General features: G+C 46.4%; 1 protein-coding gene across 2 annotated transcripts; it reads left to right on the top strand.

Moving 5' to 3' along the window:
• The first annotated feature begins 24,628 nt into the window (after positions 1 to 24,628).
• Cdh3 (cadherin 3) lies at positions 24,629 to 70,565 on the top strand. Of its 2 annotated transcripts, none has more exons than XM_040736608.1 (16): positions 24,629 to 24,846; positions 25,075 to 25,195; positions 47,198 to 47,277; positions 48,566 to 48,691; positions 48,860 to 49,015; positions 49,117 to 49,261; positions 51,121 to 51,296; positions 51,908 to 52,036; positions 53,470 to 53,655; positions 56,351 to 56,592; positions 56,820 to 56,965; positions 57,684 to 57,908; positions 60,327 to 60,533; positions 65,699 to 65,829; positions 66,155 to 66,301; positions 69,737 to 70,565. In XM_040736608.1, exons 1-16 carry the CDS (start codon positions 24,799 to 24,801, stop codon positions 69,944 to 69,946), a joined length of 2,475 nt encoding a protein of 824 aa, XP_040592542.1. In that variant the 5' UTR covers positions 24,629 to 24,798; the 3' UTR covers positions 69,947 to 70,565. The 2 variants fall into 2 exon arrangements, with proteins under 2 accessions (XP_040592542.1, XP_040592541.1); XM_040736607.1 differs by having other exon boundaries at positions 24,631 to 24,846; positions 47,195 to 47,277.
• The last annotated feature ends 892 nt before the right edge of the window (positions 70,566 to 71,457 follow it).

The following is a 71,457-nucleotide window of genomic DNA, read 5'->3' as shown; positions in this document are numbered from 1 at the left end:
GTACCGTCCATTACATCACACGTAGACCTCTGAGCAGTGTCTTCTAGCACATGAGAAGGAATTATTCTATGAAATGACAAAAGTGTGTACATGTATTAACTGTCTATACCTCTATATATGGATAAAAGTGATTATATAGTGAGAGAGAGAGAGAGAGAGAGAGAGAGAGAGAGAGAGAGAGAGAGAGAGAGAGAGAGAGAGAGAGAGAGAGAGAGAGAGACCAGGCTGGTCTTGAGCTCATAAAGATCCACCTGCTTTTGCCTCTCAAGTGCTGGTATTAAAGGTGTGTAGCAGTGTAGCACTATGCCCAACAACACTGGAGTTTTGACATGGATTCAAGACAAGAAATAATATTGCCCCTCCAAGAAATGAACTGAGTCAGGAGGCTAGGAAAGGAACTCAGTTTTGTTTTGTTTTGCTTTTTAAGAAAAAGTATAATTGCTTTACACAGGAATTCAATGGCATTTCAACAGAAGAAAATCCACTCATGAACTACTTACTCTACATTATCTGGCTAAAAGAGAAAAGTAGGATTGTCACAATGCCTGAAGGGAAAAGCCATGGATGCTAAAACTCAGGGTTCTAGTTTGAACCAAGTCAAAGGGAAATTCTTGTTGCTGTTTTTAAATCACATTTGTATATTATATACTCCAGTATGACGTGTTATATTATATAATATTACATAACAAGCAACATAGTTAATGCTAAAAACAAGAGAACTGCTTCCCGGGTGGGAACAGCGTGAGGGTGCTGTGATAGAGCCCCTCATGCTGATAGAGATGGGCAGCTGTTTCTGAAGAAGCTGCTAGTTCATCCAAAGGGGAAAGAAGGAACACTGCCAGAACAACTGGATACCGCATACAAATACTAACACTAGATTCTTATAGCATATTTTAAAAATTTCTAAGTGGGCCAAACATGTAAACGTAAGAGCTAAGACTATAAAGTTCAGAGAATTCCTGACCTGGAATTTGGCAGGTTTCTTAGGCAGGACACTGAGAGCATGACTAACCAAAGAAGCAAATAGATCAATTAGACTTGACCAAAATAAAACTTTCATTAAACTTTAAAAGACACTGCCAAACCAGATGTGGTGGTGCCAATCTGAAATCTTAGCACTCTGGAGGCAAAGACGGACAGAACTCGGTGAGTTTGAGGTCAAACCAGCCTATACAGTAAAACCCTGCCTCAAAAATCAAAAGTGGAACAGAAGTTAAAAACAAACAGCAAACATGGGGGCTGGAGGTTAAGGGCATAGTTCAACAATAGTGTACTTGTCAAGCAAGTGTGAGGTTCTAACTTCAGTCTCCAGGACCAGGAAAGGAAGGAAGCCAAAACTAGCGATGGCTCAGCTCTAGACAGACAACAGGGCTGATGTTGGAGTTTCTTTCTGTTGCTGCAATAAAACACTCTGATCAAACATATCTTAGAGGAGGAGAAAGAGCTTATTTCAGGTTAAAGCTCACAATCCAGCACTGAGGGGAGTCAGGGCAGGAACCAGAAGCAGAAAGCATGGAGGAGTGCTGTTTGCCCTCTTGCTTACAGACACATGCTTAGCCTAAGACCACCAGCCCAGGGAATGGGGCTGCCCACAGGGAATGGGACCTGCTACTCCAGATCTGGGTAACCACTCCTGGAGAATCCCTTCTCCAGGCTGTGTCAAGCTGAAGGTTAAAGCTACCCGGAACATCTGATGATTCAATCCTAGGGCCCACAGGGTGGAAGGAGAGAATTTCACAAGGTCTCCTCAGACCTTCAAATGTGTGCCTTGGCGTAACCACACACAGTCAATCCATAAATGCAAAACAAAAAAGTTCCAGCAACTCTGCCTGTTCATACATACTTTAGATACCTCTTATCTTCCATGAATCTTAAAAATGGCAGCAAAGCCTTTCCACCCCACACCTCATCCAGGTGAAAACTCTTTCCCACGTTTTGAATCTGGGCTGGTTATGTGACTTGCTTTAACCAATGGGGTTCCACAGACATGGCAGCTGTCTGGTTCTGAGAGTAAGCCCAGACTTCACGACATCTGCTTGTCCTCTCTTACAACATTCCTACTACCCTGCAAAGAAGCCCAGCCCAAGAGGAAGCCCCAGACCGGCTAGGACGCATGTGAGCCATCAGAGACTTCCACGACATCAGCCACCTCACTACAGCTACCAAGTAAGCCAGGTGTGAATAAAGAACTTCCTCACCAATTCACAGAATGGTGAGACATAGACTCACTGCTCCATTGAGTTTTCCCATTTCCCCCTATAGTAATGGAGAATGGGAGCTAACCCACAGCATTCATAGATCTCTGGCTGCTGCCTGCAGATGCAATGTGACCGGCTGCTATGACTCCAGCTGTGGGACAAAACAACCTCCCCCCTCCTCAAGTTGCTTCTGGTAGGTGTTTTTGTCACAACAAGGGGGGAAAAGTAACTAATGCACTTACCATTATGCATGGAAGTTCATCTGGAGAGAGGCCCAGACCTTCCAGACAGGTGAGTAAGGTCTCCCAGGCCATGGAGAATTCAGAGCTCAAAACTGAGGATGTAGCTCAGAGGTAGACTACCCATCCCCAAAGCCCTGAGTTCAATCTCTAGCACCACGAACAACACCAAAATAATTCAAGATGCTAATATTCAGGCCAGCTAGGCTGGCCTCTGGTAAAGAGAAGGGCTCTTAGCTGTTGGCATGATGTGACCATAATAAATGTAGTCCCTCTGTGTGATGAGGGACTCTAATCTTCACAGGCCACACAAAAGTGTCATGTGCATCAACTTGGAAAAGTCTCAAAAATATATAATTGTAGGTTAAAAATTGAATTGTAGTCAGGCATGGTGGCACACGCCTTTAATCCCAGCACTCAGTAGGCAGAGGCAAGCAGATCTCTGTGAGTTCGAGACCAGCCTGGTCTATAGAGCAAGTTCCAGGACAGCCTCCAAAGCCACAGAGAAACTCTGTCTCAAAAACAAAATAAAACAAAAAAATGAGTTGTAGTCAGGTATGGTGACATGCCTTTAATCCTAGGTCCCTGGAGGGAGAGGCAGACTCATCCCTATGAGTTCCAGGCCATATAGAGGATATCCAGGGCTATATATAGAGACCCTGCCTCAAAAAGAAAAAAAATGGGGATACAGAGACTGAACTGTCCATCTTCTGTAACCAGGCAAGGCTTCCAGTGGAGGGACTGCAACACCAACCCAGCCACAAAACCTGCAACCTACAAATTTCCCTGCCTGAAAGATGTGCAGGGGATAATGATGGTCCAGAACTTCTGGGAGTGACCAACCAATGACTGGTCCAGCTTGAGGCCCATGGCATAGAGGGAAACCACACCTGACACTACCTAGATGGTAGGGAACTGGAGGTTATCCCAGAGACCTAAGATAGAAGCAAACACAACTGGCCAAAAAAAAAAAAAAAAAAGGCTGATTCAAGGATTCCTACTGATATTTTGCTATACTCATAGACCAGAGCCTTGCCCAATTGTCATCAGGGAGGCTTCTGTCAGCAGCTGATGGGAGCAGATGCAGAGACCCACGGCTAAAAACTAGGGGAGCTCAGGGAACCCTGTGAAGAGCAGGAGGAAGGGTTACAGGAGCCAGAGGAGTCGAGAACACCACAAAACGATGGCCCACATAATCGACTAGGCAGGGCTCATGGAGACTCATAGGGACGGAAGCGTCAACCACACATGGGAGTGACCTAGGCACTCTGCATATATGTTACAGTTGTAAAGCTCAGTGTTCTTGTGAGACTCCCGACAGTGCCAGCAGGGCTGTCTGACTCTTTTGTCTACTCACGGACCCTTTTCCTCCTACTGAGTTGCCTCATCCAGCCTTGATAAGAGGATAGGAGGTACCTAGTGTTACTGTAACTTGTTATACCATGTTTGGTTGAAACACCTGGGAGGCCTGCTCTTTTAGTGGAGAGAAATGGAGGAGGAGTGGATCTTGGGGAGAGGGGAGGTGTATGTGGGAATATGGGGGGGGTTGGAGGGGTGAAGGGAGGGGAAACTGTAGTCAGAATGTAATACATTGGAGAAGAAGAAATAGATAATTAATTAATTAAATAGTCAAAAAAGTGAGTCACAGTATGTCATAAATGTGCCTTAACTGGGAATAGTGGTGCCCCCTGGAACCCCAGTGCTTGAGAGGCAGAGGCAGGAGGCTCAGAAGTCCAAGGTTTTTCCTGGCTGTGAAGTGTTAGCAGCTGGCAGGCCTAAAAAAAAAAAAAAAGAAACAAAACAAAAGTGCTTCCAAGGAGCAGGAGGGGCCTTGTGATGGTGAATGTTGAGTGTCAGCTTGACAGGATCAAGAAGGAAGCAAGCCTGTGGGTACACCTGTGAGAGAATACTGAGACAGTTAGTTCACTGAGACAGGGAGACCACCCCTTCCTTGGGAGGGAATGCCCTGGGCTAAGGAAGGAGGCGTCCTGGGCGTGGGGGCAGTGTGACCAGCTGCCTTGGGCCCTGCCTTCCAGGCATGAATGGACTGTGCTTTCAAGTTGTGAACCAAAAACAAACACACACACACACACACACACACACACACACACACACACCAAGGACCACTTTCTCCCCGGTGTGCTTGTATCAGAGTATTTTGTCACACTAGCAGTAAAAGTAATTAAGATAGACACATTAGCTATTTAGAATATTGCCTGTGTACTCTCTCAGGTTCCTGCCTGGCCTCAAACTCAACTGTGTAGCAGAGGATGTCCTTGAACTTCTGATCCTCCTGCCTCAACCTCCCAAATACTGGGATTGCAAACATTTTCTATGAATTTTGGCTAGAGAGAACTTGCCTCTTTGGGGAAGGGGGCATGGTATAGCCCGATTACTGAGTTACTATACCTTATTTTATTCTGCAAAAAAAACTCTAGTTATGTAATTTATTTATCCATTCATTTTCATTTCTCGTAGTTTGTGTTGACAGAGTCTGACTTTTTGTAAACCAAAGCAGCCTATAACACTCTTCAAATTTACAATTTTGTCTCTACCTGCTTGTTGCTGGAAACATAGTCATAAGGCACCATGCCTTGATGCTTTTTTAAAGTATACATTAAAAAAAAAAAAGACTGCCCTGCACCTTACCTGGGCAAAACAGTAGAACCAGCCCTGGTGGTGTGAGTGCGGGGGAGCTGGCCCCTAGGGCGTGAGAGCAGAACTGGCTCCACTCCTTGCTGCCTTCTGCATTGGGTAAGCTAGCCAAGGCAGTGCTGGAGAGCTTCCCCGGGTGGTGAAGATGAGGGAAAGCTGGCAAGCTGACCAACCCAGCTACCACCCATGCCCAGAACCAGGGCTGTGATGTTAGCCCACCCCAACATCCACGTCGTCTATAAACCACTGGAGCATGTGAAGAAGCCAGACCTGAAGATCCAAAGCTGCAGGATCTTCATGAAGTAAGGCAACAACAAGATATCCAGGAGTCCCAGTATCAATAGTGTAACAGAAGCCTGGAACCAATGACTTACTGCAAGTAAAGATAATATGGACTAAAGGGTAAACTGGGTGACACACTGTTACACTACAGCTTCCATGCCAAGACTTCATTTGTTTGTTTCTCTTTTAAATTTTGTTTTATTTGCGGGGGGGGGGCGTTGCAAGGGCAGAGGGAGGATAGGAAGGGACAGGAAGATGAATGAAATTGGAATGCATAGTAGGAAATCCACAAAGAATCAATAAAAAGTTAAAAGAACAAAAAAACAGGGTCTGGGGAAATGGCTCAGTTGCTTTCGTGCTTGGCTGTGTAAGCAGGAGAACCTACATTCTGACCCCTATCACCCACATAAAAATGGGTTTCAGGGCACATGCACTTGTAACCCCTGAACTGGGGAAGGGGAACAGTGAAACGGGTGGATCTCCGGAGCTTGCTGGAGAACTGAGTCTGTGAGTTCCAGGTTCAGTGAGAGGCTGTCTTAAAAAATAAAGTGGAAAGTGAATGAGGAAGATGTCAATGTCCAACCTACAGACACACAGACACATGCACACACGCACACAACCAGTTTCCTTTTCTGCAGCATCAGCCTGGAGGCCTGCTGCACCAGCCCTCACATCCCTGTCTCTGCAGGCTGGAGAAGCCAGGTGATCATGTTGCACCTGGCTGTGAGATCTCAGCCCTTCTATCCAGGGCCCGCCTATGCCCTCAGGTGGCTACATTCTTGCCAAGGCCTTAGATCTCAGGCTTTAATCCTAAAAATGTTTCTGAGCATCAACTCATTAGTTTCACTCTGTGAGGAGATTGGCCTTCCCCCAGCTCTGAGGAGACCTGGGCCCTGAGGCCAGCTGCAGAAGTTGGCTGAGGTAAGTGTTTGTACAGGTGGGCAGCCTCGCAGGTGCTTGCCAGGGGCGATTTCCTCCCCTAGCAGATGTGGAATGGAGGGCTTTATCAGGTCTTTAAATTTTTAAAGACCTTTGCTGGTGATGTTTTTTGTCTTGCTGTCACCCTTTTATCAAGGGAGTGCTTTCGTGTCCTAACTATTGTGTATAAGGGTGTGAAAGACAACCCCTACTAAATGCAGAGGGGGGCAGTGGGAGTCCAGGGACTGTTAGCAACTCTGCAAAGTCTTCTGTCAGTCCCTTTCCTGCCCTGGAGATTGTCCTTTCTGGCTTGGATCAATTGGTTCTTTACTGGAAAATCTTAAAACCTGATCTCTGATAAAGAGTATTTTTAAAACTCACAAATGACAAAATTTTTAAATATTTTAATTTTTTACTTTGATTAATTGGTGTATGTGTGTGGGTGCACTGGGTCAGAGAACTTGGGGGAGCTGGTTCTTACCTTCTACCTTTGGATCCTAGGAACCAAATTTGGGTCATCAGGCAGTGAGTGCCTTCACCTGTGGAACTGAGCCATCTTGCTGGCCCAACAGTTCGGTTTTGTAGAAAAGCCAATAGGAAAAATATATAAATTTGCTAAAAAGAAAATATGGGAGGAAGATACAATTACTCATAGTTGTGCCACTCATTGGCTTCTCTTCCAGAGGATCCAGGATCAATTCCCAGCACCCATATGGCAGCTCACAATTGTCTGTAAGTCTAGTTCCAAGGGATCCAATGTGCTGACAGAGCCATACATGCAGGCAAAATACCAGTGCACATCAAATATAAATAAATAAGATAAAAGAAAGAAAGAAATGTGATTTCCAAGCCAGGAGGTAGTGGTGCATGCCTTTAATCCCAGCACTTGGAAGGTAGAGGCAGGTGGATCTCAGTGAGTTGAGGCCTGCCTGGGCTACACAGTGAGTTCCAGGACAGTCAGGACTGTTACACAAAGAAGTCCTATCTCAAAAAAAAAAAAAAAAAAAAAAAAGAAAGAAAGAAAAAAGAAAAGAGAGAAGGAAATGTGATTTCCAGCTGTGCAGTCATGGCACACGCCTTTAATCCCAGAACAGGCACACACACAGTGCACATACATATATGCAGGCAAAACATTCATACATATAAAATAAAAAAATTAAAAGTAACTAGAAAATGAAACTGAAGAAGAAAAAGCAGTAACAACTAGGCTTGGTGAGCACACCTTTGATCCAAGCTCTTCGGAGGCAGAGGCAGCAGATCTCTGAGTTCCAGGCCAGCCTGAGCTAGAGAGAGAAACTCCGTCTGGGAAAAAAAAACCCTGTAGGACTGAGCCTGTTGTCCTCCTGACTGTTTACACTGGCATTTCTCTCTGTGTACTTGTTTTATTAGCTTGAAGCTCTGTGTTCACTGTGAACCCCATGAAGAGAGTCTGACTGGATGCTCAGAACCTTATTCCTTGCATGGATGCTGGCAAATGACAAGTTGTGCAGCAGTTACCCACTGAACTAATGAATGGATACAATGGCCCCTGTTTCTTTGCTCTCAGGACAGTGTCTTGGACAAAGTTCCAAGTGGTTTCAAACTCTCTGTTAGCCTATTCCATTCTCCATCCTTCTGTTTCAGTATCATATCCTGCTAGAAACCACTGTCTTTTTCTTCCCCTGCTTTTCTTGTCTTGTTTTGTTTTCCAGATAGGGTTTCTCTGGGTACCCCAGGCTGTCCTAGAACTCACTCTGTAGACCAGGCTGGTCTTGTACTCAGAGATCCACCTGCCTCTGCTTCCCAAGTGCTGGAATTAAAGGTGTGGGCCACCACTGCCCAACCGAGTCCCACTTTTTATACAGATTTATTTATTTTTTATTTTTTATGTGTATGAGTTCTTTGCCTACACAGGTGTACATGTATCAAGTGTATGTCCGGCACCTTTGGAGACCAGAAGAGGCCATCAGATGCCCTAGAACTGAAGTTACAGAAGGTTGTGAGCCACCATGTGGGTGCTGGGAACTGAACCCGGGTCCTCTGGAGGAGCAGCCAGTGCTCTTAACCACTGAGCCATCTCTGCAGCTCCACACTTGAAACTCTTGATTCTCCTACTCTACCTCCCAAGTGCTAGGATGGTTGGCATGTGACTCCATGCCCTACACGCTTAGAGTTTTTGAGACAGGATCACATGTAGCCCAAGATGGCTTAAAACTACATAGGTAGCTGAGGCTAGCCTTGAACTCCTGATCTTCCTGTCTTAGCCTCTAGAATACTGGCTTATTATTGCTGCTGTTGTCATTTTGACACAAGATTTCACCAAATTGCCAGGCTGGACTCAAACTTTGTGTGTAGCCTGGGCAGGTCTTAAGTTTTTAATCCTCCTGCTTCACCCTCCCAATGATTTACCTCTATAGGATCATGCTATCTGGCTCTGAAATTTTTTTGGTTTTATTTTTATTATATGTGTATAAGTGTTTCACTTGGATTGTGTGTCTGTGCACTACACATGTGCCTTCGGAGACCAGAAGGAGAAGTGAGATGCCCTGGAACTGGAGCTGCAGATATCTAGTTGGGAGCCTTCACGAGGGTGCTGAGAACAAACTCAGAGACTCACAATAAGAAATCAGCTGCTGAAACCCTGAAACCCAGCTAGATTATTCTTAGGGTTCTTTGTTCTGTTTTGTTTGAGATAGTCTTCCTCTGTTGCGTGGCTGGCCTTGAACGTGAGCCTGCCTCTGCTCCCTAGTGTTGGTTTTCTAGGTGTACACCACAATACCTGGTCTTAGATATTATTTTTAATTAAATTGTTTATCTATTTATTTATATTTTTGGAGACAGAGCTTAGCTGTGTAGCCCAGGATGGCCTCAAACTCACCATTCTCCTGCTTTTGCCTCCCCAGTGCTGGGTACAAAGAACACCATCCAACAGAACAATTAGGTCCAAATATTACATTACAAATTATTTTTGAAAAGCTGAGGAGATAGTCTGGTGAGTAAGAGCAGTTGCTGCCCAAGAATGAGAGCCTAAGTTCAGCTCCCAGCACATACATCAAAAGCTAGGTGTGGCTGTACACACACCTGTAACCCTAGCACTGTTGGGGATGAGACAGGAGGATTTCTGGGGCCTGCTGGTCATCAGCAGCCAGCCTAGATCCAAGTTAAGTGAGAGGCCACGTGTCAATAGAATACAGCAGGTCACCTGTCATCCTCCTCTGACCATGCACACACCTATAAATGTGTATACACAGATACGCCACACTCACATACATATATAAACACATACGAAAAATTTTTCAAGGGCTAAAGGGAAAATATCAGTCAGTAAAATGTAAGCCTTACAAGTATGAGGACCTACGTTTGATCTTTAGAACCCATGTTTAAAAAAATAGGTGTGAAATCGGTGTGATGGTACGTACTTGTAGTCCTTAACACTAGGGGGCATCCATATACTCAGGACATGAACACACACAGAGGAGGGGGAGGGAGGGAGGAAGGGAAGGAGAGAAGGAGGAAGGGAGGGAAGGAGGAAGGGAGAGGGGAAAAGAAAATTAAAATACACAAAAGAATGAAAGAATTGTACCAGAAGCGCCTGCATATTACCACCTGGATTCTCCAAGTGGCATTTTTGTATATTTGCTTTATCACACATCTGTCCAATTACCCATACTCTAGCCAGCCACTGACACAGTTCTCTTTGTATTCAACAGCACACTGTGTACATCTTTTCATAAAAGCAAACGCTCTTCCACAATAGTGTGTTAGATGGCCTCTCTCCACGCTGTCACTGAATGTGGCACTTCTGCAACACCTGCAAGAACCTGCCTTACTGTAATTCTTTAAGGAGAATCATCAGGTTGGGATGTTTGATGGGGGCCATGAGTACTCAACATCCGTATTAGAAAGCTGAGTTCTAAACCAACAAGAAGACAAAGAAATCAGTAGGTGGGAACCAAATTGCACCCACATTGCTGATAAAGCTGCTATTGGAAAAAGGAGGCTCTGCCTGCAGACAAGTGGGCTTATTAACTTCCCAGTGTGAGAAAGACCTGGCCAGTTAGCTGTTCTTGTAGCAAGGGCCCAGCTTGCACCTGGTGAAGCAGAGTAGAACATGTTCTTTCATTCTTCTGTGTGTTTGAAGATTCTCATAATGTTTGGGCTTTTCTGTGGTTTGAATACATCTCCCAAATTGATGTTTTAAAAGCTTGATTCCCATTGTAGTGGTGTTAGGAGGTGAGAGCTAATGAAAAGTGGTTAGGTCACCAGGGAGGGTGGAGCCTTCAGGAATTATGGTCCTTATGACAGGAGTGAGTTGGTTACTGGGAGTGTGGGCTGCTTATAAGAGCAAACCTGTGGCTGATGGGATAGCTCAGTAGTTAAGAGCCTGTAGTGTTTGTTCTTAAAGAGGGTGGGTGGGGGTGGAGAGATGGCTCAGCAGTTAAGAGCACTGCTGTTTCTCCAAAGGACACTGGCTTGATTCCAAGCTCCCAAATGGCTGTGGTGACATTTCGTTTATGATCTAACAAAATAAAGCTTGCCTGAAGATCAGAGTACAAAGCTAGCCACACTAGCCAGCCATGCAGGTCAGACAGTGGTGGCACACATCTTTTTTGTTTTGTTTTTTGTTTTTCGAGACAAGGTTTCTCTGTATTGTTTTGGAGGCTGTCCTGGAACTTGTTTTGTAGACCAGGCTGGTCTCGAACTCTCAGAGATCCGCCTGCCTCTGCCTCCTGAGTGCTGGGATTAAAGGCGTGAGCAACCAACGCCCAGCGGTGGCACACATCTTTAATCTCAACAGCCACACTATTAGCCATAGAGGCTAGGCAATGGTGGTGCACGCCTTTAATGCCAGCACTAGAGAGGATATAAGACAGGAGGAGACAAGAGTCAGTCACCCTGTAGTCACTCTGAGGACAGGATTGCCCCCTTCAGTCTGAGGTAGAGGTAAGAACTCTCTAGTGGTTGGCTGCTTTGCTTCTCTGATCTTCAGCTTGAACCCCAACATCTGTCACTGTGTTTTTATTATTGGTGCTACACATGGCTGTTAACAGCCATCTCTAGTTCCAAGGGGATCTGAACCATCTTCTGGCCTCCATGGGCACTACATGCACATGGTACACACACACACACACACACACACACACACACACACAGAGTCAAAACACACACACGTGCACACACATAAAAATAAATCAACCTCAAAAGTTTTCCAGGCAGTGGTGGCACACACCTTTAATCTCAGCACTCGGAGGGAGGGGGGAAGAAGAAGAGGAGGAATGGATCTTGGTTCCTAGCACCAAAGTCCAGTGGCTCACAACCACTAGTAACTCCAGCTCCAAGTTATTCAATGTTGTCTTCAGTTTCCAAAAACATTGCATTCATGAGCGTGCGTGCATGAGCACACACACACAATTAAAGATTAAATGCAAGTGTGGCGGTACACACCTGTAATCTCCCCACTCAGACTGAGGCAGAGAGACTGGGAGTTCAGAGCTAACTTGGGCTACACAGTAAGATGGTGTCTCAAAAGAAAAAAAAAGGCAAGTCCACCCTTGTACTCCCTTCTGCATGTGGTCATCTATGCCCTTGGTCATCCCCGAACTGTGAACTAAATGAACTTGCCTTCCTCTTAAGTTCCACCCCCCTTCTTTTTACGAGACAGCGTCTCAGGGCCTCACATAGTCCAGGCTGGCTTGAGACTCACTGTGTAACTGTGAGTCTTCCTCCACTTCCCAAGACTGGGTTCCAGGATTGTACCACCATGCCTGGTTTATAAGATGCTAAAGATCAAACCCAGGGCTCTGCATGTACTATTCACTCTACCAACTGAGCTTTGGAATGTGCTTGGGCTAGAGATCAGTCTCAATTTTTTCTTTATAAACTACCAAGTCTGTGGTATTGTGTTATAGCATTAGAAAAGGACTGAAATATTTTTAAATTGTTTTAAATAAAGGAGGCCCTAGGAAAACCAATTTTTGATAGATGCTCCAACAAGGTGACATCAAGATGGAGATGATAGGTGATTCAATTAGCCCTGGCTTCAGTCTCTAGCATCCTTGGTTAACTTTTCCTGACAGAAACACAAATACATGACTATTTACCTCTAGATGAGCACCAACAGCTGACCAAAGTATGCTGTGTGTGTGTCTATGTGGGTGGTATATGCTCCTGAGTGAGTGTAGTTGCAAAGGAAGGCCAGAAGAGGGCGATGGATTTCCCCTACAGCTAGGGTCACAGGTGGTTGGAATCTGCCCAGTGTGAGTGACCAGAACCTAAGTCAGGTCCCTCTTAATGGCTGAGCCATCTCTCCAGCCCTAGTCTTAGCCTTTCTTTCAGTCACAGTCCCGTCAAATATTTAACTGAGAAGAACTTAAGCAGAGTAATGGAGAGACAGAAATGAAACTCAGAGATTAAATGGGATGAAATCACAGGCTTTTCCTTTGGCCTGCCCTCTGGCCCCCAACAGTGTCTCCTGTTGGCTGAGCACTGAAGGAAGTCATTTCTGAAGGGAACTGGGAGATAGTCTGCAGGAGTAACCTTGCTTTGCAGAGGGGACTGAAGAATGGTTCTGAGAGCAGCTGTTACTTTATTGTTATTATAATTTTCTTCAAGGTTTTGGGGAGGGTAGAATTCTGAGTTTGTAAAGCTCAGCCTACCAGTGAGAACTGAGGCTTCCTGAGTGCTTTATTGATTCTTTGCCCTTGGTGTATACAGATGCGGTGCTTGGCTTCTAGTCTCAGAAAGGTAATTGCTCAGGTCTTGGCAGGCGTTCAGTAAGACCTGAAGTCAACACTGCCTCACCCACGATTCAGGGAAAGGGAAGCAAGCAGAAGGGATTTCTCAATGACTGCAGAGAGGTTGTCTCACCAGGGCTCCAGGCATAGATGGGAAGTACCGGCCAGGGATGTCATACAGCAAAGAGGAGGTTCCCAGGATGTTCAGGGATAGACTCAAAGAAGCGAGATTGTGAAATAGTTGAGGACAAGGTCTGGGTGGGGCATGCCCAGAAATGGCTTCACCCAGTTTTAAGACTACTTCCTGGAAGTCTGGGAAACATCTTCTGATCTTTGAGACGTCCCCATAAGTGGGCTCTGGGGGAGTTAAGCTCTAGGAATTTTGCTACCAAAAATGGGAAGAAAGTCTTTATCTAAATACTTCTCAGAAGACCCAGAGTTTAACCTTGAACCAAGGTCAAATATGTTTATTTTCAGAGTTGAGGAAAAGGACTGTGCAGTGGGAATGGAGCTCATTTGGCCTGCTGTATGCTCAGGCTTCAGCAAAGCAGAATAAGTCTCCAGTATTTAGAGATCCTTCCTCACGTACAAAACATGTTCTCCAAGTTCATTCTAGAAAATGCTTCCCAATGGCAGGTTGGCAATGAAGTTAGGCAAAAAATCTTGGAGTACAGAGCTGGGGTAGACTGTGGCTGGCTGTTTAGCTGTGGGCAGGGGACAGAACCTCTTACTCTTAAGACATAAGACCAGGACAGCCAGGGCTATACAGAGAAACCCTGTCTCAAAAAGAAAAGAAAAAAAGAAAGAAATGCAAGTCATATGAACTGCTTCATAGAATCGTATGGATTAGAATAAGCTCACACTTGAAAGTACATGGCTGCAAGTCTGGTAGGAAGTGAGTAATATGGAATTGTGGTCATTCGTTTTCTTACGATGTGCATGATTTGTGTGGCACTTTGCAAAAACTCTTTCCCTTATGTGAGCGCACTGGAGCACTGTTGTGTGAGGTCAGCCAGGGAAACATTGATTTTGCTTCTCCTGTGCATTTAGCACCCTGCCAAATGCTAACAGTTATAGTTATGTTGGTTTCACTCATTCAATAAATACTTGAGTGTTTGAGTATTTGATGCCAGGCTGTTTTATGCACTAGGGATCTAACAGTGAACAAAGAAGAAAAATAATCCCTGCCTGGGTCTGGAGCAATGGCTCAATAGGTAAAGTATCTGATGCCCAAACAGGATCTAAGATTGGAACCCAAACACCTACTTAAAAATCATGTGTCTGCAAGGATGGCCCCAAATAAAACTCTAAACAATAGTGGAGAGGGTGCCTGAACTGGCCTTCCCCTATAATCAGATTGAGGACTACCATAATTGTCATCATAGAACCTTCATCCATAACTGATGGAAGCAGATGCAGAGATTCACAGCTAAGCACTGGGCTGAGCTCCCGGAGTCCACTTGAAGAGAGGGAGGAGGGATAATATGAGCATAGGGGTCAAGACCAGGATGGGGAAATCAGATAACCTGAGCTGGTAGGAACTCACTGATTTGGAACTGACAGCTGGGTAACCTGCAAAGGATGGAGCTAGGTCCCCTGAATGCAGGTGACAGTGGGTGGCTTGGATAGTTTGTGAGGCCACTGGCAGTGGGACCAGGGTCTATCCCTAGTGCATGAACTGGCTTTTTGGTGCCTAGACACAGTGGGGGAGGGCCTTAGTCCTGCCTCAACATGGTGATGAGACAGACTTCACTGACTCCCCATGGGAGGCCTTATCTTCTCTGAGGAGAAAATGGAGTGTGGGGTGAGGGGAATGTGGGGGAAGTTGGGAAGAGGGGAGAGAGGAGGGACTAGGATTAATATGTAAAAAAAAAAAAAAAGTCATGTGTCTGTAACCGTAACACTAAAGGCAGAGAGGAAGTCCCCAGAGCATGCTGAGTAGACAGCCTAGCTAAATCAGTGAGTTCTGGGCCCAGTAAGAGACCTTGTCTCAAAAACCAGTGAAGTGGAGAGCCAAGTGAGGAAGACGCCTGACAAGGACCTCTGCAGTCACAGGCAAAGGTAAGGGTGAAACAGGTTCCAGATCTCAGCACAACTGACCCCACAACGGAAGTGCCACTCAGGCTGTGAATCTCAGCATGCAGACAGCACCATCTGCCAAACCTGAAAACAAAATCTAACCCATCAAAGTCCGTAGTTCTGGGAAAGTCTCTAACTGTACTAACCTTGCTTTTTGGCTTCTGTAGTTTAACTCCCTGTTAACTGTTCTTATTAACTGAAGTGTGTCAACCCAGGATATGATTTTTTGTGCTTAAAAGCTCACCCTGAGAAAGGCTCGGCATTACACTGGGCTCCCAAACACCCAGTGTAGTCGCCCGCTGGCTAATCAAGCCTTTCTATTGGCTTACAGTCCTGCCAAGCAGTCTTCTCTGGTGGATACCCCACAAGGGTGTACCAGCACAAGCACATGCACATACAAATATGCTCTCACACATAGACCTCCACACACACAAATAAAAAGCAATAATTAAAAGATGCTCATTAGGGCCAGGACAGATTCCGTTAGGAGCACTGGCTGCTCTTCCAGAGCACCCATATCACAGCTCACAACCATCTGTAACTCCATTTTCAGGGATCTGGAGCCTTCTCTGGCCTCCACTGGTACCAGACACATGCATAGACATAGATGCCGGCAAAACACTCATAGACATAAAATAATTTAAAATTTTTTAAGTGATGTTATAGTTCCTCTTCATTTTACTCAGCTGCAACTTGACTAAGCTAGTTTCTGTTTGTTTTAATCCCTTTCTCACTCACACAGGGAGTTCTCTCCATGTGGAGAAAGATAATAAGCACAATACAGTAACCTTTTGGGTTTGATGTTGTACAATGCTTTACAGGCACCCACTGTGTAGATCATGTTTGAGACACATGGACATTCATTCAGTCTCAAGGATAAAGGTGCTGAATTCAAGAGTTAAATACAGATTGCATGATTGAGCTCTGCATCCTAATCATTATGGTATGTTATCTCCACAAAAACAAAACAAAGCTTTTTTTTTTTTTTTTTTTTTTTTTTGGTTTTACGAGACAGGGTTTCTCTGTATTGTTTTGGAGGCTGTCGGTCCATCCTGGCTTCGAACTCACAGAGATCCGCCTGCCTCTGCCTCCCGAGTGCTGGGATTAAAGGAGTGCGCCACCACCGCCCGGCCAAAGCCTTTTATTTTTATTATTGTTATTTTGGATTTTTGACAGAATCTCTCTCTATAGCTCTGGTTGCCCCGGAATTTACTATGTAGACCAATTTGGCCTCAAACTCCCAGAGAGCTGCCTGACCCTTGAGTGATGAGATTAAAGATGTATGCCGCTACCCCCAACTCAATAACAGTAATAAAACTATATAGAGTACTAATAAACCAAGGTCCTGTAAGTGCTCTGAAAATGTCAAGACAGAGGCCAGTGAGATGGGGGGAGGCACTCGCTACCAACCCTGATGGCCCAAGTTCTATCCTGAGGCCCATGTAGCAGAAGAAGAACCGATTCCTTCAGCTGTCTTCTGATGGCCCCCCATCTGAGCCATGGCACCCACACAAGATAAACAAATAAAATGTACTTTAAAAAATTGAAAAGGGAATCCTCAAAAGGCAGATGCAGGCAGGTGTCTATGAGTTCAAGGTCAGTCTAGACTACATAAAAAGTTCTAGGCCAGCTAGGACCACATAGTAATACTCTGTCTCAAAAAGTAGTAGTGGTAGTAGTAGTAATAATAATAATAAAAAGGCAAAAGGAGGAAATATGGGGGGAGGGTGTTCTCTATGCAGGGCCATCAGAGATGGGCCCTTTGACGAGTCACACCTGAGCAGAAACCTTCCAGGTAGGGGAAGGATTCCAAGGGATGTCTTGGAACTGCAATCCTGGCTAAGAGAAGAGTATGTGCGAAGGCCAGAAGCAGACCTCTGTGTTCTTGAAAAACCACATGAAAGCTGGTGTGGGAGGAGCCATGAGCCAGGGGTTCAATAATGGCTCAGCTCAAGCTGCTGGCCGGATGCAGTTGTTTTTTGCTAAGGAAGACTGTGGGAGCAGGTTTGGATGGCAAGATGAGGGTTTAGGGTAATCTATCACTCTGGTGGGAGTTATTAGCTCTATACTACTTAGAGGGATAAAGTAGCTCAACCCAGACAGTCATTTTCCATGACTCGCTGTAAACTTATGTAGGTGAGTTCAGGGCCAGCCTGAGTTACACCATCAAGTGTGAAGTCAGCCCTGCCACAATAAAAGCAAGGGCTAGGGCTAGAGCTCTGTTGGTAGAGTGCTTGCCTGGCATGCACACGGCCCTGGGTCTAATCCTTAATGAGGCAGAAACTGGACGCAGGCAATCTTAGCATTTGGGAGATGGAAACAGAAGGATTAGATAGTGGAGATCATTGTCAACTGTTAGTGAGTTCAAAGTCATCCTGGGCTACTTGAAACACTGTCTAAAATCACTGGGGAGAGGGTTCATTGGTTAAGTCCTTTTCATAGAAGCAACAGACCAGAGTTCAGATCCTCTAAACGCATATAAATGCTGGGTGAGTGTGGTGACTCACCTGCTACTTCAGCCCAGGAAGGTGGAGACATGGGATCCCTAAAGGAACCTAGCTAATGAAAGTAGCTGGCTATATTGGGAAACTCTGGGTTTGATGAGAAGCCCCGCCCCGAATGGATAATGTAGAAGAGCCACAGAAAAAGATTCCTAACTGAAAAACAACCTCAAGCCTTCATCCACACACATGCATTTGTGTTTCACACCTGCCCAATACATATATACTATACTGGGAGCACACCACACACACACAACACACATACACACACTACACACATCACACACACATACACACACATACACCACATACACACCACACATACACACACACACACACACACACACACACACACACAAAGAAAAAGAAAAGAAAGGAAAGAAGGAAAGGAAAGGCAATCTCAATTTGCATCTTGCCTTTAATCCCATGTTCCTGTGTGGGTGCTGTGGGGAAGTCTGCAGTTGTTTGATTCTGACAGCCTTAGCCTCTGTCCCCAGAAGGGGTTAAGGTGGGAGGAAACAGGGAGAAAGGTAGTAGGGAGTAAAGCAACAGAGACACTTAGAAGGAAGCAGTGGTACCAGAGATTTTACTGTAAATGGAAGTATTTAGATACAAAATGCAATCAAGAAACACTGGGAAGGGATGGTTCTCTGGAAAAGGACAAAGAACGGAAGAGTTGCAGCCCCCTGTAGCTGGAGGATGTCCAGGAGGCTATACCCTGTTGGAAATGGTATCATAGTTTGGATCTTTTTCTCCCAAGGGGGGCTGGGGAAATAGCTCAGTGGTACAGTGCCAGCACTCAAAGCCCTTGGTTTTATTCCCAGCAACACACACACACACACACACACACACACACACACACACACACACACACACACACACACGGTCTCCAAAGGCCGATGTGTTAAAGGATTGGTCTCTAAGGTCCACTAATGGGAAATATGGGAATTGATGGAATATTTAAGGGCTGGGCCTGGGGATAGGCGTGGTGGTACACTCCTTTAATCCCAGCACACAAGAGGCAGAGGCCAGCCTGATCTACAAAGTGAGTTCCAGGACAATAAAGGCTGTGAAACCAACCGGCTTTCAAAAACAAATCACACACATACCCACACAAAAATATCTAGGGCCTGGTGAGAGCTCTTTAGATCACTGGAAACACATTCATATTTTGTTGCTTAATATTGGATTTGTTAATGATACACATTTGAATTTTTGGGGTTTTTTATTTATTTTATGTGTACAAGTATTTTGTCTGCATATCTGCATGTCCATTTTGTGTGTTCCTGGTCTCAGAGGGGCCAGAAGTGAGCTTCAGATCCCCTGGAACTGGAGTTAAGGACGGCTGTATGCAGCCATGTGGGTGCTGGGAAACAAGCCCAGGTTCTCTGCAAAAACAGTGAGGGTCTCTCAACACTGATCCATCTCTCTAGCCACAAATTAATTTCAGTTTTTAAATTTTTAAAAGTTTTCTTTGTGTATTTGTTTGCCTGGTTGTAAGTATACCATGTGTGTGCCTGGTGCCTGAGGAGGCCAAAAGACAGAGTCAAAGCTCCTAGAACTGGAGTTACAGGTGGCTAAGGGTCCTCTCAGAGCAACCGTGCTCTTAACTGCCCATCCATCTCTCCAGCCCCTTGACTTTTGTTTCCTAAAGTTTATTTCTTTTTTGGACAATCTTATTCAGTGTATTTTGGTCACACACACCCCCATTACTTCCTCTTGATTCTCTCTTCCCCCTACCAATTTCCTTCTTCCTGCCTAGTCTGAGTGTGTCTGAGGATAGGTGGTGTGTCGTTCCCTCCAAAAAAATGTTTCCCCTCCCACTAGGGACTAGTCCTGAAGCACCAGATCCATTCCTCCTCCATCCTTTGTTTCCTGGCCAGGAGGTAAGTGAGTTTTGTGTTCCCTTATCCCTCTGCCATGATATGCTGCTTTAGCACAGGCCCAAAACTTTGGGGATGCTCGGCTGTGAGCTGGAACCTTCAAAACTGAGAGCCCCAAATGAACCTTTCTCTTCCTAGGTGGCATGTCTTGGGTATTTTCTTATTACGACAGAGAACTAACTCATATGGATGTGAAGGTTCCAGAAGCCCAGAGTCTGCCAGGCAAGCCTTCCGCTGTAAGATGTCTCTCATCGTGACAGGTGAACATCCCCAGTCAGACATTTCCTCTGAACTGCAGCACCCAACATGAAGGCCTCTTCACCACACCATGTCAGGTTTCGGAATCATCACCAAACAGAAACTCTTGGTCTTTCTCCAATCCCAAGTTTGTTCTGCCCATGATGAGATTCCAAGAACCCAATCTTGAGATTAGAACTCACATTCCTAACCTGACACCTCAAGAAGTGGGGAGGAACTGGTAATCGAGTGGGAGGAACAAGATAAAATGGAATCTTGAAATTCGCAGATGGATGGCACTAGAAGAAACCACCCTGACTGAGGTAACCCAGTCATAAAAAGACAAGCATGGTATATACTCACTCACATATGGATTTTAGACATGAAGCAGGGCATTGCCAGCCTACATTCCCACCACCAGAGAATCTGGGAAGCAGGGAGGACCCTAAGAGAGATATGCATGATAACCCGAAGAAGGGTTATGGGACCAGATCTCCTAACTGGATTGGGAGCAGGAGGGGTAGAGGGGAGGGCAGAAGGAGATGGGAGAAAGAGAGGGGGAAAAGAGGAGGGGAGGGGAGGACATGGGGGGTCAGGAAGGTTGAGCCAGGGTCTAAGAATAGAGGAGAGAAGGATGAGAGATACCATAAAAGAGGGAGCCATTATGAGTTGGAGGAGAGATCTGGCATTAGTGAGATCTTCACAGATTTACAAGAATGACACCAACTGGCATTAAGGCTACCTTAAGTGCCTGCCCATGATAATGAGATTGATGACTACCTTATATGCCATCCTAGAACCCTCATCCAGTGGTTGACGGAAGCAGAGGCAGACACCCACAGCTAAAAACCGAACTGAACCCCTGGAATCCAGTTGCAAAGAGGGGTGATGACCAAAGGAATCAAGATCAGGCTGGTGAAACCCACAGAGGCAGCTGACCTAAACAAGGGGGGAATGCATGAACCCCAGACTGATGACCGAGAGGCCAGCATGGGACTGATCCAGACCCCCCCCCCAAACCGAACCTGCGTGTCAGAGAAGAGGCCTCGGCAATCTATGGGCCCTTGGAGAGTAGAGTAGTATTTATTCCTGGCATACAAATAGACTCTGGGGCCCATTCCACATGGAGGGATGCTCCTTCAGCCTGGACACATGGGGGAGAACCTAGACCCTGCCCAGGATGATATGACAGACTCTGAAAATCCCTCTTGGAAGCCCTTACCGTCCCTGGGGAGTGGAGAGGGGATGGAGTGGGGTGGGGGTTGGGAGTATTGGGGGGCCGGGGAACGAGGGGAGGGAGAGTGAACTGAGAGTAACAGGTGTAAAAAGATAAAGGAAAAAAAGAAGTAGGAAAAAAAAAGGACAAGAGGTGATGTGAGCGCAGACCTAGTCCCACAGAGAGTAGCATCAGCCTGGTCCACAGGGACCCCTAAGGTGCAATTACATCTTAGGGTTTGTCTATCTGGAAGGAAGAATGCTAGGCTGTCACCTACACCTACATCATTGGCTATGGGTGGAGGAAGCAAATGCTGGGCGGCTGTTTTGTTTTGTTTTTCCAAGAGCTGCTGACCTGACCAGGCTATCGGTAAATTTAAGTGAAACTCAAGACTGAAATTCATTCAGTTGATTGAATGAATTGGTGAATGGCCAGCTGGGGTAGCTGCACAGAAAGCAGAGTCGTGATCCAGGCATGCAGAAGAGCTGAGTACCCTTTTCTCTGCTAGTCTCGCGGCCCCCCGCCGGAATGCTGAGTGCCCGGGAAGGAGGCGGAAATGAGCACGCGCTCCACAGCTCTCCAGCCGAGTGTTTACTTAATTAGTGCCTGTATCCCGAGGCTCGTTTGTGTTTAACTGTGCGCCTAATGGCTGCGGCTGGCTCCGGGCCGGCGCGGGGGAACTTTGGGGACGAGGATAGGTCGGGCCACCTTGTCCCCTCAGGGCCAGAGCCATTGAGCAATTCGGGCAAGCACCTAGGATGTAGGCAAGCTTCCCCAGCAGGAGGGCTGGGCCACTCACTAGCTAGCTGCTTTGGGCTTCTCCTGCAAGTTGCCAGCTCCCACCACAACTGCTGGGGCTGCGTGGATCACTGAAGACTCCAGAGATGGCAGATGCCAACTACCCTCAGCCGTGAAATTGAAGGATTCCGACACTGCTCATTCTCTTAGTTGTGGAAATGGGGGTGCGAGCCAGGAGAGGAACGGCTGGCTGACAAAGCAGAGAAAGCTAAATGGGCCACATCATACAGCCCTAATACTGAAAACACTAGGTAGGCCCTTGCTCTGTGCCAGCTACTGAGTTCAGCGTTTTTAACACATTAATCTTTTTAATCTTCATGTACACATATTCACTTAATCCTGAATATAGCTGAGTACAGTGTGTGTGTGTGTGTGTGTGTGTGTGTGTGTGTGTGTGGAGTGGAGTGATGTGTGTCATGGGTATAAGTAGAGGCCAACATGCATGACCGGAGGACAACCTCCGAGGTAGCAGTCCTATCTTTCACCTTGTTTGAGACAGGCTCTCTGTTATTTATTTGACACTGTGTAAGCCAGGCGAGCTGGCCTGATAGCTTCCCTTGAGTCTCCCATCCTCTCTCCATCCCTCCATAGGTTACAGAAGGGCCACTGCTTTCCATATTACATGGATTCTGCGGATCTGAACATAGGACTCTACCAAAGCACATTACCCACTGAGCCATCTTCTCTATTCTACCCCCCTGTTTTGAAACACAGGCTCACTATGTAGTGCAGATTGTCCTTGAACTTGCAGGAATCATCTTGCCTCCTTATCCCATGTTGGGATTAAAGGCATATACCACCACTCCTGGCTCCAGTACCGTACTTTAGAGGATAGGTGTCAAAATAGTTCCAAACACCAATGGACAGGTAAGGGTTCTGTCCCAGTAAGAGGTGGGATCCAAGCCTGAATCCCATCCAGTAGAGCAAGAAGAGCCAGTGCTTGTCTGATTGAATCACAAGTCCCACTGCTCAGCCAGAGACTTGCAGTAGGAAGAACAGGAAACTATGGATAAACCTTTAAGTCTGAGCTAGGTGGAGGAGAAGGAAGGGAAAGGAAAGGCATCATCCTGGGGTCCTCCAGGGAGCAATGGAAGATGGGGAGAGCTCAGAGGACAAGGGCAAAAAAAGTTAGGTTGGTTCAGAAAGCTCAGCTCTAGGGTTGAGGCTGTAGCTCAGTGGTGGAGCAGCTGTCTAGTGCATACAAGGCCTGTGTTCGATCTCCAACATTGCAGAAAGGAGGGGAGGGGGAGTGGGAAGCTGCCCATATAGGGAAAGGGCATGTATGGTAGGGCAGTTGGAGCCTACGCTTGCCCAGGGACTTGTGTGCCCCAGCGTGTCCCAAGGACTGCTATGCTTGTCCAATACAGTAGAAAGACCAACATAGAGGAACAAGTCCCAGCTCATCAGGAGAGGTGTCCTCCAAGGGACAAGCATTACACAGCAGGTAGTTTTCAGATCATGTACAGTATTTCAGGCCAATAAAACCTACATTTAAAATTGCCATTATTGGGACTGGGGCTGTAGCTCAGTTGACACACTACTTGTTTAGCATGCATGGAGCCCTGGGTTCCATTCCTATAATCACCTAAACCTGGCACGGGGACACATGCCTGAAATCCTAGTACTAGGAAGGTAGAGGCCAGAGAATCAAAAGTTCAAGGCCATTCCCAGCGGTACATTGCGTTTAAGGCTAGCCAGAGATATACTAGGTTTTTGTTTTTGTTTTTGTTTTTGTCATTGTTAAGCTGGTCGTGTTGGGTCGTGCCTTTAGTCCCAGCAGTTAGGAGACTGAGATGCAAAGTTAGCCATGAAGTCAAGGCCAGCCTGAGACTACAGTGTGAGAGAGCCTACCTCACTAAATAAATAAATAATAACTAAAAGGGCAGAAGAGATGGCTTAGCAGGCAAAACACTTCCAACACAATCCTGAATCGCCGAGTTCAACCCCCAGAACCCTTTTAAAGGTGGAAGAAGAGAACTAACTCCACGAAGTCCTTCTCTGACTCACACGTGTGTACAGTGGGCCCATATACACATACAACAACAAGAAATAAGGTAAAATCTCCAGCAGAGAGGTGGCGGTGCAGGCCTTGAATCCCAGCACTTGGGAGGCAGAGGCAGGTGGAGAGGGCAGCCTGCTCTACAGAGTGAGCTCCGGGACAGCTAGGGCTGTTACACAGAGAAACCCTGTTTCGGAGCTCTCCCCCCCCCCAGATAAAAAAAATCTCCATTATTTGCATAAATAACATGAATTTGAGGAAAATTTTATATTGGTGAAAGAAAGCATTTATATCAGGGGTGCTGAAAATAATGGGGCTAATAACTAATAACCGTCTCCCTACCTCCCTCAAGCCATTTGAAGTTACTATGGCGTCTAAACTCTGGGGCTTTCTCTACTTGCTTCCTTCCATTTGTTCAGCTGCAAACGGAAGTACCTATTCTCTCTAAAGTATATCAGATAGTGTGCCGCGGTCCTTTGAGACCTCGATGCCAGTTTCAAAGCCCCAATGCTCCCAGCGGGTTCCCGCGGGAGGTGGGGAAAGTGGCAGAGGGCAGACCCTGCTGTAGCTGGTGTGAAGACACGCCCTGCCTCCATCAAAGCTTTGAACGCAAAGCCTCCGGCAGCATGAATGGGGAGCCTCTGTTTTTTGTCGGGTTTCAGATGCGTCTCCACTTTTTTTCCATTGCAGTTGCCAGCAATGGAATATTTGTCTTCCCGTGCTGCGGAGTCTGAGGTGGAGTGGATTAGGGGTTTTGCTTTGTTATACTATCTTCCAGCGAAGCCAGAACCTGCGAGAGCCACGGGGTACCTTTCAGGAATAGTTCCAGAAGAGCAGGGAGGACGCAGGAGGGTAGCAGGGAGGATTCGCATGGGCTTCGCTGGTGCCTTTGGCAAGCGAGCCACGGCCCCACCTGCGAGGGGGCGGGATCTTGTGACGTTGGACCAATCAGCAACTACCTGAGCGCACCTGGCCTCCTCCTCCTCCCGCGGGCTCCAGCGAGCCGCGGTGCTCAAAGCTCTACCAGGAGTTTAGCGGAGTAGCCTACCGTTGCCGCAGCCTCTTCACTTTCCTTCCGTCATGGGACTCCTTAGAGGGCCTCTCGCCTCCCTTCTCCTTCTGCTTCAGGTACCACAGTGCCTTGCCCTAGTCCTAACTCAGATTGCTCCCTGGAGGGCGGGCGGGGTTCTCCCGCTGCGGGCGTCGGGCGGGGGGTGGTGGGGCACGGACCTCAAGGTGTGTTCCTTGGGGCCAAGGTTGTCCCGGAGGCCCACCGAGGGAGGACTCCCAAGGATGGGTGTGCAGAACCGGGCACGCCTGTGACTCAGCCTCCCTCTTAACCCTTCTGCTCTCAAGACTCAGGTTTGCTGGCTACCAAGCTTGGCCTCCGAGCCCTATCTGGCAGACTTCGGGGAAGCTGAAGTGACCTTGGAGGTGGGAGGAACTGATCTGGAGCCCAGCCAAGCGCTGGGGAAAGGTAAGACCCTCCTGCAGCCAGCCTGGATGGAACTTCTGTGCGGAAGACCATATTTGGTCTGCTTTGCTGTGGCCCTCCGGTGGGGTGTCCGAACCAGAGCTGGGGATGTGTGGGGCTACTTCATATCCTGAGTAAGCGCAGAAAGTGGCTCCCGGGCTGGAAAGGCTCGAGAAGACTGAGCAACGGTGCGCCCACTAACGTCCTTGCCCCGCAGTGGCTGCTTGTCTTGATCTCTGAGTGCCTCGCGGCAGAGCCCCTCACCCAGCCCCGACGTGGAAAGCCTCCCGCGCCGGCCACAGCCGAGGAATGCGCCATGCACATTCTTCCCACAACCCCCGCACAGGTGTGGGGATGAGCGGTGCCCCGGGCCAGCCCCCTTCGCCCTCCTCGGGCCCCCTTTGTGAACCGTGCTTTGTGTCTCCGACAGACAGACCGGGTCTGTTTCTCTTCTCCGGGCTGCCCTCCCCACCCCCCTTCTTCCCGGACTGGAATGCACTCTTAACCCTGCCCTTCCCGGAGGGCCTGCGCCCCTGCAGCCTGCCTGCGAATGGCCTGGCATACCTGGGAGAAGGCCATCGCGTTTGAGGGACACACCAAGTCCCGCACTCCAAGCATCTTGATAGTAGGATGTTAGATCACTTGAGTCTCCGGGGTGGGGGTGGGGGACGCATCTGTGTCCCAAGCCGGCCGGAGACTGAGTGAACGATCAAAGCACATTTTGATCTTTCTGTTGCACTTTTCTCCATTCAAGCTAAAAAAAAAAAACTTGAAAGTAGAGGGTCATTTGGTGCTGAGACCCGAGCATCAACCAGCTGGTGGGGGCTCCTAACTAGAGAGAGGACAATGGAGTTATCTTTGTATCGTTCCAATTTTAGTATATGTGCTGCCGAAGCGAGCACTGGAGTTATCTTTGTAGATCAGACCTGCGTTTTTAAATCAGGAGAGTAACTCGGGGTCCTTGAGTGAAGTTCCAGAGAACTTTTGCATGCATTTTTCTGGGGAGGGGATTTTTGTTAAAACGACTTTCAAGACATTTGCCACCTAGCATTTTTTAGTGCTTCCATCGAAGAACAATCACCCTACATACACATGTATGGGGGTGTCAAAGCTTAAGGGCAGAATGACTCTCCTTTGTTTCTCAAAAAAAAAAAAAAGTGAGGTCCTTGAGTCTGTAGAACTCCTTAAAACAAACAAGAAACTTTGCTCAAATAACTGCAGATTGACAAAATAATTAACACCCAGGCTAGGCTAGGTTTCTTAAAGGCTTGGCTTTAGGGAGCCGGAGCCCAGGCATTAAGAGGCCATGCCCCATAAACTTTAAATTCTTGCACATGGGTTTATTACTGGCGGGCTAACAAACTGCAACTGAGCCAACCTGTAAAAATGTTAACTTGGGCAGGGCCCCAAATCCAATTCCAGCTCCCTGAGGAAGCTCTATGGCTAACCAAACCTCTGCCAAATCCACCTCCCCACCCTCACCCCACCATCACATTCTCTGCTGTATTCCCAGCAGGTATGGCTTTGAGTTCCTTACTGAAGATATATGTATATCTATCAGATTAGCTGTCACTTTATTTGGCTCTAGCTTGTGGGGAAGTGCTGATCAGGTTTTTGATTGCATAGTTGGATTGGCCAGTGCTTCCTGGTGATGTCACCAATTTTAAAACTTTTTTTTTCCTAAGGTAATTCTGCTTTCTGGGATGTCTGGTTTATGATTGTGAAAATGGTAGGTTTGTGCCAAGAATGCACCTGGTTTATAAAACAAAAGAGTGGACTAATATGCTTGGCACGCCTTGGTTTTCTCTGCAGACATTACTGACTCTTGGAGTAGATGTCCCTGGAAATGGGAAGTCACTGTGGTTTTTAAGCAAGAGTAAGTTTCTGGGCTGGTGTGGTGCTATTATGTTGAGACTGTCGAGGCTGGACAGCATGCTTGTAGTCCCAGCTACCCCAGAGACTGGGACAAAATCTCTTGGCCCTGGGAATTGAGGGCTAACATAGAAAATGTAGCAAAATTCTCTCTCTCTCTCTCTCTCTCTTAATTAGTTTGGTGTGGTGGTAGACTCATATAATATCAGCACTCAGGAGGCAGAGACAGTCTGCAGAGCCTGTTCCAGGCTAGCCTGGACCCTATCTCAAAAAAACAAAAACAAAAACAAAAAACCAATATTATTGTGGCCAGGGTGCATCCAGGAGTCTATTCTCTCCTTCCTCTATGATTTCCCAAGATTGAACTCAAGTTTTCAGGCTTATCCAGCAAGATTTTTCACATGCTGAGCCAACTCAGTACCCTTAGTGTGTGTATGTGTGTGTGTGTGTGTGTGTGTGTGTAGAGAGAGAGAGAGAGAGAGAGAGAGAGAGAGAGAGAGAGAGAGAGAGAGAGAGAGAGAGAGAGACAGACTGCATGTATGTATGTCCATCACATGTGTGCTCACAGAGGCCAGAAAAGGGCTCCGCCTTTCTCTGGAACTGAAGATACAGGGCTTGTAAGCCACTGGATATGAATGCTGGAAACTGAACCCAAGTCCTCCACAGGAGCAACTACAGGTCTTAACAACTGAGCTATCTCTCCAACCCAAGATTCCATATCTTTTTTAGCTCTGACTGTCCTGGAACTTGCTATATAGATAAAGTTGGCCTTGAACATACAGAGATATCCCTGCCTCTGCCTCCAGAGAACTGGGATTAAAGGCATACACCACCACTGCCTGGCAAGATTCCATCTCTTAAAGAAAATAAATACAGTTGTGGGTATAGCTCAGTGGCAGGACGAGGCCTTGGGATTGCTCCTTAGTTCTGCAAACTACATTTTAAATTTCATTTAATTTTATTGTATTCGCTGGCGTTAACAGACAGCTATGAGCTGCCATGTGGGTGCTGGGATTGAACCCGAGTCCTGTGGAAGAGCAGCCAGTGGTCTCAACCACCCAGCCATCTCTCCCGCCCCTGCAAAACTAAAATTTAACAACTAAAATGAATGAAACTCCCTAACAACAACAAAGATATACAAGTCTTATTCCCCAATGTATTTCTTCATGGTCTTCAACTGCTGAGATGTTCCTACTTTGCTGCCGCCACCCTAGTTCCTGCTTTTAGAACTTCGATGTCCCTGGATCTGACTAAGTTGAAAGGGTTATCCTGCGGGTACATACAAACCCTCAAGTTTGGATGAACAAACAATACTTTCCATATTACAATCGTTCCTCCTTGCCCCTGGGTTAGGAATATTACAAGCGGCTATGAAGTTGAGCTCAAAGAAAAGATCTGGTATAATTAACACCTTGTTTATGCCTGCCTTCTTCTTCAAAGCTCCTCTACAACTCTGAGCTTGCTTTACCCTCCTGTCATTCCATTGAAGCAGCGAAGGTGAATATTAAATACTTTGAGGTCTTAATCTCAGAGTTAGAACTTGAGAAACCCCATAGCCAAACCCTGCCAGAAGCTTTAAAGGTGGAGAAACAAAGGTATGGCTTCCTGGTTTTAATTTGTTCAATGGTTGGTAAACATCTTTGAGGCTCCCAGACAGAACTTTACTTCCTGCTGCCTGCCCAAGGCCCAGCAGGTCCATTGGAAGAAATCAAGACAGGCTTTGTGAAGGTCAGCCTATTTTGTGTCCTCCACCCCCTTTTTTAAAAGATAGGATCTCTTAATGTAGATCAGGCTGTTTTTGGACTCAAAGAGATCTTCCTGCCTCTGCTCCCATACCTGGCTAGCCAACCCATTTTACAAAAGGAACTCCAGTGGTTGTGATTTTATCCCGGTCATGGTTGCAGCACCCAGTTAAGATTTAAAGAATTTTCTGACTCCATGTTTGTGGGAGGAGGAATCAGAATGAATATTAGATCTCGAACCTCACAGCCACCAGTCACAGTCCCTATTCTATGAGCACTTAGTCTTTTGTTTCTTTGATTGTTGTTGTCTTGGTTGTAAGCCTAGCCTTGAATGTCTGAACCATCTCTCCACCCCTGTTTGTTCGGCTTTTTGAGACAGGCTCTTACTATTAACCCTGGCTGGCCTGGAATTCACTATTTAGACTAGGCTGGCCTCATCGAGACCCATCTGCTCTGCCTCTGTCTCTTGAGTGCTGAGATTAAAGGCATATGTCACCATGCTCAGCTAGTCAGATTTTTTTGTTGTAGGATTTTCCAAAAACATTTCTCCATGGGGAGACAGTCTCTCAGGGGCCTAGTATTAGGAGCTTGACTAGAGAAGTTCATCTGGAAGGAAAGGTAACAGGGTTGTTTCCCCTATTCTGGCCCCTCCCAGTGGGGGTTCCCTAGTCCTGCAAGTGTGATCTGAGAGCAGAGATGAAGGAGAAGTGAGGAGGGAACTTGTGGGGTGTGAGTGCGGTGGTCAGGAGTGAGGAACCACAGCCACCTCCCCATATCCGATGTCAATCATTGAGAGAAACAGCTTCATGACATTGGTAAAGGGTTCTAATTGTGACCCCCTCAGCAGTATCAACCAACTCTTAAGAAGCCTTTGGGTAAGGCTGGGGGCTACTCATAGGAAGCTTCAGCTTTCACTAATGAACTTGACTGAGCCTGAGTTTAAGATGGTTGTGTTAGCTCAGCTACTACTATAAAAACCATCCTTTAGTTTGGAGTTACAGTTTATTCTTTCAGTAAATATGTAGTCGCTATCTGCATGTTTCTGGATCTCAAGAACGGCATCTAACAGTGAATGAATTAAAAGTCCCTGCCTTTGGGAAGCTTACAGTCTGGTGTGAGCTGTTTTTTAGTGCTATGGCTGCCTGGCAAAGCAGGTGCTGGTCCCTTCCCCTTAGTTGTAAAGTGGATAAAATGGAGTCACTGGAGCAGTCACCAGTAAGTCCAGAATGTAAATCCTGGTTGGCTGCTTCCATAGCCCAAGGGGATTCTGTAGTGCCCCATAAATCTGCCTCAGAGGAATGAATGGTAGGGAACTGGGGTTTGGAACCCCGCCAGCTGCCTGCCTGGCTTAGCAGGGGGAGGGCTGGTTGCTGAAGACTCTGCCCTATCTCACCATCCGGTGTCAGGGGAGCAGGTCTCAAAGCTCTAGTCACCTCCTTCATAGCACTCTGTTCCTAGGTTACCCAGGACGAGTGTCCTCACCTCCCTACTGTATCAGGAAGGTGTTGCTTATGATGGACAGTGAGTAATTAGGGCCAGAAGCTTAAGTTCTGTCAGATGTTTGGACTGGGTGTGACAGGAAGGATCAGGGAGACTTGACGTTGAAGAATAGCGTATGTTGAAGATGGCAAGATGGCAGCACATTAGGTGCTTGTTCCCAAGACAAACTCAGAGACCTGAATTTGATCTCTGGGACCCACATGGTGGAAGGAGACAACCATTCCTGCAGGTTGTCCTCTGACCACCGTATGCATACCAGGTAATTTGACTTTCTCCTTCCCTGCCATAACTAACTAAATAAATGTATTTTATTTATTTATTACTTGTCTTTTGGTTTTTTGAGACAGGATTTCTCTGTGTGGTCCTGGCTGTCCTGGAACTCACAGAGATCCACCTTCCTCTGCCTCCCAAGTGCTGGGATTAAAGATGTGCACCACCAGCACCTGGCTAATAAATGTAATTTTCTTGACCAGGGCAAGGGAGGGCGGCAGCTTTCTCATTTTGCCCCATGGCCAAATCCAGTTCACCCCTGATTATAGAAGCAGTGAAGTGTCTGAGAGCTAAAGCCAAGTTGAAGTGGTCATCCAGGCCCCAGTGCCTGGACATGTACTTGGTGTGAGATATTCAGAGACTAGCAAGACCCATAGCTTCCTATGAACTCCCAGTTAGAAATACACACAGGTCAGTTTCCAGGCAATTATAATAGCTAATCCTCAATTCAACACCCACCCCATGCCCCACCCTACTTTAGACAGGCTCTCGCTATGTAGTCCAGGCTAGCCTCATAGTCATGATCCCCTTTCCCAGCCTCCTTAGTGCTGGGATTGCAGGTGTGCCAGGCTCTGTTCTAGGTGCTGGGAATACATTAGTGAACAAATGTACAAAACCCCCAAGCTTCAAAGACGACTTTGAAAAGTGGAGACAGGCAAAATAAGTATTGGGGTGGGTAGGGATTGAGATGGCATTAGATGGGACTAAATACTAGGATGGGACGCATAGGAAGTGATGCCTTAGAGGCTGGGAAGGAGCTAGGCTAGAGTGTTGGACATGAGAGATGGCTGGGAGTGATCCTGCAGGTGATCGGCGTGGGTTCCAGGACTAAATCATTTCATATGTCTCCACCACAGAGTGTCAGCTGGGGACAGCAAGCGAGAGCTGTTTAGGACAGTCTGAGCCTCACCCAGGGCGGCAAGGTAGTGTTCAGGAAAGGCAGGCCAGATGTTTAGGCATTGTCATAGCCTTGCCGAAGCCTTCCTCCGAGCCAGGATCCTGAACCCTCATGCTCAGTCGTGTTCAGTGTCCCCTCCCCCCTTGCCTCTCCTCCCTGGCTTTCCTCGGACCAGAAGATGTTTCATGCGTTGACCTTTCTTTACCCCTCACTTTGTTTATTTGGACAGAGGAACTGGCAAGAAAAGTTCAAAAGCCACCAGCCTAAATGCCATCTCCTGTTTTTATTACATTTATTTGTTTTGTGTTCATGGATGTGCATGGATGCCTATGTGGAGGAGGTCAGAGGACAGCTTGCAAGAATCAGTTCTGTCCTTCTGCCATGAGGGATCCAGGCATTGAACGTGGTTGTCAGGCGTGGTGGCAAGTGCCTTTACCCACTCACTCATCTCTCCTGCCCCTAAGTGCCACTCCTCAGAGCTTACTGCCTTCCAGAGTCACACTTTGTACTTTATATAATAAGCCCCTTTAATCCTCCTAAAAGGGCCTGGGGGGGGAGTGGGGGAGGTAGAATTGGCCCCATTTAGCTTGACTGGAAACCTACATTAGCAATTTTGTAACTTGCCCAGTGTCACTATAAGACAGTTGTGGAAACGGGCTTTGAAGCCCCCTAAGTGTACAGTACTAAGCATGTGGGAATCCAAGTGGTTGAGGGAATGCTATTGCAAGTCCCCTGGCCCCAGCCAAGCTCTGGGAAGATTGGAAATAGTTAACTTGTGACTCAGGAGCCTTGAATTCCTGTTCCCTCCCCTGGCCTCTGTTAATCACCGAGAACTGGAGTGGTGAGGGCGAACACTTCCGTCCAACAGTTCTGGCATCTCCTTTAGGATAGGGGGTGGGGTCCAGATACCAGGCCTGTTAGGGCTCAGGCTGACATTCTTAGTGGACACTGCCCTAGGCTGTTCATCCTCTGCCTCTCCTCAACTCACACCTCCCACCCCTGGCCCTGGATAATAGAGCTCGAGAGACGCCACCCCCTCTTTTCTCCGCCACTACTAGATTCCAAACCTCATGGTTCTGGGTTCCCAGGAGCTTCAGCAGCAAAGGTCTAGAAACTACACTACCTACCTAGTCAGCAGGCTGCTGCTACCCTGGCCCTACTAGAAATGCCTCATCCTAGGAAAGAAAGCCCAGTAAACAGCTTCCGTTCTCTTGGACCGCTTCTTTGAGCTCACAGCTTTGGCTTTGTCACTGACATCAGAGGAGAAGGCTCAGAGCCACACAGCCAGGTGGTGGGGGAATCTGACTCAATAAGAAGATATGGCGGGCTGCTTCCTCTCAGGGTTTGAATGGAGAGCTGTGGACTGAGGAGGTGTGATCCCAGGCTTTCCTGTCCCCTCAGGATCCCATCTTTGCGCATTTGAGAGTGCTTAAGGGCCAGGTGCTGTGGGACATCCCAGGGATCCTAGTTCTTGAGAGATGGAGGCAGGAGAATAGAAGGAGTCTGGAAGCTGGGCATGATGGCGCATGCCTGTAATTCTATTACTCAAGAGTCTGAGGCAGAAGATTGTGGGTAGAGCAGCCTGCTCTACGTAGTAAGACTTTGTCTCGATAAATACATAGACTGCTTCAGAGAACTGGAGGTACAGCTAGCAGTGGTAGACTGCATGATTAGCAAGTCTTTGATCCCCTAGAATCATGTGCATTAGGGGTATGTGTACATATTTCTAAAAGATTCCTGCCGCAGCCTCCTAGGTAGAAGAATTACATTTGTGTCCTACCAAGCCTGGCTTTTGTTCTCAAACTTGAGGCCCATATAGCTCCTTCCTTGATCTGTCTTCTGTTATTATTATGTGTATATATATACACATGTGTGCCATAGCAGGCACTTGGAGGTCAGAGGACAGGTTGCAGGAGTTGGTTCTCTCCTTCCACCATGTGGATCCTGGGGATCAAACTCAGGTCATCAGGCTTGGTGACAGGCACCTTTACCCACTGACCCATCTCACTGTCCTTGGTCATTTTATAGAGAAATAAGAGCTACCATCTAAACTGAGCATATAGCACAAGTCTAATCCTAGTGCCCAGGAGGCTAAGGTGGGAGAACCATTCCTTTAGACTCTTGTTAAACCACCCAGAAGGGACGCACATGGGTTATATACCTAAGCACTTAAAGGAAGAGAGAATTTTCCATCTATGATGCTCACCCCAAACTGTGTGACCTGAGGCAAGCTCCTTTAAGCTCCACCTACAGACTCAGAATGCCACCAGTGTCCCAGGGCAATGAAGAGATAAGACTGTGCAGACAATTAGAGACAGTTGGAGGGTCTGCTAAAGGTTCTATGCCCCTTGGCACATCCCGAGTGTCCTGCTTCAGGCTGACTGCTGGCTGAGCTACCTTCACAGGACAAGCCCTGTCTTGTACCTTCAGGCATGGGGTAAATAGCTCCTTGTGAGCTCCCCACATACAGGCCAGAACAAGACAGCAGTCCCACACCCTGCCCTCTCCCTATGGAGTCCCTCCACCCACTTCCCAACAGGCTCCCAGGGCTTTTTCCCCTTGTCCTTTATGGTCTTTATTCCCATTCCAGAATTTTCTTACATTTCCCAGTTTGGACTGAACCCTACTCCCACTGTTTCACCCCTGCCTTTGGTCTCTGAGACAGTAGTTATCTTATCTCTCTAATCCCTGAGGGGTTTTTTGTTTGTTTGTTTGGTTGGTTGGTTGGTTTTATTTTGGGGGGTTGTTTGTTTTGTTTTTGGGGGGTTTTGTTTGTTTGAGACAGGGTTTCTCTGTATTGCTTTGGAGGCTGTCCTGGAACTTGCTCTGTAGACCAGGTTGGCCTCGAACTCACAGAGATCCACCTGCCTCTGCCTCCTGAGTGCTGGGATTAAAGGCATGTGCCACCAACCCCCGGCTACCCCTGAGATTTTTAATTAAGCTATGCACATGTGCTCCCTATAGATACAAACATTTTTACACATGTGGCACTTTCTATGTGACAAGCATGATTCTAAGCACTTGATGTGTCCCAGTTCATTAAAGCTCAAACATTGTTTGAGGGAGATACAATCACCTAGTTTTACAGGTGAGGAAACTGAAGTCAGTTAAGTACCACCACCACCCAACCCCACCCCGGACCACACTGATCTTAGCAGACACAGAATTTGGACTCCCTGTCAATAGCAGCAAATCATAAATAAATGCAGGATAGATAGTTCTTTTTCTGGATCCTACTCGTTAAGGGCAAGCACAGTTAGTGGCTTAACATATTCCTATTTTGTAGACCTTTTTAATTTTTTAAAACTATTTATTTGTATGTATGGCTACTTGCTGGAGTCAGGTGTTTTCCTTCTGCAGTATGGGCACCAGCAATTAAAATCGGGTTATCAGTCTTGGCAGCAAACTTATTTACCGGCTGAGCTGTCTTGATGGCCCCATTGTATAGATCTTTTTCTGTACAAAAACGTAAGCTTGCATGCAGGAATTTTTAACACCTGGACTATGTCATGCATACTTGTTACTGTATAGCTTGCTCTGCTAGTTTAGAGGTGCAGGCATCTTTCCAGACTGTGAACTGCACATCTATCTTGATTTTAACCACTTTGGAGTCTTCTAATGGAAGACAGGACATGATTTATTTGAGCCAGCCCTCTGTTTTTATCTTTTACAGATGTGGTGGTGGGAAGGAACTAGCACAAAAATTGTGAAGTGTTTGGATTTTTAGATATTTATCAGGAGTCGCCTTATTAGGAAAGACAGCAACTGAAAAATGATGGAGTGAACTGTGCGTCTTAATCCCATCCGGACAAACTGAGCTTTTTATGGTCAGACTGTGCTGCAAGCTCAAGATAAGGCATCTACACTGCTTAAAAATCATTAGTTTTCACAGTAACATTTTTATGACTCCATAATATGAATATTTCTAAAGCATCTGAAATCACCAAGAATCAAGACAGTTTAAAATTGAATGACTTAGAAGTAAACTGCCAAATGTATTCATGCCAACATTATTTTTCTCAGCCACTCAGAGCTTGAAACAGGCTCAAACAGAACAAGAAAGAAAACACATTTTCTCCCTCAAAGTTTTCTTTAGACTTCAAATTCTTCTAGCAGGTCTTTTGCTCGCTAAAGTTAGTTTCCAGTCTTAAAGCAGACACTCACTTCTGATCTTATTTTCCCTTGAAAGAGATTTATAAATTCTTTCTTAATCCCAGATATTGCTGTGGTAGACAGTCTTGCACAGGGCACAGTTGCATTGATGTAAAGGGTGCATTCTGAAAAACCTCAAATAAGTCATAACACCCATGATTTGAGACATATGTTTCCATATGAACAAATGTGACGCGTGTACGTGGCTCTGGGCAGATGGAAGTTTTACTGTTCCACAGTCTCTGCAGCTTAGCAATTGTGACTTTCTACATTTCTTTTTTGATACGAGAAATTTGGGATTTGGGTTCTGTTGAAGTTTTTTTGAGGTTTATTTTCTATGTTGTTCTGCCTGCATGTATGCAAGTGCATCATGTCCATGCCGGTGCCTAGGGAAGTCAAAAGAGGGCATCAGATCCCAGAAACTAGAGTTGTAGACAGTTGTGAACCACCATGTGGGTGCTGGGAACCAAACCAGGTCCTCTGCAAGAGCAGCCAGGACTCTTCAACTCTGAGCTCTCACTCCCCAAATACAAGAATGTGTGTGTCTTTAAACTTTGTACACAAAAGGCATCTTTGTTTGTAGAATCATTTCAAACTTGTCTTTTTATTATTATTTGCTTTTATTTTGTGTGCATTGGTGCTTTGCCTGTATGCATGTGTGTGTAAGAGGGTGTCAGATCCCCTGGAACTGGAGTTAGAGACAGTTGTGAGCTCCCATGTAGGTGCTAGGAATTGAACCCGGGTCCTCGGGAAGACTAGCCAGTGTTAACTGCTGAGCCATCTCTCCAACCTCTCATTTCAAACTTGTATAGTTGAGGTTTGCATAAGGTTTACCAATAATATGACATGTAGGGGGCTTGGGCTGGGTCTGTTTGTTCACTTACTACCTGCGGCTCTTGGGTCAGACTGTTTAATCTATCACTGCACCTTAGTTTTTCATCTATAAAATAGAGGTCTCAGGGCAGAGGGCAGAGAGTAAGAGACAGAGACAGGAGATAGAGGGCAAGGAAGAAAGGAAAGGGAATGAAGGAAAGGGGAAACAGACTGCCCCTGGGTGGAGAGGAGACAGACATGGTACATAGGAAAATGGCAGTTTATAAAGGAAAAGGGGGAGAACCCCGTGTTAGGATGAGGTGTTTAATTTTAATTGGGCATGTTAATTAGGGTAGCAGAAGGGGACTTTTGACTGCTGGACTTTTGATAGCTGGACCTTGGTAGTCAGCCTCAGGAAGAGGAAGTACCTTGGTGACTAGCTTTAGGGATGCAATCTCTGTAATGGTTTTTTAGCAAGGCAGAGGGATTTGGGGAGAAGGGCAAGGCCTGCCAGAGTCACGTTTGCCAGGCCCAGGCTGGCTAGAGTCCCTTCGTGCACCACCACATCTGGCCCTTTTTTTTTTTTTTTTTTTTTTTTTTTTTTGGTTTTTCGAAACAGGATTTCTCTGTGGCTTTAGAGGCTGTCCTGGAACTAGCTCTTGTAGACCAGGAGGATCTCTGTGAGTTCGAGACCAGCCCGGTCTACAGAGTGAGGTCCAGGATAGCCTCCAAAGCCACAGAGAAACCCTGTCTTGAAAACAAACAAACAAACAAACAAACAAAAAAAAACTCACACATAGCTACTGATAGCAGGTGTCACTTACTTGTATCTGAGCACTCAGGAGATGAAGCTCTGAGGATTGTGAAATTGAGGCCATCCTTGGTTACATAGTGAGATCTTGTTGTGTGGTGGGGGGGTGAGGAGGAGTTAGAAAAGGAGGGGAGACAATGTGGCTGGAAAGTGGAGATAAGGATTGTATATTAATGGTTTTGAGGGGTTTTGATTGTTTTAAAGACTTGTTTTTTTATGTATATGTTATGTGTTGTGTAACAAAAATAAGACAAAAACATCACCAAAGCCTAACCCAGCATATGTGACAGCTCAAAAAAGCTGGAAACCTGGAGCTCACTGCACTGCCTGCAGACAGCTCATCAGGTTGGAAAGTGTCCTTTCCAAGGGACACAGGTCTAACCCTTCTAGGCAGCCCAGCTGATCTCTGCCTTCTCCAGACAGCTGGTCTGGTCTTGGTCTTCTTGGCAGTTCAGTGGTTCTGAGAGTTCTTTGCTGTTGGAAACTGCTTACTCTGATTGGGGGTGAGGGGTGAACCTGCTCAGTTTCAGGTACTTCCTGAAGCTGCCTTGAGTTGTTTACCTCCCTTCTCAAGGAGCTCCCTGGCAGGAAGGAATGATTGGTTCTAGGAGGAGACTGCTACAGTATCTATATGTGCCTACATGAGTGTGTGTGCATCACATGCATGCTAGTGCTGGTAGAAGCCAGAGAAGAACTGCAGAACCGGAACCAGTTACAGGCGGCTGTGAGCCACCCAGTGTGAGTGCTGAGGGACCAAGCCAGGAGAAATAGGTACTCTTAATCTCTGGGCCATCTCTCTAGCCCTTTTGTTTTTGTTTTCTCAGACAGTCTTGGGTAGATGTGGTTAGACCGGGACTGTGCTCTGTGAACACATGAACTTCCAATCCTTCTGTCTCCACCTCCTGAGTTCTGGGTTGCAGGGGCACACCACCCATGCCCAGCAAGATTTTGTTTTTCTTCCTAAGATCTGTGGTACATTCTTGATGAGTTTCAAATAAGAATCACATCCTTTAGATCTCCAGAAGACAGTAGTGTCAGGGTGTATCTCCAGAACCTCAGGGTGCGCTCAGCCTGCCCACTATCTGGAGAAGCGCTGGAACCCCTAAGTGTGCCGGAACTGCAGTGAAGCTGGTGTGGGGATGGGCCTTCCAGCGTGCTCTGGGACCACTTCTGAGTCTATCAGAAGCACAGGGGCTCCCAGCCTGCATAGTGGGCTACATTCCCAGCATGCTTCTCTGCCCTACAGCCTCTCCGCATTGGTCTGCTCAGTTCCAGTCTTGTTCAACACTGTTTTCTACTGCCATCTTTTTTTGCTCTCTTGCCTCAGCCTTTGGTGTTGGTGTATATAAGCAGCGTGTGCTACTGCAACCGGACATCTTGGTATCCCTTTGTTTAGAAGATGCCTGGTAGATAGGGTTCAAAGACAGGGAGCTTCTCGCCATCTCTCCTCATTTTGCAGTGTGAAACTATTAATATTGTATAATTGTTGGATGTGTACTATAAATGGCCCTTTGTGACCTTTTCTCTGCTTTGTGGAGCGCTGTTTTTCCTTGGGAGGTTTTCTTTCATAGTATGTGAGGCTATAGTTTAGATATTTGAATGCCTGTAATACAGCCTAACTAAGCATTCTATTGGAAGGTTATTGAGTTCTTTACTTTTCTCTTACTTAACAGACTTGAGGATCCTCACAGGTCTGTTTTTGCCACATCTGGGATGATTTCTGGCACCATAGCCAGGTCAAAAGGCTTATTTATGGATTTTTAATTGATAGAAAAGTGCCAGTTTACATTCCCACTCAACCCAACAGTATATAGCAGCACCTGGTTCCCCAGTACTTGGCCTTTTAATTAGTATTTCTCAGTGTGTTGTTTATTTATATGCAGTTTAACTTAGGAAAATCCCAGCATCTTTCCAACCAGCTCCACATGCCCCCCCATCCTACCACTCTTTAGAAGCTTGCTTGCTCCATGAGGCAGATATGTCCCCAAACAAACTAGAACAGAGAGTTTGAGGGCAGTTTCTCCTGCCACTCTCATGGCTGCCATGTGGCCACAGCCTAGTCAGGTAGATACTTCCCTTTTCTTCTAGACAAACACCCAATATCATGAGGGAGATTGGGTCTTTGGTCCTCAGAGAGAGATCTTTTGTTTTCTTTTGCAAGGACATATAACATAATTGGACATTGGAGCTATGTAGCACCTTCATATTGCAGCTGAGAAGTCCAGTCCCCCCTTTCAAGGGTTTCCTTAGGATTGGGAGGGAAGGTGTCTGGGCGTTTCTGGCCTAAAGGGAAGCAGACATCCTCAGCAAAGTACCCATTGGTTTGCATAAATATTTAAAATACTTCCTTTCTTCCACAGCTCCAGGACCCCGAAGACTAGACTCTTCATGTCCAAGGTTTACAGTGGTGCCAGTTTAAGATCTGAGGCCAGCCTTCACAGGATGGCTTTTAGAGAGGAAGAGTTTTGAATCTAAGCCTGGAACCCCGGGTTCCATTGAGTGTCTCCTATTTAGAGCAGACACCTGAGGCGCCCATCTTTCATTGTTGTTCTTGTTAGTTTCCATAGAAACAATCCCAGCTGAAAGCTGTCAGTTTCCCTAGGTCCAGCAGGTACTTCTTCCCCTGTAGGGAAAGTGGGCTACTACAGCAGTCAAAGGACTTGGAGGCCTTGGGTTGGTGTAGAAGTCAGAACTGTTTAGGCCTTTGTTTTCCAGCCTTAAAGTTTGAACCATTGCATCATGTATTCACTGGTGCTCATCAACTCACCTCAGAAAGAGTGTAACACAAGCCCATTCATGCCCCTGAGTTAGCCAAGATGTGTGGCCTTCAAAGCTACCACAGCCAGGAACGGGCATCTTCTCTCTTTGAGGAAGGCGAGGCCAGAGCAGGATGAGTGATGATGAGTCTGGGCTTGGGCCTCAGCCTTAGTCTGAGACAGCGGCACGAGCTGCTGATCCCAGGACCCAGGAAGCATCTGGAAGGAAGTTGTAGTGGTCTGCCCCAGGGCTTAACCTCTCAGCAGTTCCTCAGTGATGTCTAACTTACAAAAATGACTCAAGTTCTCACAGATGCCCAGCAAGTTTCCCTAGAAAGGTCAGTGTGTCTGTGAGATCTTCATCCTCTGCCCTCCCCCACAGACAGCCCTTCCAGAGGCAGACGGGACCAGTTTCTTCTGTGTTCTTGGTCACTGGGCAGCTACTCTCTTCTGTATTCCACTCTTCTGATGTATCAGCCACAGATAACCTCTGTGCAGTTGGGAGATGGTTTTTTTCTGTGGTCTCAAAAAAAGACTAGCTGGAGGAGGGTACGTACTGGAGAGATAGTCCAGGGGTTATGAGCACTGACTGCTTTTACAGAGGCCTCAGGTTCAGTTTGGGGTACCCACGGAACTGCTTACAGCCATCTGTATTTGCAGTTTCAGAGAATCTCTCACCCTCTTCTGGCTTCTACAGGCACTGCATCATCATTCGAACAAAACACTAAAAAAATTTTAAAGTGCACGTAAAAAAATTTTAAATCTTTTTAAAAATAAAAAGGCCAGCTGGGTGTGGCGGCACATACCTGCTATCCTAGTACATGGGAAGCTGAGGCAGAGAAATTACTTGTTTAAGGCCAGACTGAGCTGTGTAGCAAACCTTATCTCAAAAAAGAGTGAGGGAACCAGGGAGATGGCTCCGTGGCTAAGAGTGCTTGTCCTGCGAGCGTGGAGAGCGTGGAGACCGGAATTTGAACCCCCACATCAAAGTCTGGCTTGGTTGTGTGTGCCTGTAACTCCAACCAGCATTGAGACTGGAGACTAGATGGTCCTGAGGACTTGCTGTCCAGCCAGCCCAGCTGGGGTGGGAGAGGGGGGGACAGGGATGGGGACGACACAGTAAGAGACTTTTTTCAAGACAGTAAGGTAGAAAGAGATAGAGAAAACACCTGATATATTGATCTGGTGTCCACATGTGTGTTTATGAGCACAGTCACTTACATGTATGTACCATACATATATATGACACACATATACACAGCATACAAAGGGAGCTGATAAAACCAGGACTTGCTTAATTGTGCATACATAGATTTACCGTACCTTTTATTGAAGGCTTATCCTGGACCAGGCACATATTATTATTCCCATTTTTTAGATGAGTAGACTGAACTCCCAGATGCTCACGCCATTTCTTAAGCATACAGTTGACAGCCCAAGTTGGCTGGACCTCTGTTCTTCACTGACTGCCTTCAAGATTTGAAGTCTGATCCTGCTGCCTTCTAGCTGTTGGGCCTTTCTCTATCTAAGGCTGTTTCCTGGGGCAGGTCAAGGCACCCTCCATCTGGTTACCTCCTACAACCTCTTATTTACTTAGTCGCTGGGTTGGAACCTGTAATACCTACCTTGCAGGTGATATTACTTCCCAAGACTGGGAAAGAAAACACTTAGCCGAGTGTCTCCAGCAGAGTGGGTGTTTGAAGCATGCCCTTGCCTGCCTGAACTCCTGCCCCTTGGTTGTATTCTGCTTCCTGCTGAATGTGGGTTGGAGCTGATGTCTGGAATATGCAGCCTGTGGGGGAGGCTGAAACACCCATTAATACATGACTGCTGGGTGTTTGATCGTTGGCACTGTCCCCTCTGAGAATAGATGGACAGCCTAGATACTGAGATGCTAGTATCCAGCACCATGTACTAGTGGGGAGTGCCAGGAGACAGGGCGGGTGTGCTGTCACTCCTTTGGGGGTAGTGTGTAGATAACAGAAGGAGGTTTTGCTGGGTTACTGACTCCTTGTGAGTATGGTATATTTTAGAGTTGGGGAAGGGCTTAAGGCTTTTGAGTATTGGGGAAGTCGTTAGTTCCCTGCTCAGTAACCTGGAAGGATAGGATAGGAGAGTGGCTGGACAAAATTAAAAGAAATCACTGACAATTGGTGCTAGCTGGAGCCTCTCTTAGTTCAAGAATGGAAAGGAAAGTGACCGTCATGTTTTTATATCGTTTTGAGATCGGGTCTCATATAGCTGAGGATGACTTCAAACTCCAGCTGACAAAGACAGTAAACTCATGATTGTCCTGCGTCCACCTCCCACATTCTGGGCTTACATCGTGCGTGGTGGATTTTAAGGCAGTGTTTTGCACAATACAGTTAGCAACCATGGGACTCCAGAAAGGGCTAAGATAGTCATCATTGTCCTGGCTGCAGGGGTCTCTACCTAGGATCCTATTTCTTTTGAACTGCTTTTCAGAGATACTTATTTCAATGTGTTGTTGTCGGTTTTTTTTTTTTCCATTTTATTTATTGGGAGGAGAGGGGCAGAGGCCAAAAAAGGGCATCAGCTCCCATCAGGAGCTGGAGTTACAAATGTTTGTGAACCTCCTGACATAGCTGCTGACATTTGAACTCCATTCCTTGTGATTGATCAGGAAGTGCTTGTAACCACTGAGCCATTTCTCCAGCCCTCAGATATAGTTTTAAAAGCATGCGTATGAACTAGGGCTGTAGCCCACAGAGTTTTTACCCGGCATGTGTAAGGTCCTTGTCAATCCCCACTGTCACCAAAAATAAATAAATAAATAAATAAATAAATCAAATAAATAATAAAGTGCGAATGTGAACAAATTAGCAGGGAAACAGACCACACTCTACCTTTAAATTTTATTAACGTTGTGCCCTGGGATCTTCTCATAGGCTCAAAATAAGGACACCCATCTCCTATAGCTTGTTTATTTTTTGAGCACTTACCCCTGAGCTAGATCCCTGCCAGCCCTTTTCATAGTTTTCTGTAGCTTCTGGTTGGTGTTTTGCTGCATGGATGATGATGTAACAGAAGTCAGTCCCTCACTGATGTGCATTTAGGCTGTCTCTGTACTTTCGCTGTCAGCCGTGCATTGCTGACCAGTTTGTGGATGGTGTGGATGGCCAAGAAAAAGCAGCTTTGGAGCACCCTGTAGGAATTCAGAGGTACTTGGGGATAAGCACTTTTCGAGTGGTATCTGGGATAGGTCACAGGTGCACAGGTTGCACCAAGGCAGTGTTTGAATGGATGCCTTGCTGAAGAATCTGACTTTAGACTCTGACCATGCCAGGGTTCTGATTCTAATTCTACTATTTAGCAGTATGGATTTAGGCAAGTCATCTCACCTTGGAGTTCAGTTTCCTCTTGGTGGTTGATGGAGTCATGTTTTGGGGTTTTGATTTGTATGGTATTCATGATGGTCCTGTGAAGTCAAAAGGTGGTCTTCCAAATATAAGCTTCTAATAAATTAATCCAATTTCTGCATCAAGACATTGATGCTTACAACTAACACATTTTTAAAAATAAAAATAGTACGGGTCTACAGAGATGGCTCAGTGGTTAAGAGCATATACTGCTCTTGCTGAGTACCCACGTTTGGTACCCAACACCCACATTGGGCCCCTCAAAACCACCTAAAGCTCCAGTCTACAGGATCTGATACTCTCTTCTGGCCTCCTCAACACGCACTGTTAGTATAGTGTACTAACATACATACGGGCAAAAACAGCCTTACACAATGAGGTTAAAAACAAGCAAACAAAAAACTGGCTTAAAAATTATCTCTGTTATTTTTGTAGATGAGGAATAATGGGAAATGGAAAAGCTCTCAGACAGATGGAAAAGACAGTGTGATGGAGGTGGTTGTGGAAATGACTGAGGTTTCAGATAGGTCTGGGAACTACTCCCGGCATTTTCATTGCATAGCTATGTGACTTTAATGAATTTCTTTAACCTCTCAGTTTCCAAGTCTCAAAAATGGGCATTAAAATGTTTCTCATAAATTGCTTCATGAAGATTAATTAAGAAACTATGAGCTAGCCGGGCGTTGGTGGCACAGGCCTTTAATCCCAGCACTCGGGAGTTCGAGGCCAGCCTGGTCTACAGAGTGAGTTCCAGGACGGCCTCCAGGACAGCCTCTAAAACAATACAGAGAAACCCTGTCTCTAAAAAACAAAAAAACAAAAAAAAAAAAGAAAAGAAACAAACAAACTATGAGCTGGACATGATGGTACATGCCAGTGTTGTTTAAGATGATTTAGTCTTTACCTTATATTTGTTGTTCCTGGTCTTTCTAGGATTAAGGAAATGCAGAATTGCTCGGAAGAGCCTGCAAACATATGCAATAGAATAAAAGATAGGACCATTCCATGGTTCTCAAGGGTCCTGGGACCCTCTGGAATAGAATCAAGTTCAGGTCCCTTTCTTCCCTTCCTCCCCCAAGCCAAGTGTGTTAGCCCAGGACTCCTCAGAGAGCATCTTGTCAAGGAGGCAGGGCCAGCTCTAAGCAATCTTTGCCTTCCCACTCACACACGGCAGCTTTCCAGGAGGATCCTGCCTAGGTGTGTGTGCTCTGGGGCTCTGAAAGCTGACACTGGACTCTGGGCTGCAGGTGGCTTGTGATGGTTGTTAAGCCCTGCTGCACCCCCCCCCCCACTGACTTCATCTACCTCCGTAAGCTCTGCCAGGTTCCTAGCTTCACACGGTGGAATCATACTACAGGAAACCGAAATGTGTTGCTCCAGAAAATGCCTTGTGGATATAAATACGTTTGAACAAAGAGGCATTTTAAAAGTACCAAAAGAAAAAAAAATACTTAAAAAAAAAAAAAACAGGAATGGTGGTGCACACATTTAATCTCAGTGCTCCTAGGACAACTCTGAGTTCAAGACCAGCCTGGTCTACAAAGCTGTACAGGACGACTTTGCCTTTTAAAAAAGAAAGAAAAGGGGTGAGGGAATATGTAGTCAGTGGGTGCAAGGCCTGGATTCAGTACATAGCACAAAAAATAAAGATGGATGGATGGATGGATGGATGGATGGATGGATGGATGGATGGATGGATGGATACAGATGCCAATGTAGGGGAGAGGTGGTCTGGTTAGAGCAGAAAGGAGAGGGAGGAGGCTCTTTCTGCCCTCCCAGTTTTCCCCCTAGCAGGCTATGAATGCTCCTTTCTGAAAGTCACGCTGTCAGTGAAGAAACCTCCCTGCATCAGTTTGCTCCCTGGATTTACATCCACAGTTTCCTGCCTCTGTAAGTGCTTCCCTTTGTCCTGTCACTTTGAACTGCACTGTTCACTGTTGAGGAAGTTCTGTCTAAGCCACACGGAGGCTTCACCCATGTGACACATACTGAATACGTTAATGAGCTTGTTTTTCTCCTCTTACTCTGTCTTTTATTACGGGGTCTGTCTTGACTACAAGCTTCGGCTGTTTGGGGGGGAGGGGGTGTCTCTTCCCCCACAAGCATGCATCCTGCCTTCAATCTGGCTTTGCTTCTCAGCCCTCTGCTCCTTGTGGCATGCCCTTGCAGTTGAGTCATTCGAAATGCGGTGACACCACAGTGTGTCTGTCCGAGCTGCTTTCGCGGACCATTTCCAGTTGTAGCAGTGACGAGTAGTGCTGCTGTGAACATCTTATCATGCACTTTTGGTTTAAAGGGAAAAATGCTGGAGATTGGACTTGGGACTTTGTATATGTCAGACAGCACTCTACTCCCGAGCTACATGCCCAGCCTGTGAATACATTTTAATTTTTTTCAAATTTTATTATTTAATGTGTTTTTGTCTACATGTATGTCTGTGCACCACATGCATACTTGGTGTTCATGGAGGCCAGAAGAGGGTGTCAGATCTCCTGGAATTAGAGTTACAGATGTGGGTGCTTGGAATGGAGCCCAGACCCTCTGAAAGAGCAGCCAGCACTCCTAACTGCCGACCAGACTCCCACAGTGGCTGTCACTTTCACGTTCCCACCAGCCCTGCATGTGAGGGGTCTGCTTCCTCCCCATCCTCCCTCAGGATGTACAACTCCATACTAAAGCACCTGTCTGGCCCTGGGCTTGCCCCCACAGCAACACAAAGTAAAATGGTGGGGGGGGCTAAGAGCTACCTTAGATGTATGGTGGTGACTTGTAGTCAGTAACTCCAACGGTTGGAGAGATGGCTTAGTGGTTAAGAGAACTGGCTGCTCTCCCAAAGGACCCAGGTTCAATTGCCAGCAACCACGCGGTGGTTCACAACCACCTGTTCCTTTAGTTACAAGGGAATCCATTCCCCTCTTCTTGCCTCTTTGGTGTACAGAGATTCAAGCAGGCAAAGCACTCATACATGTAAAATAAATAAAATGTTTGTGGGGGAAGGGGCAGTAGCCTTGCAGGTAGAATTCAAAAGAAGTGTGACAAACTTAAATTACTAGAAGTTGCAGAAAGTGTCTGTGGGTAGCAGTGTCACATTGTTGAATGCCTACGCTGTGTAAATAGCCTCCAAGAAATCACCTTCGTTTAGCTGTAACTCAACAAGGCTGCCTGCAGCTAATGTCATGAATGCTCACAACCCTGGTTCTCCAGCCTGGTGAAAAACGGGGCTGGGCACACAAACTGATGGTGAGCTGGTCCTCCCTCCGCCAAACCAAATGTAGGGGCTGGAGAGATGGCTCAGTGGTCAAGGGCAGGTACTGTTCTTCTAGAAGACCTGAGTTCAGTTCCCAACGCTCCCATCAGGTGGCTCACAAGCACCTGGAACCCCAGCTCCAGCTCTGTCCAGCTCTCTTCTGGCTTTCACAGGCACCTGCACACGTGTGATATAAATTCATACAAATGTAAAACATATTTAAAATAATGGTAAGAGGGCTAGAGAGATGGCTCAGTGGTTAAGAACACTGGCTGTTCTTCCAGAGGTCCTGAGTTCAGTTCCCAGCAACCACATGGTGGCTCACAACCATCTGTAATGGTGCCTTCTTCTGTCCTGCAGGGATACATGCAGACAGAACACTGTATACATAATAATTAAAAAAAAACACTAAAATAATGGCAAGACTATGTGTAGAAAGGTCACCTGAGACTTGTAACCACCTCCTAGACAAAGAGAGTAAATCCTCAGGTGCCACCACGTGGCGGTCCTTAGTCTAGTCAGGGGACTGCTCTCTAATTCCCTCTTTCCTTTTCCTCACAGTAGCATTGACTGGATGCACTGGACATGAGATGCATGGTGCAGCGCATGGAGAAGTCACTGTGCTCAACAGTGGGACAGTCCAGGTAAAATGCCATGCCTGTCTTCAGGACAAGAAGAAGGTGCTGTGTGCAGATTACTGCTGGCCAGAGTCCCTGGTTGCTATAGTAGTTCACGATAAGTAAGCCCTTAGCACCCCCCACCCTCGCCAACCTAGCGTCCACTGCTAATGGGAGCGTAGAGGTGGCTGAAGCTTCCCAGTAGAGAGACAGTCCCCGGGGCAGGGAAGAGGCACTTAGTCATACTTCCTTCCTGGCTCTAGCTTCCCTATGTGGCTCTAGCTGTCCTGGAACTCACTTCTGTAATCCAGGCTGACCTCGGACTCACAGAGATCTACCTGTTTCTGCTTCCCAACTGCTGGGGTTAAAGGCATGTGCCGCCACCACCCGCTTCCTAGGGTGTTTTAGGCTTTGTTTGTTTGTTTGCTTGTTTTTTCGAGACAAGGTTTCTCTGTGTAGCTTTGGAGCCTGTCCTGGAACTCGCTCTGTAGACCAGGCTGGCCTCAACTCAGAGATCCTCCTGCTTCTGCCTCCCGAGTGCTGGGATTAAAGGCATGCGTCACCGATGCCCTGTGCATTTTAGTTTTTCGAATAGTCAAAATGTTCAAAACACAAATATTTAAAGACATATAATGGAAAATCTTTGTCTCCATCTGCTTATATCCCTGCCCATCCTTCTTGAGAAGACACAGATAACCACTGTGAGCAGGCTCTCTCCCTTCAGTTTCCTTCCGTATGTCATACACATTTAGAAAAATTATTCCCTGCATATATGCAATAAAATGAATAAATGTTTCCTCTTTTCTGTTATTAATATTACCCAGTGTTATTACTGGGTGTTTTTTGTTTATTTGTTTGGTTTGGTTTTTTTTTTTTTTTTTGAGACAGGGTTTCTCTGACTTTGGAGACTGTCCTGGAATTAGCTCTTGTAGACCAGGCTGGTCTTGAACTCACAGAGACCCACCTGCCTCTGCCTCCTAAGTGCTGGGGCTAAAGGCGTGTGCCACCACCACCTGGCAACTGGGTTTGTATTTTGTTGTTATTGTTGTTGTTTGTTTGTTTGTTTGTTTTTTTGGGTTTGTTTGTTTGAGTTTTTTTTGTTTTGGGGGTTGTTTTTTGTTTTTGTTTTTATTTTTTGACACAGGGTCTCACATGGTTTAGGCTGTCCTCATATTGCTAGGTAGCTGAGGATGACCTTTAATTCCTGATTCTTGCCTCGGCCTCCTGAGATCTGGGATTACAGGTGTGTGTCACCACACCTGACTCTCCTTTGGTGTAAAATCTAACAACATATTATTCATATCTTTCCTTGCAGAAAGGGAAGGCTGCAGTGAGCTCCCTGCCCAAACGCATCTTAAGAAGACAGAAGAGAGAGTGGGTGATGCCGCCAATATCAGTCCCTGAGAATGGCAAGGGTCCTTTCCCTCAGAGGCTGAATCAGGTATGACTGTGTCTTCTGCTTGAGCATCACTGATGTCTGCAGGATTTATCGTCTGGGGACCTAAGAGTGAGCCTTCTTGCTGCTGGGCGCAGGGCTGCAGGAGGCTCCTTGCCACCAGGTGAGGCACCTGCCACTTTGTCAGCTGTCATTTTGTTTGTTTGTTTCTAGCTCAAATCTAATAAGGACAGAGGCACCAAGATTTTCTACAGCATCACTGGGCCTGGAGCAGATAGTCCCCCTGAGGGTGTCTTCACTATAGAGAAGGAGACAGGCTGGTTGCTGTTGAATATGCCACTGGACAGGGAGAAGATTGTCAAGTATGAGGTAAGTAGCCTTTAGGATCCAAGGTAGATGTCTTTTCTGAGGTAGGCCCGAGGCCTGGTGAGGAGGGAGCACCAGCTCACCCCAGGCCTCTGTGCCCACAGCTTTTTGGCCATGCAGTGTCCGAGAATGGTGCCTCTGTGGAGGAGCCCATGAACATCTCCATCGTGGTGACAGACCAGAACGACAACAAACCCAAGTTCACTCAGGAGACCTTCAGAGGGAGGGTGTCTGAGGGGGCAACACCTGGTAAGATTGGGGAGGGGCTACTCTGGGTCAGCTGGGTCCAGATCTAGTCAGGGATCAGCTTCTGGTGGTCAGCCCAGAACTTCATGGCTGTGTGTCAGATTCCCTCATGACACTGCCCATCTACCCCGAGAGTCCTGATCAAGCCTGCCCTGTAGTGGAGCTCTGGCGTTCACTTTTGAGAACTCCCCAGAAGCTCAGGGCTCAGCCAGACTTAGGAGCTGCAGAGACTCAGAGTTAAATCTGGACTTCGCCTCTTTACTGGCTGTGACCTCGGGCACATCCATGACCTCTGAGCTTCAATCCAAGTAGGCTATCAACCTTGAACTGTTATGAAGGTTAGAAACAACACATGCCACTGAGGGTGTAGCTCAGGGGTGGAACACATGCTGACTGTATGATAGGCCCTGGGCACCACCAGCACCACACGAAAGAGAAAAAAAGCATATGCATCATGTATGTGCTTCTACATACTGTGGAGCTCCCAGGGGTGTCAGTCTGTGACTTACAGAAGCAAAGTAAGTTGCCATCACTAGGGAAAAGAGGAACAGAATCGATGCATGTTCCTAAGCTCAGTGACAGGTGCTGGGAACATGGACTAGATTCCCTTCTTGTTTGGATCACCTCTTGGCCTCTGGCTGAGAGGTTCAGAGATGAGTTGATCAGAGATTACCAATAACAGAAATTCCCACCATTAAAATAGCTGGTTTTTATTTGCTTGTTTTGATTTTTTTTTTTTTTTTGGAGACAAGATTTCCCTATGTAGCCCAGCCTAGCCTCAAACTTGTCATATCCTGCCTTAGCATCGTGAGCACAACACTGATAAAAATGTTGGTCTAAAAAATTCACTGTGTAGATCAGTCTGGCCTTGAACTCACAGAAAGCCACCTGCCTTTGCCTTCTGTGTGCTGGGGTTACAGGCATAATATCACCATTCCCAGCTTCTAAAAGTCTTTTCGTTGTTGTTGTATTGTCAGTTTTTTGGAACTATGTGGCCTCTGTTGGCCTGGAACTTGTTGTGTAAATCAGGCTGACCTAAATAATCTTAATAAGATGAAAATTTTGCTTTTTCTTTTCTTTATACTGAGAAGGCCCAGAGACAATTGATTCAGGTGGCACTGGGACTTCCGTTAAAGGTCTAGGTTTCCTGTCTTATTATTCTGCTGCTCCTAAGGTGACTCTTGTGATTGATGGAGCCATAGCCATTACATTTAGCAGGAGGATGAAGAACAAACAGCATGCTAATTTATTATTTGTTTGATACAGAGTCTCGCTACTCTGCAGTCAAGACTTGAACTCATGGGCAGTCCTCTCGCCTCAACCTCCCAAAGTTCTGGGATTACAAGCTTGAATCACCAGCAATATGAGTACATTCTTTAAAAACAAAGCCCGGGCGGTGGTGGCACACGCCTTTAATGCCAGCACTCAGGAGGCAGAGGCAGGCGGATCTCTGTGAGTTCGAGACCAGCCTGGATCTCTGTGAGTTCGAGACCAGCCTGGTCTATAAGAGCTAGTTCCAGGACAGCCTCCAAAGCTACAGAGAAACCCTGTCTCGAAATATCAAACAAACAAACAAATAAATAAATACAACAACAAAAAACTTCCTCCAAATTTATCAGAAGTCACTACCGTAATCACAGCTGTGGCTAGAAGGATAGGAGATATAAGATATGTCCCCGATGGCGGTGACCAGCCTAAACGGAGGACCCACTTCCCAGGAAAGAAGGGCATGATGGCAAGTGGGTTGCAGAAAGTTAGCTGCCACCGAGCAGGGATGAGATCCTTCTGGTGTGCAGGGCAGAGTAGGCAAGGCTGGTACTGGGCTAGAGAGAAAGGTGTTCAGTGGTCCCCTCCCCCTGCAGGCACTTCTGTGATGCAGGTAACAGCCACAGATGAGGATGACGCCGTCAACACTTACAACGGAGTGGTGGCTTACTCCATTCATAGCCAAGAACCAAAGGAGCCTTATGACCTCATGTTCACCATCCACAAAAGCACTGGGACCATTAGTGTCATCTCCAGTGGCCTGGACCGGGAGGTGAGTGCCAAAGCCTGACTCAGAACAGAAGCTCCTGTGGCTGTCCCAGGGTCAAGGCAGGGCAGTGGAGACCCAGCTCAGCTGCATTGGCTTGGCTACTGCTGCCTTTACTTTTGCTGTCCCACAGCTCTTTGGGCCAGTGGCCTGCTGCCTAATCTGCTGGCTAGATCCCCTGGGGGTAAGGAGGCAGCTGTAAAATGCAGGCTTTTGAGCAGTTCTCATTTCCTGTCCGAATGGCTCATTTAGTTTACATGTTGCCCAGATTCGTCCCTTGTGTGCCACAAAGTAGAACTAGCTCCTTGGATATTGGAATTACCTTCTGTTACCTAATTAATATCTTTGCCTAGATTCTTGTTATAAGACCCTATGTGGAACAGCGAGGGTTTGGCAGTGCTTGGGGTTTCACAGGTGAGCTATTGGAGATGAGACTCCTGCACCCCTGGACCCCATCATATGTATACTGGTCCATTCCCTGGAAGTGAGTGAGGGGTGGGCCAAGGAACTGAGAAACAGTGAAAGGGAGGACTGCTTCTCCTGCCTCTACACCCCCAGGTGAGCAGCCCCTCACATGGGACTCAGATTGGGCTTCCTCTTTGCTCCTTTCTCCCCAGAAAGTCCCTGAGTACACATTGACCATCCAGGCCACAGACATGGATGGAGAGGGCTCTACCACCACAGCAGTGGCCGTAGTGGAAATCCTTGATGCCAATGACAATGCTCCTGAGTTTGAGCCACAGAAGGTAAGTTCGTTCCTGCATTCCTCATCACATAAAAGACTGGGGTTGGCTGCTTCTCCAAAACCAACCAAGTTCCAAGTCTGTCACTTACTGGCTGTGTAACCTTGGGCAAACCGCCGGGCCTCTCTGTGCCCACTTTCTTTCTTAATCTGTAAAATGGAGATAATGATAAATACCTGATAGTTCTGAATTATTGGTGTAATGATCTGTATACAGTCTACAGGTAGTACAGGGCTTGCTGTCATGTGAAAGCTTACCTACCTTGTATCTGTACATGCCCATAAACTTACATAGCTTCTGGAACAGAAAACTCAATGCCAGGACTGGAGAAATGACTCAGTGGGCAAGAATACTTTCCGCTAATCCAAATGACTTGTTTGATCCCAGGACCCACGTGGTGGAAGGAGAGAACTGACCCTGTCCTTTGATTTCTACAAGCTTACAACACACATGCACTCCCCCACCCCATACATTAAATATAATAAAATTAAAGGGGAAAAAACCCTCAACATCAGTTGAAGTGACACACACTCCCCTGCGTTTGTACACAAATCTCTAGCCTGTGGAGATGGCTCAATTTGTAAAGTGTTTGCTGTGCAAACATGGAGACCTGAGTGAAAAGCCAGGTTGTTGGGGAGGTGGGGATAAGATTTCTGGGGCTCCCTGGCTTGTCTCAGGAAACAAGGTGGACAGCTTCTGGGGAGCAATACCTGAAGCTGACCTCTCACCCCTGCATACACATGCATGCACGCACACACACACACACACACACACACTATTCTGAAGACTTAGGGTACCTATAAATACTATATTTGGTAGGTAAAGACAGGATCAGGAGTTCAGAGTCATCTTCAACTCCATATTTTACCTTTAATCTCAGTGCTCAGGAGGCAGAGGCAGGCAGAACTCTGTGAGTTCCAGGACAGCCTGGTCTACAGAGTTCCAGGACAGCCAGAACTACACAGAGAAACCCTGTCTTAAAAAAGAAACAAAAACCTAAAGCTTAAAAGAAAGCTGTCTCCCTTGTCCTTTGTAACCTGTGCCCAAACTTCCTGGCCACCAGCACAGTGAGGCACCGATCCCTGTTGCCATCTTTCTTAGGACCTCTGCTCTCTGCCCGAGGGTGGTGACTATGCACAGTAGGGGCTTGGGCACCCAGACTAGGAGAGTCCAGAGCTTCTGGCCCTCATGAAGAGGGAAAGCGGGTTCAGGTTGTGTGACCTTGTCTCCATGTCTGTGTTGATGGTTGGAATTGTCTCTCTCTACCTGTGTGTCCTGAAAATCTCTATGGGTTGCTGGTCCAGAAATGTGAAAAGGCCATGGGGCTTCCCAGCAGCGGATTGAGGATTCCCAGCTGATGGAGAGTGGAGTAGCCAGTTGGGACAGCTCCTCTCTCTGCTCTGATTACACTGTGTCCCACCCCACTCCCTCCACAGTATGAGGCCTGGGTGCCTGAGAACACAGTGGGCCATGACGTGCAGAGTCTAACAGTGACTGATCTGGATGCCCCCAACTCACCGGCATGGCGTGCCACCTACCAAATCGTGGGAGGTGATGATGGGGACCATTTTACCATCACCACTCACCCAGAGACCAACCAAGGCATCCTGACAACCAAGAAGGTAGGTGTGTTTGGGCCTCTAGGGCAGAGGGACACCTCCTGCCTCAGGCCGCTTCCCTTGGGCCTAGGGATTGCACCAAGACAGTGACCCCTGATACAGTCCCCTTGCTCTTGTGCTAAGAACCCCAGCTTATTTAGGCTTTTGAAACAGAGTCTGAGTGTGGGTTTTGTTTGGGGGGTTGGGAGAGTATCATGGTACTGGGGATAGAGCTCAGGGCCTTTTTCTCTTTTGGTCTTCTTTTTATCAGGATACAGGGTAAGGTTGGGTCAAAAAGTCTTTGGGAACAGGGCAGGGTAATTCACACCTATGATCCCACACTTGGGACATTGAATCAGGAAAGTCAGGAGTTCAGGTTCATTCTCAGCTATGAAGTCAATCTGAGCTATGAAACAACCTAAACAAATAAACACTTGAATAGAATTGAGCCTTTAAGAGACAAGCATGTGACATGGTGTCACGTGTCTGTAATTCCAACATTTAAGAGGATCCTTAACTTAAAGACCAGCATGGGCTACCTTGTGAGTTCAAGGCCAACCTGAACTATACAGTTAGACTATTTCAACAAAAAAGGTAATGATTAATGGTTAAAAATATGAGCCCAGCCAGGCAATGGTGGTGCATGCCTGTAGTCCCAGTACTCGGGAGGCAGAGACTGGCAGATCTCTGTGAGTCAACCTGACCTACAAGAGTTAGTTCCAGGACAGCTAGAGCTACACAGAGAAATCCCGTCACAAAAAAAACTATGAAGGAAGGAAGGTAGGTAGGTAGGTTGGCTTGATCCCAGGTGTCAGCACCAGAAAAGAATGTGGATCTGATTTAGGCATGGTGATACACTTACTTACTAGCACTCAGAAGGTAGAGGTAAGAGGATTTAATGAGTTTGAGGCCAGCCTGGGCTATACAACAAGACCTTATCTCAAAGAACACAGAAAAAGAACCTTGATTTGTCTTTGCTTTGTCCTTCTAGTTTATATAGAGAATAACTTGGTGTGAGAAGCAGTTCTTAAAACTGCTTCCAATGGGCATAGTAGTACACACCTGTAATCCCAGCACTGGGGCGGCAGAGGCAGGAGGATTACTGTTTGTGGCCAACCTGGTCTACATAGCAGGCCATTCATTCCAACCTCGCCTTAAAGCAAACAAAATGAGTAAACATGAATAAAGACTATTTCAGATGCATCCTTTTGAAACATTCATTGTAGCAATGCCTCTTATGTTATGGAGTGAAGTTCATATATAACACAGTTTAGCCAACTTAGTACTTAGTAGAAAAATAGGCTGAGGTTCTGGCTCAGTGATAGATCACTTGCCTAGTAAATGCAAAGCCCTGGGTTTGATTCCTAGCAGCACCACAAAAATGAAAACTTAAAGGGCTGGAGAGATGGCTCATGGGTTAAGAGCAACCTGGGTTCCGTTCCCAGCACCCACATGGCAGCTCACATCTGTCTGTAACTCCAGTTCCAGGATGTCTGACACCCTCACACAGACATAAATGCAGGCAAAACACTAATGCACATAAAATAAGAAATAAATAAACCTCTTGACTAAAGCTGATATCCAACTAGAAAGTAAAATATAAAAATAAATTCAGTTTTCTTTTAAAAAAAAAAAAGGAAAGAAAACTTAAATAAAGCCAGGTGGGGCATGCCTTTAATCCCAAGAGACCTTTGATCTCTGTGTTCAAAGACAGCCTTGTCTTGCATATTGAGTTCCAGGCCAGAGATTGAGAGACAACTCAATGGTTAAGAGTTCCAGGCCAAGCTGGGCAGTGGTGGCGCACACCTTTAATTACAGCACTCAGAAGGCAGAGGCAGTCGGATCTCTGTGAGTTCAAGGCCAGCCTGGTCTACAGAGTGAGTTCCAGGACAGCCAGGGCTCAACAAACAAAAATTCCAGGACAGTCAGGATTAGGATTATATAGTAACCCCCCCTCTCTCTCTCCACATATATATTATACAAAGAAAGAGAATTATAAAATAGAAAGAAACATTCCTAAGTATTTTGATATGTGAGCTACATTTGAGCATAACCCCGAAAGACGGTGAAGTGGTCAGACCCTTGCATTTGTTTGTAGAACATTCCGAGTGCAGTGGATCCTATGTGCTGGCCTGGTGAATAATTACCACCACTGGTATTCAGAACAGAGAATAAACAACTGAAACATCCTGAACAAATTAAATTACAAGCCCCTTTCAGAAGCTGCATTCCTTGAGAACTCAGTCTATATTAAAACCACACCAAAGCTTGCTTTATATATTAAACATGTTCTTGGCTATAATTATAAGCAGGTTTCTCTCTCCAGTGAGTATATGAGTGACCGTGGGGACATTGGCAAATCACAAGAGACACAGAAGTGGTTCTTTGTCCACAACATTGGTGTGGTGCAGCATCCTCCCCAGGCTAGTTACCGGAGGCACCTTAGTCATGACTAACATGCCCCACAGCTTCTCAGCTGTCCTAGAGAGGACATCACTGCCCCATTGGGAATGAACCTTCTAGGCCTCACTAATAAGCCTTGGGGTGATCTGAAAGACCCCAGTAGATTTTCCTTTAGGAAACACAGGGAGTTGGGGGAACCTGAAGTAGGAGGGGGTAGGATTGTTGCTGGCCAGAGACATGGTCCCTTCACTGTGACCCCTTTGATATCCATAGGCCACCTCACGAAATGCTGCCTCAGCTTCTTCTTCTCTCCTAGGGCTTGGATTTTGAGGCTCAGAACCAACACACGCTGTACATAGAGGTGACCAATGAGGCTCCCTTTGTGGTGAAGCTCCCGACTGCCACTGCTACCATAGTGGTGCACGTGGAAGATGTCAATGAGGCCCCTGTGTTTGTCCCACCTTCCAAAGTCATCGAGGCCCAAGAGGGTATCTCGATTGGAGAATTGGTCTGTGTCTATACTGCTCAGGACCCAGACAAGGAGGATCAGAAGATCAGGTACCTGGGGGTTGGGTACCAGGTCAGCTAAGGACATATGTACACTTGGGTGGCTTCTTCCATTCACTGTAAAGTTTGTTCAATACTGATGTCATCATCCTTGCACCAGACCCTCCTTCCTGCCGTCCTCAAGGCTGAAGACTCTGTGGTTGGTCCAAGGAGGCTCTAAATGATAACAGTAGAATTCTGTGTATGCTAGCTGTGACCCTTCTCAACTTTCTGTCCAGCTACCACATCTTGAGAGACCCAGCTGGCTGGCTAGCCATGGACCCAGACAGTGGTCAGGTCACGGCTGCAGGCATCTTAGATCGTGAGAATGAGCGGTTTGTGAAGAACAACATCTACGAAGTCATGGTTTTGGCCACAGACAATGGTGAGAGCTTTAACCAAGTCCTTCCACAGGCAGGCCTGTGGTACCCAGGGCACAGGACATAGCATATTCCCTCCTTAGCAGGAGATGGTGGGAGGGAGGGGATTGACAAACCAGTCTGATCCTAATTTTTCTGACTCCCAAGAAATAAACAAGGTACTAAGGACTCCCTTTTCAGCTTGTTTTTAGTTCACTGAACTTTGAATTGGCCTGTCAGTTTCTACTGATGGTTGATGGACAAGGACTGCTGGGAATACAAGTGATTAGTGGTGTTGCACCATAACCAAGGGGGCTTACAATATTATGCCATCTTTGACAGTTAGTGAACCAAGGCCTTAAGGGGGGTTTCTCTGAAGCTTCAGGTTTCTTGAAGCTGATCAGTAGACAACTGTACTACTTGAGGTAACAAGTAAATTTTACTCTATGATCTATTATAATGGCTGGATGTAGTAGTAGTTTTTGCTGCACTGTGATTTGTTAGTAATATCTTTTGTGGACACAAATTAGAGTTATGGTATGATTGTCATGGGTTTGCCATTGCCAATTTGATCTGCAATGAATTTAGTGTCTTGAGGAACTTAGGAGGGGATAGCCAGGTGTGGTAACCAAGGAGCTACGTGGGGGAAGACTGAGTAAGGCCTTGGGGGAACTTCACATTGGTTCATTCACCACTAAGAGCAAAAGCAGAAGCTCAAAAGGTCATTTGTGTCATTGTGAACAGGGAGTCCACCCACCACTGGTACTGGGACCCTCCTGCTAACACTTACCGACGTCAACGACCATGGCCCACTCCCAGAACCCCGCCAGATCACTATCTGTAACCAAAGCCCTGTGCCTCAAGTACTGAACATCACGGACAAGGACCTGTCCCCCAACTCCTCCCCTTTCCAGGCCCAGCTAACACATGATTCGGACATCTACTGGGCAGCAGAAGTCAGCGAGAAAGGTAACTCAGTGGTGATAGCGGGAGGCTGCCAGTTCAGCTGGGCGGGTGTCGGTCCCAGAGTTAATGGTCTCAAAAGTGGCCATCAAGTGCTCTTTCTTAGCTTTATATCAGCCTTTGAAATCCCTCAGAAGCCCTAAAAGATGTCTTCAAAAATACAACAAACAAGACTGGACATGATTGCACTTAATCCCAGCCCTCAGGAAGCAAAAGCAGCAGGTTTCTATGGGTTCAAGGCCAGCCTGATCTATTTAGTGAGTTCTAGGGCTATATAATGAGACCCTGTCTCAAAAGAACAATCAAACAGCAACATTCGCCATAAAAACACAAACAAAATTAGGTAGCAAGGGCTGAAGAGATTTCTCAGTAGTTAAACGCATCTGTTTCAGAGGCTGGAGAGATGGCTCAGCCATGGGTGGCTTGCAGCCACCTGCAGCTCCAGTTCCAGGGGCTCAGATGTTCTTCTCTGGTATCCACAGCACTAGGTATGCATGTGGCACACAGACATACATGCAGGGGAAACACCTGTACACATTAAATAAAATTTAAAAAAAGAGCACCTGTTGCTCTTGTAGAGGACCCAGGACCAATTACCCAGCACCCACATGGTAGCCCATAGCCATCTTTAACTCCAGTGTCAAGGGATCTGGCATCCTCTTCCCACCTCCATGGGCATCAAGCACACACTTTGTGCAGAGGCAAAACACTCATACATGTACAATAAAATACTTGTTTAAAGATGGGTAACAGGGCTGGGCGGTGGTGGCGCACGCCTTTGATGCCAGCACTCGGGAGGCAGAGGCAGGCGAATCTCTGTGAGTTCGAGACCAGCCTGCTCTATAAGAGCTAGTTCCAGGGCAGCCTCAAAAGCCACAGAGAAATCCTGTCTCAAAAAAAAACAAAAACAAACAGACAGACAAAAGATGGGTAACAGGCCAGGCAGTTGTAGCATATATCTTTAATTCTAGCACTAAGGAGGCAGAGGCAGGTGGATCTCTGAGTTTGAGGCTACAGAGTGAGTTCCAGAACAGCCAGGACTACATAGAGAAACCCTGTCTCAAAAAAGATAGGTAGCCAGTTAATGTGAATATTAACCAATTAAGTTAGCTACTTCTTAGAATAATGTTTGAGACAATGTTTCTCTGTATAACTCTGGCTGTCCCGAAAACTCACTCTGTAAACCAGGCTGGCCTCAAACTCAGAGATGCTCCTGCCTCTACCTCCCAAGTGCTGGGATTAAAGGCATGAGCCACCATTCTATTATTTTGAGGCAAAGAATAGTCTAGCAGCTGATGATACCACAAACATTGGTCCAATATCACATGACTTCCCAGAACTTAACATTTTGCTAATACTGTAATTGCTTTCTTGTTTGTTTGTTTGTTTGGTTTTTCGAGACAGGATTTCTCTGTGGCTTTGGAGGCTGTCCTGGAACTAGCTCTTGTAGACCAGGCTGGCCTCGAATTCACAGAGATCCGCCTGCCTCTGTCTCCTTTAAAGGCGTGTGCCACCAACGCCCGGCCTCTTGTTTGTTTTTAATGAAAAGACAGCCAAGCATGGCAACTGACACCTGTAATCCCAGAATTCAGGAGACTGAGGCAAGTGAATTGCCATGAGTTTGATACTAACCCAGACTACAGAGTAAAATGCTATCTTGTAAAATAATTAATTAATTTTAAAATGATTAATTAATTGGGGGTGGAGAGAGACTCAGTGGTTGAGAGCACTGGCTGCTCTTCCAGTGAACCCGGTTCACTTCCCAGCACCCACATGGCAGCTCGCAACTGTCTGTAACCACAGTTTCAGAGGATGCAGCACCACTCTCTTCTGGCCTCCAAGAGCATTAGGCACACACGTGGTACACAGATGTATAGACATACATGCAGATAAAATATCCATACACATAAAAAAGAAAAAGAGATGAATTAATTTTGTGGGGTAGCAAGATTTCTCAGAGGGTAAAAGAGTTACACAACTTGACGGACCTGAGTTTGACTCCCAGAATCCGGAGGTGGAAGAAGGAGACTGAATCCCAAAAGACTCTGTTCTGTTCCTCACTTGTGTATCATAACACACATGCCCCAGCCCACACACATCCCAGCAACAACAGTAGCACAACCGTAATAATGAGATGATAAAGATGATAACCACAAGTGAAGCAATTTTTGTAACCCAATACTCTTTCTCACAGTGTTAAATTTTACTTTAGCCAGAGTTTTGGAGACATCTTGTTTGTTTTGTTTTGCTTTTATGCTCTGGGGCTTGAACCCAGAACCCTCATGGATGCTAAGCAGTGCTGCACTTAGACAAAGACTGCTTCTTGTTCATCAGTGCTGAGGCTCTTCTCAATCCTTTATCATCTGGTACCCAGTGCCTACCGCATATGACATCCCTAGACTAATGCATTGTCTGTCTCTCCAGGAGACACGGTGGCTTTGTCCCTGAAGAAGTTCCTGAAGCAAGACACATATGATTTGCACCTTTCTCTGTCTGACCATGGAAACAGGGAACAACTAACCATGATCAGGGCCAAAGTGTGTGACTGCCATGGCCACGTGGTGACCTGCCCTGACCCCTGGAAGGGTGGATTCATCCTCCCCATCCTGGGTGCTGTCCTGGCTCTGCTGAGTGAGTACCATATACCTCCATGTGCAACTGGGTAGTGAAGACTTAGAGGACATCCAGTATTCCTCATGTATTTCTTTCTCTTTTTAAAAAAGTTTTATATGTGTGAGTGTTTTTGCCTGAATGTATGTGCACTGCATGTGTGTCTGTACAAGCCATAATGGGTTTAGACAGCCTGAAACTGGAGTTATAGACCACTCTGAGCTTTCATGTGATTGCTGGGGACTGAACCCAGTACTCTGCAAAAGCAGCCAGTGCTCTTAACCACTGAGCTGCCTGTCCCCTTCCCAACTCACCAATTTCTTAAACTCCAGATTCTAGGAGAGTCATTAATCAATAGATGTTTCTGAAACTTGCAGAATATGCCAGGGTAATGTCTTCCTGTCATGTCATTTTGAGGCATAAGCAGTAGTTCTGGGTAGTCTAGGAACTTGTTAGAAAGGCAGACTCTCAGCCGGGCGGTGGTGGCGCACGCCTTTAATCCCAGCACTCGGGAGGCAGAGGCAGGCGGATCTCTGTGAGTTCGAGGCCGGGCTGGACCGATAGCCTCCTAAACAATACAGAGAAACCCTGTCTCGTAAAAACCAAAAAAAAAAACAAAAAAAAAAAAGAAAGGCAGACTCTCGGTTTCAGGCAACCTCTTGTTATTCCAGCTGGCTGTCCCTTGCAGTATACTCAATAAACCTGCTTTTAAAAGAACAGGCCATCCTGCAGACCTGCTGATCCAGAAGCTTAGGGGTAAGACCTAGTTCCCCATGTTTTAACAGCTCTGGGGGCTTCTAAAACATGCCACAGTGTAAGAATCATTGGACCAGAGAGCAGAAGTGTTTCATTAAAAGCAAATTTCTCTCATGACAGTTGCAGGAAAATGAATACAATTGGAAGTCATTATACTAAATGAAGTAAACTAGACTCAGGAAGACACTGCCACATGTTTTCTCTCTCATGTGGTACCCAGGTTAGAATTACATATGTAAATACATTTATGTGTGTGCATGTGCATATTTGTGTGTGTTGATATGTATGAAACTAGAATGCGGATTCCAAGGGGAAGAAGTAGAAGGGGATAGTAGATTACATGTAATAAGAAAGCAGAAGGAGCACTATGTTGAGAAAGAAAAGAGACCAACACATATAAAGATGACATGACAAACCCTTATTTTATATGCTATCTTAAAAAATAACAAATGGCTGGATGTGGTAGCTCACACCTTTACTTTTAGCACTTTGGAAGTAGAGGTAGGCTAATCTCTGAGTTCGAGGCCAGCCTAGCCTAGTCTATAAAATGAGCTCCAGGCTGGGCAATGGTGGTGCACACCTTTAATCCCAGCACTCAGGAGGCAGAGGCAGGCGGATCTCTGTGAGTTTGAAGCAAGCCTGGTCTACATAGCTACACAGAGAAATCCTGTCTCAGGGGGAAAAAAGTTCCAGGACAGCCAGAGCTGTTACACATTTAAATTGTCTTGGATAAAAATAATAACAACAAATAAATAAATATTTATTTATTTTACTGTTTGGCCCTTAATCCCAGGACTCAGAGGCAGAGGCAAGTGGATCTCTGAGTTCAAGGCCAGCCTGGTTTACAAAGCAAGTTTCAGACTAACCAGAGCTGTTACACAGAGAAAAGTTGTCTTGGAAAATAAATAAATAAATAAAACAATGGTAGATAGATAAATAAATATTTCTATAGGTGGCACATGCCTTTTATCCCAGCACTCGGGAGCAGATGGATCTCTGAGTTCAAGGCCAGCCTGGTCTACATAAGCTCTTGGCCAGCCAGAGATGAAAAGGGCTGGAAAAATGGCTGCTCTCTTCCAGAGAATCTGGGTTCAATTCTACCACCCACATGGTGGCTCGTAGTCATCTATAACTCCAGTTTCAAGGGACCTGACACCCTCTTCTGGCCTTTGTGGGCACCAGACATACGCATGACACCAGACATACAAGCACCTGAACACATAAAGTAAAATAAAGGAGCAGAGAGACTGGATGCGTGCACACTTATGCTTGCTCTCTTGGCTCACCTGCAGTTCAGCATCCCCTGCCTAAGAAATGGTGTCGCCCTCAGTGGGCAGCCCTTTCTACCTCAAGATAATCCCCTATGGCCATGCCCACAGGCCAACTTGATCTAGGCAACCCTTCTTAAGTCATTCTAGATTGTGTTATGTCAACAATTAAAACCTCATGCTAGTGCTGGTCACATCTTAGAAATCGTTAAGGACAAGCAAGACTTCATAAGACAGTCCATCCTCCATATCATCCAGGTACTCAGACTAAGTTGAAATGAGCCAGAAATCTCTGCTTTAAGAGAACTGGGCCTTGACAATTTATAAACTCCTATGGACTTCACAAGAATTTATGAGTATTGATACTTGATTGTAGACAAGTCACCTAGAAATGCAGAAGATAGCACGTTGCCTTAGTTGAACAAAACTTCCTTTATTGAGTACAAAGCTATGCAACAGATTTTAATAAGAGCGTGCTTGCCTAACATGCATGAACCCCAGAACCATATAAAAAACTGAGCATGGTGCCGAGTACCTGCAGTCCTGGCACTTGGGAAACGGAGGCAGGAGAATAAGGAGTTCAAGTCATCTTTGGTTACATCGTAAGTTCAAGGCTAATGTAGGCTATAAGACCCTATCTAGAAAAGAAAAACAAATAAAAGGAAAATGAGTTTGGACTGTGGTGGGGAGTTGGGAGCTGAGGATGAGGAAATACAGTTTCCTTTTGCCAGTGTGCTGTGAGAAGATAAATGCCTGGCCAGGATAAACGGAGATGTGAGTAGGCAGATACACATAAGCCTTGGGATCTGTTCCCCCTTAGCCTTCCCTCAGATCTGGTGGGAAGGAAAAGAGAAGAAAAGAAATCACATCTAGTCCATTCCTGGGTGTGCATCCTGAGATCTGACCTCCCAAAGAAAGCAAGGTTTGTCTAGCCACAGAGATCGAGCTTCTGTCAGTGGATAATAATAATAATAATAATAATAATAATAATAATAATAATAATAATAATAATAATAAAAACCCCATACAGAGTTGCCACAGCAGAGGTAAAAGGGTACTCATGACACCCCAGGCAAATTCTTTGCCAGTCTTCCCAGCTGTGTCACTGGAAGCCAGTCCTTCCCTTAAATTCCCAGTTAGCATTTGCAACTAGATCAGTTTTACTACAGTATATCAACATTATTGTGCCCAAGTCGTGAGGATCCCCAGATACCACCAGGGAGACAGACCCACTGAACTGTATGTAAAAGCAAGGTTTTATTATTTCATCCAACCATGACAGGGACCCCGTCTAGCGAGCTGACGCAGCAGCCCCCAGAGGGAGTGAAGTTCCCTGTCTACTGCTAGGTTTTATAGACAAAAGCTACAGGATTACATTAGTGGGTATGGGTTGGTTTCTGATTGGTTGATATTTGGGAACAATTAGGAGAATTTTTCAAAGTCATATTTTGGCATGAAATATCTGTGTACCAATTATTCTCATTGGTCAGTGCTGAGAGGGAACATTCTGTGGTTTCTATGGCTTTGTCTTGTTACTTGCAGGTAGCCTGTTGTACATAGATACCAATAGTTTTCAGAACTGTATCCTGGAAACTACAGGGGAGGTTTTGGTCTCCCCTGGAGTTTCTTTTGTGGCCAAACAGTTCCCAGGAACCAAGCATCTGGGGTGGGGGGGTGTCTGGAGTTTCTTTGTGCTTAGTTTTGGCCCTAGGCTCTAGGAGGCCAGAGGATCTGGAGTTTCCTTGTGTCAGAGGCCTTCATGTCTTTTCTATAGCCTGTCATGGCTGCTATAGCAGGGGGCTGAGTGAGGGTCTGGTCCCTTCAAATATCACATTATTTTACCTTTTCTTTTTTTGGTTTTTCAAGACAGGGTTTCTCTGTATAGCTTTGGAGTCTGTCCTGGAACTCACTCTGTAAATCAGGCTGGCCTGGAACTCACAGAGATCCGCCTGGCTCTGTCTCCGAGTGCTGTGATTAAAGGCGGCATGTACTACCAATGCCTGACTATTTTACCTTTAAGTCTATGGCTAGTTTAGAGGATATTAAATGACTAAGAGTCTCATGGAAAATAACTAGTAGGGGGCTCCCCTCAGTACCACCACTGTGGAAAGTCTGATGTAATAAATGCTGTAGGACTACAGGTGGAGGATTGGAGTCATGCTGCTTCCAGGAGGAGGTGACATTTAGTGGGGACCTAAGGTCGAATGTGCATAAAGGACAGAGACCGGAGGGCTCTAAATCTAAATGGAACTGGATATGGTAGTGCGTTCCTGTGGCCCTAGCACTTGGGAGGTCTTGGAGGCAGAATATCAGGGTTCTCTAGAGAAACAGAACTTATAGAATGGATATGTATAAAGAATTTATTAGAATGGTTTGTAGGCTGTGGTCCAGCTAATCCAACACTGACTGTCTACTAATGGAAGGTTTGAGAATCCAGTAGAAAAAAAAATTGATCAACTAATTAAATTTAAAAAGAAGAATCCAGTAGTTGTTCAGTCCATGAGGCTGGGGGTCTCAGCTGGTCTTCTGTACATGTCAGAATCCTGAAGAAGTAGGCTCGAATGCCAGTGAAGAAATGGACTTCCCAGCCAGAGTGAGAGCAAGCAGGCCAAAAGAGTAAGCGTCCTTCCTCCGTGTCCTCTATCTAGGCTGCCAGTAGAAGGTGTGGTCCAGATTAAAGGTGGATCTTCTCACCTCAAAAGATCTTGAGTAAAGTGCATTTTACCAGCCGGGCAGTGGTAGCACACACCTTTAATCCCAGCACGCAGGAGGCAGAGCCAGGCAGATTTCTGTGAGTTCCAGGCCAGCCTGGTCTACAGAGTGAGTTCCAGGACAGCCATAACTGTTTCTCAGAGAAACCCTGTCTCAAACAAACAAACGTAGGCTTCTCACTTCAAATGGGTTAGTTAAGACAAAATTCCTCACAGGTGCGCCCAGATGCTTGGGTTTTAGTCTACATGTAGTCAAGTTGAGAACCAGGAATAGCCACCCCACAAGGAGGTCAGGAGTTCAAGACTAGTCTCAGCTAGACAGTGAGACTAATCCTGGCTACTCGAGTCTCTCTCTGAAAAAATCCATAAATAAGTAAATGCACTATGCTCTGAGGGCCTGCCTGGCTGTCCTCGTGGTTGGGGGAGTGCTCATATTTCCCCACTCTTTCAGCCCTTCTGCTGGCGCTCCTCTTGTTGGTGAGAAAGAAGAGAAAGGTCAAAGAGCCCCTTCTGCTCCCAGAGGATGACACCCGTGACAACGTCTTCTATTATGGTGAAGAGGGTGGTGGCGAAGAGGACCAGGTGGGTCACTGGAGGGTTAGGAGGAGACATGGATGCTCCCCGGCCCGTGATGGAAGTGTTTGGGCCACCCAGTGACTTCTGTTAGCTGTGTTGACTAGCCCTGGCCGAGGCACCTGTCTTCATGCAGAACTGGCCACCAGCTCCCTCTCCTGGGAGGGTGTCTAGAACCAGCTAAGTGGCTCTCAAGACTGCCTTAAGTTGGGGGGAGCAGCAGTTGAAATGAGGGATTTTGGGATCTCTGGCCACATCCAGAGCATCAGAGGGGTGAGATGTAACTGGTGGGGAATGGGACACATTCTCAACTCTTCCATTTGTTTTCATAAAGGACTATGACATCACCCAACTCCACCGGGGGCTAGAGGCCAGGCCTGAGGTGGTTCTCCGCAATGATGTAGCACCAACCTTCATCCCCACGCCCATGTACCGTCCCCGGCCAGCCAACCCAGATGAAATCGGCAACTTCATCATCGAGGTGAGGCATGGCAGACTAGCCCACAGCAGCCCTGAGTCAAATGCACATAGTATGGGAGAACAAACACAGGCTTTCTCCGGACTCTTGAGTTCAAGTTCTGGCTCTACCCACCAACTGTGTGATCTCTAAATACTAGAGTATCTGTGGGCTTCGCTTTCCTGCTCCAATTTCTACAATTTGCCATGTATTCAAACACTCAGTTATTAGGAAAGTATTCTGGAATCAGACAACGAAGGTTTGATTTGGGGTTTTGGTGTGTAAGGTTCTCTCTCTTCCTGTGTGTGTGTGTGTGTGTGTGTGTGTGTGTGTGTGTGTGTGTGCGCATGTGTGTGTTGCTTTTTGCTGCTTGTCTTTAAATTATTTTTTGTTTTATTATTTTAAACTTTTGGATGTCTTGTCTGCATTCAAATCTGTAATCCACATATGTACAGTGTCCCCAGAGGCCAAAAGAGGGTGGATCCTCTGGGACTAGAGTTGCAGACAGTTGTGAGCCCCCATATGGGTGCTGGTGATTGAGCCCCTTAGCAGCCAGTGAGCGCACTTTGCTGATGAGCCATTACTCCAGCCTCTGTTTGGTTTTTGTTTTTGTTTTGGTTTGGTTTTGGTTTTTCAAGACAGGGTTTCTCTGTGGCTTCCTGGAACTCGCTCTTGTAGACCAGGCTGGTCTCAAACTCACAGAGGTCCACCTGCCTCTGCCTCCCGAGTGCTGAGATTAAAGGCATGCGCCACCATCGCCCAGATTCTGTTCGGTTTTTGAGACAAGGTTTCACTATGTAGCTCTGCTGTCCTGGAGTTCTCAGTGTAAACCAGGCTGGCCTCCAACTCACAGAGAGTCTTCCTGCCTGTCCCTCCCTCCCTGGTGCTGTAATTAAAGGCTTATGATACTCTTCCTAGCCTCTTGGTTTTTCTATTCTATTTCATATTCTTACAGCTTATTTGTGTTTTATGTTTTTAGTGTGTTTATACACTATGTCTGCCATGGTACACATGTGAGGGTCAGGGGACAGCTTTTTAAATTTTTTTAATGTTTATTCTATTTTAAACTTGCGTAAGTGGAACTGGAGTGGGCTTAACAGTTAAAAGCACTGGCTTCTCTTCTAGAGGACTGGGGTTTGAGTCCCAGCACCCACAGGGGGGCTGGCAACTCTGTAACTCCAGTTCTGGGGGCTCCAGTGCCCTCTTCTGGTCTAGGCTCTGTATGCACATGGTTCACAGACATACATGCGGGCAATAAAATAAGTAAACCTTTAAAAATAAAATTGGTTTCTAAAAGCCAGGTGGTGGTGATGAACGCCTTTAATCCCAGTACTCAGGAGGTAGAGGCAGGCAGATCTTTGAGTTCGAGACAAGCCTGGTCTATGGAGTGACTTCCAGGACAGCCAGAGCTACACAGTGATAACCTGTCTTTAGAAAAACAGACAGTCGTAATAATAAACAATAATTTTAAAAGTCGTGTATGTGTTTGGGGAGGGAAATGTACATGTGGAGTTGGGGTGACAAGCAGTAATAATCCACTGAATGTGGGTGCTAGCAGCTGAACCCAGGTCCTCTGGAAGAGCAGACAGTGCTCTTAATCTCTGAACCATCTCTCCAACCTACTTAAAAGTTTTTTTAGACGGGCTGGAGAGATGGCTCAGAGGTTAAGAGCACTGGCTATACTTCCAGAGGTCCTGTATTCAATTCCCACCAACCACATGGTGGCTCACCACCATCTATATATAATGAGATCTGGTGCCCTCTTCTGGCTTGCAGGCATACATGCAGACAGAACACTGCATGCATAATAAGTAAATCAATAAATCTTTAAAAGAAAGAGTCTTGTTAGATTTATTGATTAAATTTATTTGTGTGTGTGTGTGTATGTGTGTGTGTGTGTGTGTGTGTGTGTGTGTGTGTGTGTATATGCCTGTGCCTAAGTGTATGCATGTGTTTGTGGAGTCCAGAAAAGGCCATCAGAACCCCTGGAACTTGAGTTGTGTCATTCCATGAGTGCTAGGCACTGAACTTGAGTCCTCAAAAAAAAAAAAAGTAAGCTGGACAGTGGTGGCGCATGCCTTTAGTCCCAGCACTCAGGAGACAGAGGAAGGTGGATCTCTGTGAGTTCAAGGCCAGCTGGTCTACAGAGTAAATTCCAGGACAGGCCTCAAAGCTACAGAGAAATCCTGTCCCTGGGGGTTAGAGAGTGGCCAAGATCACCTGCTGCCTTTGTTTGTTTGTTTGTTTGTTTTGTTTTTGTTTTTTTGTTTTTTTTGCTTTTTTCAAGACAGGGTTTTTCTGTGTAACAGTTCTGACTGTTCTTGAACTCACAGAGATCTGCCTGCCTCCGCCTCCTCAGTGCTGGGATTAAAGGCACCACTACCATCAGATTCTAATGTGGAGAAAATTGTAGAAGCTGTTGTAGATTACTTCAAGGATTGGATAGATGGGTACTGACAGGCCCCCAAACTTGCCTGGCACTGGAATCTTCCAGGGAACTTTCAAGACCACTGGAGCCCCTGGTACCTCCCCCCACACTCCCCAAGTCTGGGCCTCCATTGATTTAGATTTGACCCAAATCCAGCTTTAACCCACCAAATAAGTTATTTTGTAGAACCATGAGTTAGATAGGTGGGAGATATATGTGAACCTACTACAGACTCCCTAAAGTTGTCTTCTGATCCACACACACACACACACACACACACACACACACGCCTCAGCCCTGACTTCCACCCTCTGCTCCTGTCTTCTGCAGAGATGGAAACAGACCTGCTTGCCCCCCTTGCCTCTTGGAAGTAGTCTAGCAGCAAGCCTCTCTACTTGAGTTTTGTTTGGAAGAGCACTGCATCGGACACACGGGTGCTCATACCCAGAAATCTGCATCAGACACACGGGTGCTCACACCTGGAAATGTTGCTCAGAGCTGCTGACTCAGAGATGCTTTGAGCCTCTCGTTAGATGAGGACAGTTTCTAGATAGTTTGCAAATTCTGTCTTAATCCCCACATTTGCACATATAGAGACAATGTCTAACTGTTGGGTACTATCCTACTAAGTTTTCTATGTATTCAATTCCTCAAAAGCTACAGGAGCATCACTGTGTTACAGATGGGAAATGGGCATAGAGCAGTAGAGACACTTGCCCAGTCTCTTATATTTTTGTTTGTGAGCCTAGCCTTTAACGGCTGAGCCATCTCTCCAGCCCAGGGTTTGCCCAGTCTCAAAACTGGTGTGTGTAATCTTCTGGCTTAATCTGTCTGACTTCAAGATCATGGTCTTAAATACTTTCTGTTAATTCCAACTTTCAAAGCCTTGGGGGCAGAGGCCAGGCCACCTTCCATGGGGTGGAGGTGGTAGGGGTATTAAGGTTCAGCAGATGCGCTGATTTGCCAGAACCCAGGCAGCTGGCAAGGGTCGCCATCTTGCCATTCCTAACTGCTGTTCTGCGTTTCCCTAGAACCTGAAGGCTGCTAACACGGACCCTACTGCCCCGCCCTACGACTCCCTGCTAGTGTTTGACTATGAGGGCAATGGCTCTGATGCTGCCTCCCTGAGCTCCCTCACTTCCTCCGCCTCCGACCAGGACCAGGACTACAACTACCTTAACGAATGGGGAAATCGATTCAAGAAACTGGCTGACATGTATGGTGGCGGTGAGGACGACTAGGCTGCCCTGCCAAGCTGTCCAGGCAAGAACTAAAAGATCAGGTTGCAACGGCATCTCCACTTTAGCCAAGGACTCTGGAGCTTGCCAGGAAGTGACGTGCGTGCGTAGCACGCTGCCTCTGACGTGAGGGCTGGACTGTGAGCCTTTCAGATGGAAGGATGTGGCAATGACGTCAGTGAGGGCAGGGTTGCTTCAGAGGCTGAACCTAGAGGTCTCTGCCTGCCACACAGGGCTCAGCCCCAGGGCCAGCTGCTCTGATGCCCTTCCTGACTTTCCATTCAATGGTTCCCTCTCTTTAGAAAGAGGCCTCTTCCTGCAGCCTTTTTTTTTCCTTATGCAATTTTCAAAAAGTTAGAGGCTGGGGGGTGGGGGGTCAGTGTCCCCTCAGGCCCTGGGGAAGAGAAGCCTGCAGGGCTCACTGGTCCCGGTGCTGCATTTCTCTGATCTCCAAGCCTTGAGGCCTCACACTGGGATGGATCACCGCTTTTTTTTTTTTAGCTGAGTATGTCTAAATTGTCTTGCATTTTTAATTTTCTCTGTTGTGTACTGTAGATGGAGAGTGATGACAATCGTGTAAAAATGTTCTACAGTTTTTTTATTAAACGAATTTTTTCCCAGATGTGCTAGGGGAGTGAATTTGAAACAAAGCACTTATCTAATCTAATTCTCATGCCATACCATGCATTTATGAGAATGGTTCGGCTTGGTGGGTTTTAGACTTTTTAATAAGCTCTTGCAAACCCCCTCACTTCTCAACTTCCCCCTGGTGGTATAGATATGCCCAAGATTTATTGCCCTGTGGGCTCCATTGATCTCAGGGCACAACTGGGGAAGTAATGCTATAACAGGCAGCAAGAGGAACACCGACCTCCCCTCCTGCAGCTTCAGAGCCCTAAGAGAACTCTAGTTAACTTCCTTCCCCTGGAACTGAGTGGCCCAAGCCTGTAATTACAGCACTCAGGAGGTGACATCAGGAATTCAAGGTCACTGAGGTGGGTGACTAGGGGGAGGGGAAGAAGGGTCGTGGGTGTCTGTAAATCCCAGCACACAGAGGCTGAGGCAGTTCTCAAATTGGAGGTCAGCCTGGGTTATATATCAAGACTCTTGGCTCAGGGAAATGCTTTCCAGGCCAGCCAGAGCTTTGTGGTGAGACCCTGTCTCAAACAAACATACAGTTGGCTGGATTGATAACCTGCCACCTGGTAAGTGCAATCACTGACTCAAGACTTCCCAAGCACCACAGCCCTTAACTTTGCTGACTTCTTTAAACTTGGACTCACAGTCATCCTCTGAGTGAGGGGACTTTCCTGCATTAAAGAGGGACTTCTTTGTGAGAGGGTTTTGTTTTATTTTTTAACTTTTTAAAAAAATGATGTGTCAAAGTCAAGCAAAATGGGAAATTAGAGAATTCACTCAGAGTGTTGGTCAAATTAGAATAAATAAATTAGAATGTCCTTGCTACTGCCGGGGTCTCAGGATGATGTTATCTTTAAGGTGAAGTCCAAAATTGT

This window comes from Mesocricetus auratus, unplaced genomic scaffold (genome assembly GCF_017639785.1).
Source record: "Mesocricetus auratus isolate SY011 unplaced genomic scaffold, BCM_Maur_2.0 Super-Scaffold_100062, whole genome shotgun sequence".
NCBI classification, from domain to species: Eukaryota; Metazoa; Chordata; class Mammalia; order Rodentia; family Cricetidae; genus Mesocricetus; species Mesocricetus auratus.
The sequence above is the reverse complement of the archived record's forward strand: the minus strand, read 5'-3'. Positions and strand labels throughout refer to the sequence as shown.

Excerpts from the sequence above, each read along its gene's own strand:
- Cdh3 (XM_040736607.1), top strand. The coding sequence starts at position 24,799 with ATGGGACTCCTTAGAGGGCCTCTCGCCTCCCTTCTCCTTCTGCTTCAG. Across the intron at positions 24,847-25,074 it reads CCCTTCTCCTTCTGCTTCAG|ACTCAGGTTTGCTGGCTACC; the intron begins GTACCACAGTGC and ends TCTGCTCTCAAG. Across the intron at positions 65,830-66,154 it reads GTGGTGGCGAAGAGGACCAG|GACTATGACATCACCCAACT; the intron begins GTGGGTCACTGG and ends GTTTTCATAAAG.